The 72,089-nt window shown below is 42.5% G+C and overlaps 1 protein-coding gene across 28 annotated transcripts; it reads left to right on the top strand.

The window, feature by feature from the left end:
• The first annotated feature begins 17,491 nt into the window (after positions 1 to 17,491).
• On the top strand, positions 17,492 to 41,324 carry LOC127919967 (CD9 antigen-like). Of its 28 annotated transcripts, XM_052503819.1 has the most exons (13): positions 17,492 to 17,693; positions 17,729 to 17,930; positions 33,022 to 33,124; positions 35,678 to 35,775; positions 37,110 to 37,184; positions 38,375 to 38,476; positions 38,786 to 38,970; positions 39,021 to 39,170; positions 39,441 to 39,520; positions 39,721 to 39,840; positions 39,929 to 40,048; positions 40,109 to 40,573; positions 40,807 to 41,324. In XM_052503819.1, the coding sequence occupies exons 2-7, from the start codon at positions 17,865 to 17,867 to the stop codon at positions 38,909 to 38,911; spliced, it is 570 nt and encodes a 189-aa protein (XP_052359779.1). In that variant the 5' UTR covers positions 17,492 to 17,693; positions 17,729 to 17,864; the 3' UTR covers positions 38,912 to 38,970; positions 39,021 to 39,170; positions 39,441 to 39,520; positions 39,721 to 39,840; positions 39,929 to 40,048; positions 40,109 to 40,573; positions 40,807 to 41,324. The 28 variants fall into 28 exon arrangements, with proteins under 28 accessions (XP_052359779.1, XP_052359752.1, XP_052359767.1 ...); XM_052503792.1 differs by lacking the exons at positions 39,441 to 39,520; positions 39,721 to 39,840 and adding an exon at positions 39,841 to 39,860 and having other exon boundaries at positions 17,492 to 17,930; positions 39,021 to 39,150; positions 39,969 to 40,008; positions 40,069 to 40,573; XM_052503807.1 differs by lacking the exons at positions 39,441 to 39,520; positions 39,721 to 39,840 and adding an exon at positions 39,841 to 39,860 and having other exon boundaries at positions 17,492 to 17,930; positions 39,021 to 39,130; positions 39,989 to 40,008; positions 40,269 to 40,573.
• Positions 41,325 to 72,089: the final 30,765 nt, after the last annotated feature.

A 72,089-nucleotide genomic window follows, 5' to 3' on the forward strand; every position in this document is an offset into this window, starting at 1 on the left:
GAGAGGTCTTCAATAGAGACCTTCCTGCTAACCTGTTGTTATGGAGAGGTCTTCAATGGAGACCTTCCTGCTAACCTGTTGTTATGGAGAGGTCTTCAATGGAGACCTTCCTGCTAACCTGTTGTTATGGAGAGGTCTTCAATAGAGACCTTCCTGCTAACCTGTTGTTATGGAGAGGTCTTCAATGGAGACCTTCCTGCTAACCTGTTGTTATGGAGAGGTCTTCAATAGAGACCTTCCTGCTAACCTGTTGTTATGGAGAGGTCTTCAATAGAGACCTTCCTGCTAACCTGTTGTTATGGAGAGGTCTTCAATAGAGACCTTCCTGCTAACCTGTTGTTATGGAGAGGTCTTCAATGGAGACCTTCCTGCTAACCTGTTGTTATGGAGAGGTCTTCAATAGAGACCTTCCTGCTAACCTGTTGTTATGGAGAGGTCTTCAATAGAGACCTTCCTGCTAACCTGTTGTTATGGAGAGGTCTTCAATGGAGACCTTCCTGCTAACCTGTTGTTATGGAGAGGTCTTCAATGGAGACCTTCCTGCTAACCTGTTGTTATGGAGAGGTCTTCAATAGAGACCTTCCTGCTAACCTGTTGTTATGGAGAGGTCTTCAATAGAGACCTTCCTGCTAACCTGTTGTTATGGAGAGGTCTTCAATGGAGACCTTCCTGCTAACCTGTTGTTATGGAGAGGTCTTCAATAGAGACCTTCCTGCTAACCTGTTGTTATGGAGAGGTCTTCAATGGAGACCTTCCTGCTAACCTGTTGTTATGGAGAGGTCTTCAATGGAGACCTTCCTGCTAACCTGTTGTTATGGAGAGGTCATCAATAGAGACCTTCCTGCTAACCTGTTATTATGGAGAGGTCTTCAATGGAGACCTTCCTGCTAACCTGTTGTTATGGAGAGGTCTTCAATAGAGACCTTCCTGCTAACCTGTTGTTATGGAGAGGTCTTCCATGGAGACCTTCCTGCTAACCTGTTGTTATGGAGAGGTCTTCAATAGAGACCCTCCTGCTAACCTGTTGTTATGGAGAGGTCTTCAATAGAGACCTTCCTGCTAACCTGTTGTTGTGGAGAGTTCTTCCATGTCATGTTTACCTAACCTGTTGTTATGGAGAGGTCTTCAATGGAGACCTTCCTGCTAACCTGTTGTTATGGAGAGGTCTTCAATAGAGACCTTCCTGCTAACCTGTTGTTATGGAGAGGTCTTCAATAGAGACCTTCCTGCTAACCTGTTGTTATGGAGAGGTCTTCAATGGAGACCTTCCTGCTAACCTGTTGTTATGGAGAGGTCTTCTTCCATGGAGACCTTCCTGCTAACCTGTTGTTATGGAGAGGTCTTCCATGTCATGTTTACCTAACCTGTTGTTAAGGAGAGGTCTTCCATGGAGACCTTCCTGCTAACCTGTTGTTATGGAGAGGTCTTCCATGGAGACCTTCCTGCTAACCTGTTGTTATGGAGAGGTCTTCCATGGAGACCTTCCTGCTAACCTGTTGTTATGGAGAGGTCTTCAATAGAGACCTTCCTGCTAACCTGTTGTTGTGGAGAGGTCTTCAACGGAGACCTTCCTGCTAACCTGTTGTTATGGAGAGGTCTTCAATGGAGACCTTCCTGCTAACCTGTTGTTATGGAGAGGTCTTCAATAGAGACCTTCCTGCTAACCTGTTGTTATGGAGAGGTCTTCCATGGAGACCTTCCTGCTAACCTGTTGTTATGGAGAGGTCTTCAATAGAGACCCTCCTGCTAACCTGTTGTTATGGAGAGGTCTTCAATAGAGACCTTCCTGCTAACCTGTTGTTATGGAGAGGTCTTCAACGGAGACCTTCCTGCTAACCTGTTGTTATGGAGAGGTCTTCCATGGAGACCTTCCTGCTAACCTGTTGTTATGGAGAGGTCTTCAATGGAGACCTTCCTGCTAACCTGTTGTTATGGAGAGGTCTTCAATAGAGACCTTCCTGCTAACCTGTTGTTATGGAGAGGTCTTCCATGGAGACCTTCCTGCTAACCTGTTGTTATGGAGAGGTCTTCAATAGAGACCCTCCTGCTAACCTGTTGTTATGGGAGAGGTCTTCACAGAGACCTTCCTGCTAACCTGTTGTTATGGAGAGGTCTTCAATGGAGACCTTCCTGCTAACCTGTTGTTATGGAGAGGTCTTCCATGGAGACCTTCCTGCTAACCTGTTGTTATGGAGAGGTCTTCAATAGAGACCTTCCTGCTAACCTGTTGTTATGGAGAGGTCTTCAATAGAGACCTTCCTGCTAACCTGTTGTTATGGAGAGGTCTTCAATAGAGACCTTCCTGCTAACCTGTTGTTATGGAGAGGTCTTCCATGTCATGTTTATCTAACCTGTTGTTGTGGAGAGGTCTTCCATGTCATGTTTACCTAACCTGTTGTTATGGAGAGGTCTTCCATGTCATGTTTACCCAACCTGTTGTTATGGGAGAGGTCTTCCATGTCATGTTTACCTAACCTGTTGTTATGGAGAGGTCTTCCATGTCATGTTTATCTAACCTGTTGTTATGGAGAGGTCTTCCATGTCATGTTTACCTAACCTGTTGTTATGGAGAGGTCTTCAGGTCATGTTTACCTAACCTGTTGTTATGGAGAGGTCTTCAGGTCATGTTTACCTAACCTGTTGTTATGGAGAGGTCTTCAGGTCATGTTTACCTAACCTGTTGTTATGGAGAGGTCTTCAGGTCATGTTTACCTAACCTGTTGTTATGGAGAGGTCTTCAGGTCATGTTTACCTAACCTGTTGTTATGGAGAGGTCTTCAGGTCATGTTTACCTAACCTGTTGTTATGGAGAGGTCTTCCATGTCATGTTTACCTAACCTGTTGTTATGGAGAGGTCTTCAGGTCTTGTTTACCTAACCTGTTGTTATGGAGAGGTCTTCAGGTCTTGTTTACCTAACCTGTTGTTATGGAGAGGTCTTCCATGTCATGTTTACCTAACCTGTTGTTATGGAGAGGTCTTCAGGTCATGTTTACCTAACCTGTTGTTATGGAGAGGTCTTCAGGTCATGTTTACCTAACCTGTTGTTATGGAGAGGTCTTCAGGTCATGTTTACCTAACCTGTTGTTATGGAGAGGTCTTCCATGTCATGTTTACCTAACCTGTTGTTATGGAGAGGTCTTCCATGTCATGTTTATCTAACCTGTTGTTATGGAGAGGTCTTCAGGTCATGTTTACCTAACCTGTTGTTATGGAGAGGTCTTCAGGTCATGTTTACCTAACCTGTTGTTATGAAGAGGTCTTCAGGTCATGTTTATCTAACCTGTTGTTATGGAGAGGTCTTCAGGTCATGTTTACCTAACCTGTTGTTATGGAGAGGTCTACCATGTCATGTTTACCTAACCTGTTGTTATGGAGAGGTCTTCAGGTCATGTTTACCTAACCTGTTGTTATGGAGAGGTCTTCCATGTCATGTTTATCTAACCTGTTGTTATGGAGAGGTCTTCAGGTCATGTTTACCTAACCTGTTGTTATGGAGAGGTCTTCAGGTCATGTTTACCTAACCTGTTGTTATGGAGAGGTCTTCAGGTCATGTTTACCTAACCTGTTGTTATGGAGAGGTCTTCAGGTCTTGTTTACCTAACCTGTTGTTATGGGAGAGGTCTTCCATGTCATGTTTACCTAACCTGTTGTTATGGAGAGGTCTTCCATGTCATGTTTACCTAACCTGTTGTTATGGAGAGGTCTTCAGGTCATGTTTACCTAACCTGTTGTTATGGAGAGGTCTTCAGGTCATGTTTACCTAACCTGTTGTTATGGAGAGGTCTTCAATGTCATGTTTACCTAACCTGTTGTTATGGAGAGGTCTTCCATGTCATGTTTACCTAACCTGTTGTTATGGAGAGGTCTTCAGGTCATGTTTACCTAACCTGTTGTTATGGAGAGGTCTTCAGGTCATGTTTACCTAACCTGTTGTTATGGAGAGGTCTTCAGGTCATGTTTACCTAACCTGTTGTTATGGAGAGGTCTTCAGGTCATGTTTACCTAACCTGTTGTTATGGAGAGGTCTTCCATGTCATGTTTAACTAACCTGTTGTTATGGAGAGGTCTTCAGGTCATGTTTACCTAACCTGTTGTTATGAAGAGGTCTTCAGGTCATGTTTATCTAACCTGTTGTTATGAAGAGGTCTTCAGGTCATGTTTATCTAACCTGTTGTTATGGAGAGGTCTTCAGGTCATGTTTACCTAACCTGTTGTTATGGAGAGGTCTACCATGTCATGTTTACCTAACCTGTTGTTATGGAGAGGTCTACCATGTCATGTTTACCTAACCTGTTGTTATGGAGAGGTCTTCAGGTCATGTTTACCTAACCTGTTGTTATGGAGAGGTCTTCCATGTCATGTTTATCTAACCTGTTGTTATGGAGAGGTCTTCAGGTCATGTTTACCTAACCTGTTGTTATGGAGAGGTCTTCCATGTCATGTTTACCTAACCTGTTGTTATGGAGAGGTCTTCAGGTCATGTTTACCTAACCTGTTGTTATGGAGAGGTCTTCCATGTCATGTTTACCTAACCTGTTGTTATGGAGAGGTCTTCCATGTCATGTTTACCTAACCTGTTGTTATGGAGAGGTCTTCAGGTCATGTTTACCTAACCTGTTGTTATGGAGATGTAACACTTCAGGTGTCGTAGGTGTGTGGAGTCAAACGCAGGAGACAGTGAGTGCAAAGCTGTGCGTCTTTAATAGCGCCAACGCATCCCAGGGTGCTCACAATAGTAACGGCCCCAAACACAGGGAATGAGAATGTACAACAGAAAACGTAACGACCAGGCACTAACACGTACTTCTAACAACAGAGCCGAAGGTTACACTGCAATAATCCCGCACAACAACCAGGCGGGCCGGCTGCCTAATAAAGACAAACTAATTATCTGATTCAATCATGAACAGGTGCTACCACTAAACATACAAGGAGGGGAGGAAAACAATCAGTGGCAGCTAATAGGCCGGTGACGACGACCGCCGAGCGCCAACCGCCCGGGAAGGGGAAACACCTCGGTCGGACTCGTGACAGTACCCCTCCTGACGCGCGGCTCCCGCAGCGCGCCGACACCGGCCTCGAGGTCGCCCGGAGGACGAGGTGCAGGGCGATCCGGATGGAGGCGATGGAAATCCTCAACATGGATGGATCCAAGATGTCCCTCACCGGTACCCAGCACCTCTCCTCCGGACCGTACCCCTCCCAGTCCACGAGGTACTGCAGGCCCTCACCCGGCGTCTTGAGTCCAGAATGGCCCGGATCGTGTACGCCGGGGTCCCCTCGATGTCCAGAGGGGGAGGGACCTCCGGTACCTCACTGTCCTGCAGGGGACCAGCTACCACCGGCCTGAGGAGAGACACATGAAACGAGGGGTTAATTCGATAATAGGAAGGGAGTTGTAATCGATAACACACCTCGTTTATTCTCCTCAGGACTTTAAAGGGCCCTACACACTGCGGACCCAGCTTCCGGCAGGGCAAGCGGAGAGGTAGGTTTCGGGTCGAGAGCCAGACCCTGTCCCCCGGTACAAACACGGGGCCTCACTGCGGTGGCGGTCAGCACTCCTCTTCTGCCGTCCACTCGCTTGTCGTAGAGACTCCTGGACGGCCCTCCAGGTCTCCTTGGAGCGCTGTACCCATTCCTCCACCGCAGGAGCCTCGGTCTGGCTCGGATGCCATGGTGCCAGGACCGGCTGGTATCCCAACACACACTGAAAAGGGGACACGTTAGTAGAGGAGTGGCGTAGTGAGTTCTGAGCCATTTCAGCCCAGGGAATGTATCGTGCCCACTCCCCTGGCCGATCCTGGCAATACGACCGCAGAAACCTACCCACCTCCTGGTTCAATCTCTCCACCTGCCCATTACTCTCGGGGTGATAACCGGAGGTCAGGCTGACAGAGACCCCCAAACGTTCCATGAACGCTCTCCATACCCGAGACGTGAATTGGGGGCCCCGATCAGAAACGATGTCCTCCGGCACCCCGTAGTGCCGAAAGACATGGGTAAATAATGCCTCCGCAGTCTGCAGGGCTGTAGGGATACCGGGCAACGGGAGGAGACGGCAGGACTTAGAAAACCGATCCACAATCACTAGAACCGCGGTGTTCCCCTGAGACGGCGGAAGATCGGTCAGGAAATCTATGGACAGATGTGACCATGGCCGCTGTGGAACGGGGAGGGGTTGTAGCTTCCCTCTAGGAAGGTGCCTAGGAGCCTTACTCTGAGCGCACACTGAGCAAGAGGAGACATAACCCTTAACGTCCTTAACCAACGTAGGCCACCAATACCTCCCCTGAAGGCTCCCCACTGTCCTCGTCACCCCAGGGTGACCCGAGGAGGGTAGGACGTGAGCCCACCGAATCAGCTTGTCCCGAACATCAAGCGGCACGTACCTTCGCCCCGCTGGACACTGAGGAGGCGCGGGTTCAGCCCGTAACGCCCGCTCGATGTCCGAGTCCACCTCCCATACCACTGGGGCTACCAGCTTAGAGGCGGGAAGGATGGGAGTAGGTTCGGTGGACCCATCCTCGGTGTCGTAAAGGCGGGACAGTGCGTCAGCCCTCACGTTCTGGGAGCCCGGTCTATAAGACAAAGTAAACCGGAACCGGTGAAGAACATGGCCCACCTTGCCTGACGTGGGTTAAGTCTCCTTGCAGCCCGAATATACTCCAGATTCTGGTGGTCGGTCCAGATGAGAAAAGGGTGCTTAGCCCCCTCAAGCCAGTGTCTCCACACCTTCAGAGCTCTAACCACCGCTAGCAACTCCCGGTCCCCCACATCATAGTTACGCTCCGCTGGGCTGAGCTTCCTTGAGAAGAAAGCGCAGGGGCGGAGTTTGGTGGCGTACCCGAGCGCTGTGATAGCACGGCACCCACCCCAGCCTCGGACGCGTCCACCTCCACTATGAATGCTAGAGAGGGATCCGGATGCGCCAACACGGGCGCCTCAGTGAACAGCGCCTTCAACTTGTTGAATGCCCTGTCCGCCTGTGCTGACCACTGCAATCGCACCGGGCCCCCCCCCAGCAGTGAGGTAATGGGAGCCGCTATCTGGCCAAAACCCCGGATAAACCTCCGGTAGTAGTTGGCAAAACCCAAAAACCGCTGCACCTCCTTTACCGTGGTTGGAGTCGGCCAATTACGCACGGCCCTAATGCGTTCACCCTCCATCACCACCCCGAGGTGGAAATGCGATATCCCAGAAAAGAGACGGCTCGTTTAGAGAACACGCATTTCTCAGCCTTGACGTATAGGTCATGCTCCAGCAGTCTTCCAAGCACTTTGCGCACCAGAGACACATGCGCGGTGTGAGTGGCCGAGTAGATCAGAATGTCATCGATATAAACAACCACCCCTGACCGCACAGGTCCCTGAGAATCTCGTCTACAAAGGATTGGAAAACGGCTGGAGCATTCTTTAACCCATACGGCATGACGAGGTACTCATAGTGGCCGGATGTAGTACTAAATGCGGTTTTCCACTCGTCTCCCTTCCGAATACGCACCAGACTATACGCGCTCCTGAGATCCAGTTTTGTGAAGAACTGCGCTCCGTGGAACGATTCCACCGCCGTAGCGATGAGAGGTAGAGGGTAACTATACCCCACTGTGATGGCGTTTAGACCTCTATAATCGATACACGGACGCAAACCTCCCTCCTTTTTCCTCACAAAAAGAAACTCGAGGAGACGGGTGAAATGGAGGGCCGAATGTACCCCTGTCCCAGCGACTCCGTGACATATGTCTCCATTGCCAACGTCTCCTCCTGGGACAGTGGGTACACATGACTCTTGGGAAGCGCAGCGTCTACCTGGAGATCTATCGTACAATCCCTTCCCGGTCGATAAGGTGGTAATTTAGTCGCTTTCACTTTACTGAAAGCGATTGCCAAATCGGCATACTCGGGGGAATGCACACCGTGGAACCCTGGTCTGGACTCTCCACCGACGTGGCACCGATGGAAACTCCCAAACACCTTCCAGAACACTCCTCTGACCACCCCTGGAGAACCCCTTGTCTCCACGAAATTTTAGGATTGTGCCGGGCCAGCCAGGGAGTCCCCAGCACCACTGGAAACGCAGGCGAATCAATAATAAAAAAACTGATACGCTCCCTATGATTCCCCTGCGTCACCATGTCCAGTGGGACCGTGGTCTCCCGACCATCCCTGACCCTAATGGCCGGCTATCTAGGGAGTGCACGGGGAAAGGAGAATCTATCGGCACCAGCGGAACCCCTAACTTAAGGGCGAGTCCGCGATCCATAAAGTTCCCAGCTGCGCCTGAATCGACTAGCGCCCTATGCTGGGAAGAGGGAAAAAGTGAAGGAAAGAGATTAAGACAAACATATGGCCAACAAGGGATTCTGGGTGAGTCTGATGCTGACTCACCTGGGGTGACCGAGAAGCGTTCCGCCTGCCATCTCTACTCCCAGACGGACCCCCAGCACCGATCAGACGTGTGTCCTCTCCGACCACAGTTGGTGCAGGGAAGGCCCCTCCTCCGGCACCCTCGGCGCAGCCCCTCCCAACTCCATCGGAATGGGAGCGGAGGGGCCGGGTGGTGGAACGCACAGGACCCTCTCTGAACGCCCGCGGGCAGCCAGCAGATTGTCCAGTCGAATGGACATGTCAATCAGCTGATCCAGTGACAGAGTGGTGTCCCGACACGCTAACTCCCGGTGGACGTCCTCTCGGAGACCACACCTGTAGTGGTCCATAAGGGCCCTGTCGTTCCACCCAGATCCGGCTGCCAAGGTCCGGAACTCCAGCGCGTAATCCTGGGCGCTCCTCCTCTCCTGCCTGAGATGAAAAAGTCGTTCTCCCACCGCTCGGCCGTCTATAGGGTGATCAAATACGGCACGGAAGCGGCAGGAAAACTCTGGGTAGTGCTCCCGCGCTGAGTCTGGGCCATTCCAGACTGCGTTCGCCCACTCCAGAGCACGACCCGTGAGGCAGGAGATGAGGACACTCACCCTCTCCGCTCCTGAGGGAGGGGGTCTAACGGTGGCCAGGTATAGCTCCAGCTGAAGCAGAAACCCCTGGCAACCCCCGCCGCTCCATCATAAGCCCTCGGTAGCGTCAGACGAAGGGTGCTGGAGTCGAGTGATGGGGAGACCGGAGTCGGGGGGTGCCGAAGGTGGAGAGAGGAGACCACTCCTCTCCCATCGGTCCATTCTCTCCATCACTTGATCCATCGCGGATCCGATCCGATGGAGAATGGTGGTGTGGTGGAGAACCCGTTCCTCCATCGATGGGAGAGGGTTGGCTGCTGCTCCTGCTGACTCCATTCGATTTCAGGTGCGGGATTCTGTAACACTTCAGGTGTCGTAGGTGTGTGGAGTCAAACGCAGGAGACAGTGAGTGCAAAGCTGTGCGTCTTTAATAGCGCCAACGCATCCCAGGGTGCTCACAATAGTAACGGCCCCAAACACAGGGAATGAGAATGTACAACAGAAAACGTAACGACCAGGCACTAACACGTACTTCTAACAACAGAGCCGAAGGTTACACTGCAATAATCCCGCACAACAACCAGGCGGGCCGGCTGCCTAATAAAGACAAACTAATTATCTGATTCAATCATGAACAGGTGCTACCACTAAACATACAAGGAGGGGAGGAAAAACAATCAGTGGCAGCTAATAGGCCGGTGACGACGACCGCCGAGCGCCAACCGCCCGGGAAGGGGAAACACCCTCGGTCGGACTCGTGACAGGAGAGGTCTTCCATGTCATGTTTACCTAACCTGTTGTTATGGAGAGGTCTTCAGGTCATGTTTACCTAACCTGTTGTTATGGAGAGGTCTTCAGGTCATGTTTACCTAACCTGTTGTTATGGAGAGGTCTTCAGGTCATGTTTACCTAACCTGTTGTTATGGAGAGGTCTTCAGGTCATGTTTACCTAACCTGTTGTTATGGAGAGGTCTTCCATGTCATGTTTATCTAACCTGTTGTTATGGAGAGGTCTTCAGGTCATGTTTACCTAACCTGTTGTTATGGAGAGGTCTTCAGGTCTTGTTTATCTAACCTGTTGTTATGGAGAGGTCTTCCATGTCATGTTTACCTAACCTGTTGTTATGGAGAGGTCTTCAGGTCATGTTTACCTAACCTGTTGTTATGGAGAGGTCTTCAGGTCATGTTTACCTAACCTGTTGTTATGGAGAGGTCTTCAGGTCTTGTTTACCTAACCTGTTGTTATGGAGAGGTCTTCAGGTCATGTTTACCTAACCTGTTGTTATGGAGAGGTCTTCAGGTCATGTTTACCTAACCTGTTGTTATGGAGAGGTCTTCCATGTCATGTTTATCTAACCTGTTGTTATGGAGAGGTCTTCAGGTCTTGTGGGTGTTTATTTTCTGTTCTGTGTTTTGTTGCACCGTTCAGGACTGTTCGTTTGTGGTGTTTTGTTTCAGTGTTCATTAAACCCGTTTTAATATGAACACTTACCACGCTGCATCTTGGTCCTCCTCTCTTTCTCCCGACCACGATCCTTACAGCAATACGTAGCAGAGAGGCAGAAGTCTGGGTGTGAGACAGGACAAAAAACTGTGGAAAACAATGAAATAGAGTCATTCAATGCTTTAGAAAATAACATTTAAAAAACATATTGAATCCAAATGAACTTAAAATCAGGTTTTCTAGAGCAGGGCTGGAACAAAAACCTGCACATCCAGTAGTAATCTCCAGGAGGCTTAGCTACCTCTATTATCATGTGGCTGGCAGAACAGAGAACTATTGGAGTCAACAAGCTCCTCCTCCGCCTCATCATCGCCATAACTGGTACATCTGACCTGCACTGTTATATTTCCACCACTAGATGGAGACACTCTACACAGTCTGATGATCTGATCCTATAGAAATGGTCTGGTCCAATAGAAACAAGGCTTTCATCTCCATGTGATGGTCTGGTCCAATAGAAACAAGGCCTTCATCTCCATGTGATGGTCTGGTCCAATAGAAACAAGGCCTTCATGTCCATGTGATGGTCTGGTGCAATAGACTACAGCCGGTTCTACCATTTCACAATAGCTATTACTTCTAAACAAAATACCTTTTTGGGGTAGATTCTTGTTGTTTGGTTGACTGTTTGAACAGTCATTGACATTATATTTGGTCATCAATGCAACATAGACTACTTGGATGAATAGCCTACAGTGCATTCTAGGACCAAACGGCTTCTCCACAGTTTTTACCCCATAAGACTCCTGAACAGTTCATCAAATGGACACCCAGAATATCTGCATTCATCTTCTGATTTACTGCTGTTTCTATTTCTATACTTATCTATTGTTCACCTAATACCTTTTATTCTATTGTTCACCTAATACTTTTATTTCTATACTTATCTATTGTTCTAATATACTTATCTATTGTTCACCTAATACCTTTTATTTCTATACTTATCTATTGTTCACCTAATACCTTTTTATTTCTATACTTATCTATTGTTCACCTAATACTATTTCTATACTTATCTATTGTTCACCTAATACCTTTTTATTTCTATACTTATCTATTGTTCACCTAATACCTTTTTATTTCTATACTTATCTATTGTTCACCTAATACTATTTCTATACTTATCTATTGTTCACCTAATACTATTTCTATACTTATCTATTGTTCACCTAATACCTTTTTATTTCTATACTTATCTATTGTTCACCTAATACTATTTCTATACTTATCTATTGTTCACCTAATACTATTTCTATACTTATCTATTGTTCACCTAATACTATTTCTATACTTATCTATTGTTCACCTAATACCTTTTTATTTCTATACTTATCTATTGTTCACCTAATACCTTTTTATTTCTATACTTATCTATTGTTCACCTAATACCTTTTATTTCTATACTTATCTATTGTTCACCTAATACTTATCTATTGTTCACCTTTATTTCTATACTTATCTATTGTTCACCTAATACCTTTTATTTCTATACTTATCTATTGTTCACCTAATACCTTTATTTCTATACTTATCTATTGTTCACCTAATACCTTTTATTTCTATACTTATCTATTGTTCACCTAATACCTTTTATTTCTATACTTATCTATTGTTCACCTAATACCTTTTATTTCTATACTTATCTATTGTTCACCTAATACCTATTGTTTTTATTTCTATACTTATCTATTGTTCACCTAATACTTTTATTTCTATACTTATCTATTGTTCACCTAATACTATTTCTATACTTATCTATTGTTTCTAATACTTTATTTCTACTTATCTATTGTTCACCTAATACTATTTCTATACTTATCTATTGTTCACCTAATACTATTTCTATACTTATCTATTGTTCACCTAATACTATTTCTATACTTATCTATTGTTCACCTAATACTATTTCTATACTTATCTATTGTTCACCTAATACTTTTATTTCTATACTATTATCTATTGTTCACCTAATACTATTTCTATACTTATCTATTGTTCACCTAATACTATTTCTATACTTTATTTCTATACTTATCTATTGTTCACCTAATACTATTTCTATACTTATCTATTGTTCACCTAATACTATTTCTATACTTATCTATTGTTCACCTAATACCTTTTTATTTCTATACTTATCTATTGTTCACCTAATACTATTTCTATACTTATCTATTGTTCACCTAATACTATTTCTATACTTATCTATTGTTCACCTAATACTATTTCTATACTTATCTATTGTTCACCTAATACCTTTTATTTCTATACTTATCTATTGTTCACCTAATACTATTTCTATACTTATCTATTGTTCACCTAATACTATTTCTATACTTATCTATTGTTCACCTAATACTATTTCTATACTTATCTATTGTTCACCTAATACTATTTCTATACTTATCTATTGTTCACCTAATACTTTTATTTCTATACTTATCTATTGTTCACCTAATACTATTTCTATACTTATCTATTGTTCACCTAATACCTTTTTATTTCTATACTTATCTATTGTTCACCTAATACCTTTTTATTTCTATACTTATCTATTGTTCACCTAATACCTTTTTATTTCTATACTTATCTATTGTTCACCTAATACTATTTCTATACTTATCTATTGTTCACCTAATACTATTTCTATACTTATCTATTGTTCACCTAATACTATTTCTATACTTATCTATTGTTCACCTAATACTATTTCTATACTTATCTATTGTTCACCTAATACTATTTCTATACTTATCTATTGTTCACCTAATACTATTTCTATACTTATCTATTGTTCACCTAATACTATTTCTATACTTATCTATTGTTCACCTAATACTATTTCTATACTTATCTATTGTTCACCTAATACTATTTCTATATATCTATTGTTCACCTAATACTATTTCTTGTATCTATTGTTCACCTAATACTATTTCTATTTTATTTCTATACTTATCTATTGTTCACCTAATACTATTTCTATACTTATCTATTGTTCACCTAATACTATTTCTATACTTATCTATTGTTCACCTAATACTATTTCTATACTTATCTATTGTTCACCTAATACTTTTTATTTCTATACTTATCTATTGTTCACCTAATACTATTTCTATACTTATCTATTGTTCACCTAAATATTTCTATACTTATCTATTGTTCACCTAATACTATTTCTATACTTATCTATTGTTCACCTAATACTATTTCTATACTTATCTATTGTTCACCTAATACTATTTCTATACTTATCTATTGTTCACCTAATACTATTTCTATACTTATCTATTGTTCACCTAATACTATTTCTATACTTATCTATTGTTCACCTAATACTATTTCTATACTTATCTATTGTTCACCTAATACTATTTCTATACTTATCTATTGTTCACCTAATACTATTTCTATACTTATCTATTGTTCACCTAATACTATTTCTATACTTATCTATTGTTCACCTAATACTATTTCTATACTTATCTATTGTTCACCTAATACCTTTTATTTCTATACTTATCTATTGTTCACCTAATACTATTTCTATACTTATCTATTGTTCACCTAATACTATTTCTATACTTATCTATTGTTCACCTAATACTATTTCTATACTTATCTATTGTTCACCTAATACTATTTCTATACTTATCTATTGTTCACCTAATACTATTTCTATACTTATCTATTGTTCACCTAATGTTCACCTAATTATTTCTATACTTATCTATTGTTCACCTAATACTATTTCTATACTTATCTATTGTTCACCTAATACTATTTCTATACTTATCTATTGTTCACCTAATACCTATACTTTTATTTCTATACTTATCTATTGTTCACCTAATACTATTTCTATACTTATCTATTGTTCACCTAATACTATTTCTATACTTATCTATTGTTCACCTAATACCTTTTATTTCTATACTTATCTATTGTTCACCTAATACTATTTCTATACTTATCTATTGTTCACCTAATACTATTTCTATACTTATCTATTGTTCACTATACTTATCTATTGTTAATACTATTTCTATACTTATCTATTGTTCACCTAATACTATTTCTATACTTATCTATTGTTCACCTAATATTTCTATACTTATCTATTTTCTATACTTATCTATTGTTCACCTAATACTATTTCTATACTTATCTATTGTTCACCTAATACTATTTCTATACTTATCTATTGTTCACCTAATACCTTTTATTTCTATACTTATCTATTGTTCACCTAATACTATTTTATTTCTATACTTATCTATTGTTCACCTAATACTATTTCTATACTTATCTATTGTTCACCTAATACTAATACTTATCTATTGTTTAATTTCTATTGTTACTAATATCTATTGTTCACCTAATACTTATCTATTTCTATACTTATCTATTGTTCACCTAATACTATTTCTATACTTATCTATTGTTCACCTAATACTATTTCTATACTTATCTATTGTTCACCTAATACTATTTCTATACTTATCTATTGTTCACCTAATACTATTTCTATACTTATCTATTGTTCACCTAATACTTTTATTTCTATACTTATCTATTGTTCACCTAATACTATTTCTATACTTATCTATTGTTCACCTATTTCTATAATATTTCTATACTTATCTATTGTTCACCTAATACTATTTCTATACTTATCTATTGTTCACCTAATACCTTTTATTTCTATACTTATCTATTGTTCACCTAATACTATTTCTATACTTATCTATTGTTCACCTAATACTATTTCTATACTTATCTATTGTTCACCTAATACTATTTCTATACTTATCTATTGTTCACCTAATACTATTTCTATACTTATCTATTGTTCACCTAATACTATTTCTATACTTATCTATTGTTCACCTTTATTTCTATACTTATCTATTGTTCACCTAATACTATTTCTATACTTATCTATTGTTCACCTAATACTATTTCTATACTTATCTATTGTTCACCTAATACTATTTCTATACTTATCTATTGTTCACCTAATACTATTTCTATACTTATCTATTGTTCACCTAATACTATTTCTATACTTATCTATTGTTCACCTAATACTATTTCTATACTTATCTATTGTTCACCTAATACTATTTCTATACTTATCTATTGTTCACCTAATACTATTTCTATACTTATCTATTGTTCACCTAATACCTTTTATTTCTATACTTATCTATTGTTCACCTAATACTATTTCTATACTTATCTATTGTTCACCTAATACTATTTCTATACTTATCTATTGTTCACCTAATACTATTTCTATACTTATCTATTGTTCACCTAATACTATTTCTATACTTATCTATTGTTCACCTAATACTATTTCTATACTTATCTATTGTTCACCTAATACTATTTCTATACTTATCTATTGTTCACCTAATACTATTTCTATACTTATCTATTGTTCACCTAATACTATTTCTATACTTATCTATTGTTCACCTAATACTATTTCTATACTTATCTATTGTTCACCTAATACCTTTTTATTTCTATACTTATCTATTGTTCACCTAATACTATTTCTATACTTATCTATTGTTCACCTAATACTATTTCTATACTTATCTATTGTTCACCTAATACTATTTCTATACTTATCTATTGTTCACCTAATACTATTTCTATACTTATCTATTGTTCACCTAATACTATTTCTATACTTATCTATTGTTCACCTAATACCTTTTATTTCTATACTTATCTATTGTTCACCTAATACTATTTCTATACTTATCTATTGTTCACCTAATACTATTTCTATACTTATCTATTGTTCACCTAATACCTTTTATTTCTATACTTATCTATTGTTCACCTAATACTATTTCTATACTTATCTATTGTTCACCTAATACTATTTCTATACTTATCTATTGTTATCCTAATACCTTTTTATTTCTATACTTATCTATTGTTCACCTAATACTATTTCTATACTTATCTATTGTTCACCTAATACCTTTTTATTTCTATACTTATCTATTGTTCACCTAATACTATTTCTATACTTATCTATTGTTCACCTAATACCTTTTTATTTCTATACTTATCTATTGTTCACCTAATACTATTTCTATACTTATCTATTGTTCACCTAATACTATTTCTATACTTATCTATTGTTATCCTAATACCTTTTATTTATATACTTATCTATTGTTCACCTAATACCTTTTATTTATATACTTATCTATTGTTCACCTAATACTATTTCTATACTTATCTATTGTTATCCTAATACCTTTTATTTCTATACTTATCTATTGTTCACCTAATACTATTTCTATACTTATCTATTGTTATCCTAATACCTTTTTGTGAACTTAAAAATTGCACAGTTGGTTAGAGCCAGACTCAGACTCCTTGACTTTTTGACTCCTTAACTTTTTCCACATTTTGGTACGTTACAGCCTTATTCTAAAATGGATTAAGTCGAAGACCAAACAAACACGTAACAAAACACAGGGTAGAAAAAAGAGTGAGGAGCACCTGGAATAAATAACACAAGCACACAATGACTAACACACGGGACGACACCCATAATCATCTGCCCAATCCACAAGGGCACGAAGGCAAAACACAGCACAGGTCCTCACACGCACCAACAGACATAGTAACAATAATCAACAGCCCAGTGGAAACCAAAGGGCACCACTTATACAAGTACTAATCAGTGGGAATAGGAGACAGGTGTGTGTAATGAAAGTTCTGGAAGGATCCGTGACAATAAGGCCGTAACGTAACAAACTGTGGAAAAGGTCAAGGGGTCTGAATACTTTCCGAAGACACTGTGTCTATAGATCAGATCAAGGAACCAAGTAAAATCCTGCCCCACGGCTGAGGAAGGAGTGAAATGTCTCCATTTTCAGGAAGTAAAAAAGGTATGTTGAATGCAGGCACGAGGAAAACAACATTGCAACACTCAGAATCGTGCGTCTGCGTAGAGCTTGTTGTAAGTTTAGTCGAGCCCCTCCCTTCCTGCTTGACTGACTGACTAACAAAGAACAGTGAGGTTGGAGGGTGTGGCTCAGGAATTCTCCACAGACCTCTCTCCTTCGTGTTCTTTCACAGGTTTCTTTCCGCAGGGTTAACTCTGACTAGACTTCTCTGGGAACTGCAGGTTTAACTCTGACTAGACTTCTCTGGGAACCGTAGGTTTAACTCTGACTAGACTTCTCTGGGAACCGTAGGTTTAACTCTGACTAGACTTCTCTGGGAACCGCAGGTTTAACTCTGACTAGACTTCTCTGGGAACCGCAGGTTTAACTCTGACTAGACTTCTCTGGGAACCGTAGGTTTAACTCTGACTAGACTTCTCTGGGATATTTCTCTCCACCACCAAACCTGTGCTGTATTTTACCATGGGAGTCGTAGGAGGAATCAAATGCATCAAATACCTAATGTTCATGTTCAACTTCCTCTTCTGGGTAAGTGCTCTGAGATATCAAACTTCTGTCTCATATTCTCTCTACTGAGTCCACTCTTTACCTGCGCCTGGGTGGCAGGTAGCCTACTAGTTAGAGCATTGAGCCAGTAACTGAAAGGTTGCTGGCTCGAATCCCCATCTGTTGTTCTGCACCTGAACAAGGCAGTTAACCCACTGTTCCTCGGTAGGCTGTCATTGTAAAGAATTTCGTCACAACTTCCTTGCCTAGTTAAAAAAAAAATGACCCTCTCTCTTTTGTCACATTCTCTCTTCTCTTTTACAATGTTATCAGCATTTTGGTGGTCAGCTGTTTGTTGGCCATAGTGAGAAAATAGAATGATTAACACTGAGAAGCTAAATCAGACTGGGTGAGTGTCTGGTTGTTTCCCTTGGTTGGTAAGGTATCCCTGAGATACACTCTGTCTGACTGTGTGTGATATATCATCCAGGTCTTATGTTATTATCTGTCTGGTTGTTTCCCTTGGTTGGTAAGGTATCCCTGAGATACACTCTGTCTGACTGTGTGTGATATATCATCCAGGTCTTATGTTATTATCTGTCTGGTTGTTTCCCTTGGTTGGTAAGGTATCCCTGAGATACACTCTGTCTGACTGTGTGTGATATATCATCCAGGTCTTATGTTATTATCTGTCTGGTTGTTTCCCTTGGTTGGTAAGGTATCCCTGAGATACACTCTGTCTGACTGTGTGTGATATATCATCCAGGTCTTATGTTATTATATTATTATATATTTTTTAATAAAGACAGCAATACAAACATTGACATTCATTGTACTGTTGATGTTATGCAGATGAATGAGGACCCAAAAGCGACTTGGCGAAAACAGAGTCTTTATTCCAGTAAAGGATAAGAGCACTACTCCTGGACAATCAGAGCAGAAAACAAAACATAAAAAAACTTAAATCCACTCGTAGTGACGAGGACAGACTGGAGACTCGACCATTAACTGTAGGTTGCCTCGGGAAGGCACCGACCGTAGCGGACTCAGACACCTGCTCACACGCAGCATCTGAAGGAGACAAGACACGACAGGGCGAGACCAAGACACAGCACAGCGAACATCATACAAGGATCCGACAAGGACAGAAGCGGAAAACAAGGGGAGAAATAGGGACTCTAATCAGAGGACAGAATAGGGGACAGGTGTGAAAAGACTAAATGAGTGAGTTAGGAGAATGAGGAACAGCTGGGAGCAGGAACGGAACATAGAGAGAGGAGAGAGAGGGAGGGAGAGAGAAAAAGGAACGAACCTAATAAGACCAGCAGGGGAAAACGAACAGAAGGGAAAGCATAATGACAAGACAATATAAGACAAAACATGACAGTACCCCCACTCACCGAGCGCCTCCTGGCGCACTCGAGGAGGAATCCTGGCGGCAACGGAGGAAATCATCAATCAGCGAACGGTCCAGCACGTCCCGAGATGGAACCCAACTCCTCTCCTCAGGACCGTAACCCTCCCAATCCACTAAGTACTGGTGACCACGCCCCCGAGAACGCATGTCCATGATCCTACGTACCTTGTAAATAGGTGCGCCTCGACAAGGACGGGGGGAAGACGAACGGGGTGCGAAGAAAGGGCTTGACACAGGAGACATGGAAGACAGGATGGACGCGACGAAGATGTCGTGGAAGAAGCAGTCGCACAGCGACAGGATTGACGACCTGGGAGACACGGAACGGACCAATGAACCGCGGAGTCAACTTACGAGAAGCTGTCGTAAGGGGAAGGTTACGAGTGGAAAGCCACACTCTCTGGCCGCGACAATACCTAGGACTCTTAATCCTACGTTTATTGGCGGCTCTCACAGTCTGCGCCCTGTAACGGCAAAGTGCAGACCTCACCCTCCTCCAGGTGCGCTCACAACGTTGGACAAACGCCTGAGCGGAGGGAACGCTGGACTCGGCGAGCTGGGACGAGAACAGAGGAGGTTGGTAACCCAGGCTACTCTGAAACGGAGATAGCCCGGTAGCAGACGAAGGAAGCGAGTTGTGAGCGTATTCTGCCCAGGGGAGCTGTTCTGCCCAAGACGCAGGGTTTCTAAAAGAAAGGCTGCGTAGTATGCGACCAATCGTCTGATTGGCCCTTTCTGCTTGACCGTTAGACTGGGGATGAAAACCGGAAGAGAGACTGACGGAAGCACCAATCAAACGACAGAACTCCCTCCAAAACTGTGACGTGAATTGCGGACCTCTGTCTGAAACGGCGTCTAACGGGAGGCCATGAATTCTGAACACATTCTCGATGATGATTTGTGCCGTCTCCTTAGCGGAAGGAAGCTTAGCGAGGGGAATGAAATGTGCCGCCTTAGAGAACCTATCGACAACCGTAAGGATCACAGTCTTCCCCGCAGACGAAGGCAGACCGGTAATGAAGTCTAAGGCGATGTGAGACCATGGTCGAGAAGGAATGGGAAGCGGTCTGAGACGACCGGCAGGAGGAGAGTTACCTGACTTAGTCTGCGCGCAGTCCGAACAAGCAGCCACGAAACGGCGCGTGTCACGCTCCTGAGTAGGCCACCAAAAGCGCTGGCGAATAGAAGCAAGAGTACCTCGAACGCCGGGATGGCCAGCTAACTTGGCAGAGTGAGCCCACTGAAGAACAGCCAGACGAGTAGAAACAGGAACGAAAAGAAGGTTACTAGGACAAGCGCGCGGCGACGCAGTGTGAGTGAGTGCTTGCTTAACCTGTCTCTCAATTCCCCAGACTGTCAACCCGACAACACGCCCATAAGGAAGAATCCCCTCGGGATCAGTAGAAGCCACAGAAGAACTAAAGAGACGGGATAAGGCATCAGGCTTGGTGTTCTTACTACCCGGGCGATAAGAAATCACAAACTCGAAACGAGCGAAAAACAACGCCCAACGAGCTTGACGTGCATTAAGTCGTTTGGCAGAACGGATGTACTCAAGGTTCTTATGGTCAGTCCAAACGACAAAAGGAACGGTCGCCCCTCCAACCACTGTCGCCATTCGCCTAGGGCTAGCGGATGGCGAGCAGTTCGCGGTTACCCACATCATAGTTGCGTTCCGATGGCGACAGGCGATGAGAAAAATAAGCGCAAGGATGAACCTTATCGTCAGACTGGAAGCGCTGGGATAGAATGGCTCCCACGCCCACCTCTGAAGCGTCAACCTCGACAATGAATTGTTTAGTGACGTCAGGAGTAACGAGGATAGGAGCGGACGTAAAACGCTTCTTGAGGAGATCAAAAGCTCCCTGGGCGGAACCGACCACTTAAAGCACGTCTTGACAGAAGTAAGAGCTGTGAGAGGGGCAGCAACTTGACCGAAATTACGAATGAAACGCCGATAGAAATTAGCGAAACCTAGAAAGCGCTGCAACTCGACACGTGACCTTGGAACGGGCCAATCACTGACAGCCTGGACCTTAGCGGGATCCATCTGAATGCCTTCAGCGGAAATAACAGAACCGAGAAAAGTGACGGAGGAGACATGAAAGGCGCACTTCTCAGCCTTCACGTAGAGACAATTCTCTAAAAGGCGCTGGAGTACACGTCGAACGTGCTGAACATGAATCTCGAGTGACGGTGAAAAAATCAGGATGTCGTCAAGGTAGACAAAAACAAAGATGTTCAGCATGTCTCTCAGTACATCATTAACTAATGCCTGAAAAACAGCTGGAGCATTAGCGAGACCAAACGGCAGAACCCGGTACTCAAAATGACCTAACGGAGTGTTAAACGCCGTTTTCCACTCGTCTCCCTCTCTGATGCGCACGAGATGGTAAGCATTACGAAGGTCCAACTTAGTAAAGAACCTGGCTCCCTGCAGAATCTCGAAGGCTGATGACATAAGGGGAAGCGGATAACGATTCTTAACCGTTATGTCATTCAGCCTCGATATCCACGCAGGGGCGCAGAGTACCGTCCTTCTTCTTAACAAAAAAACCCCGCCCGGCAGGAGAGGAAGAAGGCACTACGGTGCCGGCGTCAAGAGACACAGACAAATAATCCTCGAGAGCCTTACGTTCGGGAGCCGACAGAGAGTATAGTCTACCCCGAGGAGGAGTGGTCCCCGGAAGGAGATCAATACTACAATCATACGACCGGTGAGGAGGAAGGGAGTTGGCTCTGGACCGACTGAAGACCGTGCGCAGATCATGATATTCCTCCGGCACTCCTGTCAAATCACCAGGTTCCTCCTGAGAAGAGGGGACAGAAGAAACAGGAGGGATAGCAGACATTAAACACTTCACATGACAAGAAACGTTCCAGGATAGGATAGAATTACTAGACCAATTTATAGAAGGATTATGACATACTAGCCAGGGATGCCCCAAAACAACAGGTGTAAAAGGTGAACGAAAAATCAAAAAGGAAATAGTCTCACTGTGGTTACCAGATACTGTGAGGGTTAAAGGTAGTGTCTCATATCTGATACTGGGGAGATGACTACCATCTAAGGCGAACATGGGCGTAGGCTTCCCTAACTGTCTGAGAGGAATGTCATGTTTCCGAGCCCATGCTTCGTCCATAAAACAACCCTCAGCCCCAGAGTCTATCAAGGCACTGCATGTAGCACCCGAACCGGTCCAGCGTAGATGGACCGACATAGTAGTACAGGATCTTGATGGAGAGACCTGAGTAGTAGCGCTCACCAGTAGCCCTCCGCTTACTGATGAGCTCTGGCTTTTACTGGACATGAATTGACAAAATGTCCAGCAAGTCCGCAATAGAGGCACAGGCGGTTGGTAATCCTCCGTTCCCTCTCTTTAGTCGAGATGCGAATACCTCCCAGCTGCATGGGCTCAGTCTCTGAGCCGGAGGGAGGAGATGGTTGCGATGCGGAGAGGGGAAACACCGTTAACGCGCGCTCTCTTCCACGAGCTCGGTGACGAAGATCTACCCGTCGTTCTATGCGGATGGCGAGTGCAATCAAAGAGTCCACACTGGAAGGAACCTCCCGGGAGAGAATCTCATCCTTAACCTCTGCGTGGAGTCCCTCCAGAAAACGAGCGAGCAGCGCCGGCTCGTTCCAGTCACTTGAGGCAGCAAGAGTGCGAAACTCTATAGAGTAATCCGTTATGGATCGATCACCTTGACATAGGGAAGCCAGGGCCCTAGAAGCCTCCCTACCAAAAACTGAACGATCAAAACCCGTATCATCTCCTCTTTAAAGCTCAGGTAATTGTTAGAACAATCAGCCCTTGCCTCCCAGATAGCTGTGCCCCACTCTCGAGCCCGGCCAGTAAGGAGTGATATGACGTAAGCAACCCGAGCTCTCTCTTGAGTATGTGTTGGGTTGAGAGAGAACACAATATCACACTGGGTGAGAAAAGAGCGGCACTCAGTGGGCTGCCCGGAGTAACAAGGTGGGTTATTAACCCTAGGTTCCGGAGACTCGGCTGACCAGGAAGTAGCAGGTGGCACGAGACGAAGACTCTGGAACTGTCCAGAGAGGTCGGAAACCTGAGCGGCCAGGGTCTCAATGGCATGACGAGCAGCAGACAATTCCTGCTCGTGTCTGCCGAGCATGGCTCCCTGGATCTCGACGGCAGTGTTACGAGAATCCGTAGTCGCTGGGTCCATTCGTGGTCGGATCCTTCTGTTATGCAGATGAATGAGGACCCAAAAGCGACTTGGCGAAAACAGAGTCTTTATTCCAGTAAAGGATAAGAGCACTACTCCTGGACAATCAGAGCAGAAAACAAAACATAAAAACTTAAATCCACTCGTAGTGACGAGGACAGACTGGAGACTCGACCATTAACTGTAGGTTGCCTCGGGAAGGCACCGACCGTAGCGGACTCAGACACCTGCTCACACGCAGCATCTGAAGGAGACAAGACACGACAGGGCGAGACCAAGACACAGCACAGCGAACATCATACAAGGATCCGACAAGGACAGAAGCGGAAAACAAGGGGAGAAATAGGGACTCTAATCAGAGGACAGAATAGGGGACAGGTGTGAAAAGACTAAATGAGTGAGTTAGGAGAATGAGGAACAGCTGGGAGCAGGAACGGAACATAGAGAGAGGAGAGAGAGGGAGGGGAGAGAGAAAAAAGGAACGAACCTAATAAGACCAGCAGGGGGAAAACGAACAGAAGGGAAAGCATAATGACAAGACAATATAAGACAAAACATGACAGTTGAATGGGATGGCCAATTTAGAGGACAGAACTAAACTGAACTCACACACACTAAAACTAAATCCTATTAGGTGGTACATGTATTAGAAGACAGCAGATAGTCATTACAAGCAGTGTAGTTAAATCCTAAATAAATATTGAGTGAAGTACAGCACAGAGTAGCAGCAGATCGTCAACCCAGTTATGAAGCGGGACTAGACCATTTATCCAGTATCGGCTGACATATTTTGTAAAACAGACTTCTATTGGAGGTATTGTATCTTTTCATATGTATTACATTCCCTAAATCCCGTAACCACATTTCAAAGGTACAGTCTCCACTTTCCAAAATTGCAATATGAGCCTCTTGGCTAATAGAGTACAAAGAGAGACAGCCTTCCCTTCCTGGTTATTCCCATCAACTGTAGCAAACAGAGCGATCAATGGGTCTGGGGCTAGAACTTTATCGAAGGCTTCAGATAAGTCATCAAAAATGAGAGCCCAGTAAGCCTGTAACTTAGGACATGTCCAAGTGGGTCAACGTCCCCTCATCCTGCTTGCACCTCTCACACAGTGGTGAGGTGTCCAGGAATATTTTATGCAGTTTTACTTTTGAGTAATGTAACCTGTGTATCACCTTAAACTGTACATGGCTGAGTCTGGCATTCACTGAACTGTGGTTTACATTCCTGAGAGCTTCTACCCAGTTCTCATCTCAGAGCTTCTACCCAGTCCTCATCTGAGAGCTTCTACCCAGTCCTCAACTGAGAGCTTCTACCCAGTCCTCATCTCAGAGCTTCTACCCAGTCCTCATCTGAGAGCTTCTACCCAGTCCTCATCTCAGAGCTTCTGCTCAGTCCTCATCTGAGAGCTTCTACTCAGTCCTCATCTCAGAGCTTCTACCCAGTCCTCATCTGAGAGCTTCTACTCAGTCCTCATCTCAGAGCTTCTACTCAGTCCTCATCTGAGAGCTTCTACCCAGTCCTCATCTGAGAGTTTCTACTCAGTCCTCATCTCAGAGCTTCTACCCAGTCCTCATCTGAGAGCTTCTACTCAGTCCTCATCTCAGAGCTTCTACTCAGTCCTCATCTGAGAGCTTCTACCCAGTCCTCAACTGAGAGCTTCTACCCAGTCCTCAACTGAGAGCTTCTACTCAGTCCTCATCTCAGAGCTTCTACCCAGTCCTCATCTGAGAGCTTCTACCCAGTCCTCATCTGAGAGCTTCTACTCAGTCCTCATCTCAGAGCTTCTGCTCAGTCCTCATCTGAGAGCTTCTACCCAGTTCTCATCTCAGAGCTTCTACTCGGTCCTCATCTCAGAGCTTCTATCCAGTCCTCATCTGAGAGCTTCTACCCAGTCCTCATCTCAGAGCTTCTACCCAGTCCTCATCTCAGAGCTTCTACCCAGTCCTCATCTGAGAGCTTCTACTCAGTCCTGATCTGAGAACTTCTACCCAGTCCTCATCTGAGAGCTTCTACTCAGTCCTCATCTGAGAGCTTCTACCCAGTCCTCATCTGAGAGCTTCTACCCAGTCCTCATCTGAGAGCTTCTACCCAGTCCTCATCTGAGAGCTTCTACCCAGTCCTCATCTGAGAGCTTCTACCCAGTCCTCATCTGAGAGCTTCTACCCAGTCCTCATCTGAGAGCTTCTACTCAGTCCTCATCTGAGAGCTTCTACTCAGTCCTGATCTGAGAGCTTCTACCCAGTCCTCATCTGAGATTTCTGAACCAAGTTCTTGTTCCCAAGCCCTTTTAATAGTTTCTGTGGATACCTCTATGTGGGCCTATAGCACATCATACAGTCTAGAGACCGACCTTTTTAATAGTGTCTATGGATACCTCTATGAGGGCCTATAGCACATCATACAGTCTAGAGACCGACCCTTTCTGGAGCACATCATACAGTCTAGAGACCGACCCTTTTAATAGTGTCTGTGGATACCTCTATGAGGGCCTATAGCACATCATACAGTCTAGAGACCGACCCTTTTGAATGGGGTTTGACAAGGATCAAGCTATCTAATGCAGGACTATTTGGCTCACTGCCATACTGTGGGATATGTGTCCTTAAGCAGTTCCTGATTTGGAGGTATCTGAATTAATGTGTTGTTGGCATGTTGAACCTTCCCTGTAATAGTTGAAATGAAGCTAACTGACCATCTATGTATAGATGACCGATTGTTGTGAGCCCCTTCTCCCTCCACTGTGAAAACACCACATCATCCAATGCGGGGTGGAAAGCATGATTCAGGCAAATCGGGCTGTCAATGTATACAGTGGGTATGTTAAGAAAATACCTCATCTGTTTCCAGATCCTAAGAGTATGACAAATGACCGGGTTAGAGTCATAAGTGTCTTTTTCCACATATTCTGGACTATTAACCAGTGCAGGGAGTGAGGAACGTTGACGGGAGGCCTGGTCAGTCAAAAGCCATATGAAGGCATGTCATTCTGACGGATCCCAGGTAAACTTTCCCTCCAGAAAGACAATGTTCAGATTAGCAGCCCAATAATACAGTTTGAAGTGAGGAAGGCCAAAGCCCCCCCCTCTATCTTGTACTTCCATAAATGCTTCTTTGAAATTCTGTCTGCCTTGTTATATACAGTATAAATTGACCAAGGTTATTGGTTTCGAATTCAGTATACAAGCCACAATAACATACCGACCATTAGGATCTGAAATGGAGGTTGAGTAAACAAAAGGAATGTTTTTCTTTATCAGGATTGCTACCCCTCTCGCTTTTGCGTCAAAGTTATACTGGTATATCTGACCGATCCAGCCGACTCGTAGCTTTGGCCTGAGCCGAGCGTTTGCATCAAAGTTATACTGGTATATCTGACCGATCCAGCCGACTCGTAGCTTGGCCTGAGCCGAGCGTTTGCATCAAAGTTATACTGGTATATCTGACCGATCCAGCCGACTCGTAGCCTGGCCTGAGCCGAGCGTTTGATGAGCTTCTTGAAGTGATTTATTTTATTTATTTATTTTTATTTCACCTTTATTTAACCAGGTAGGCTAGTTGAGAACACCTTTATTTAACCAGATAGGCTAGTTGAGAACACCTTTATTTAACCAGGTAGGCCAGTTGAGAACACCTTTATTTAACCAGGTAGGCTAGTTGAGAACACCTTTATTTAACCAGGTAGGCTAGTTGAGAACACCTTTATTTAACCAGGTAGGCCAGTTGAGAACACCTTTATTTAACCAGGTAGGCCAGTTGAGAAAACCTTTATTTAACCACGTAGGCTAGTTGAGAACAAGTCCTAATTTGCAACTGGGACCTGGCCAAGATAAAGCATAACAATTTGACACATACAACAACACAGAGTTACACATGGAATAAACAGACATACAATCAATAATACAGTAGAAAAGGTATATATAGTGTGTCAAATTACAATATAGCAATTAAACATTGGAATGGTAGATGTGCAGAAGATGAATGTGCAAGTAGAAATACCGGGGTGCAAAGGAGCAAGATAAATAAATACAGTATGGGGATGAGGTAGTTGGATGGGCTGTTTACAGATTGGCTATGTACAGGTGCAGTGATCTGTGAGCTGCTCTGACAGCTGGTGCTTAAAGCTAGTGAGGGAGATATGAGTCTCCAGCTTCAGTGATTTTTGCAGTTCGTTCGTGTCATTGGCAGCAGAGAACTGGAAGGAAAGGCGACCAAATGAGGAATTGTCTTTGGGGGTGACCAGTGAGATATACCTGCTGGAATGCGTACTATTGGTGGGTGCTGCTATGGTGACCAGTGAGCTGAGATAAGGTGGGGCTTTACCTAGCAGAGACTTGTAGATAACCTGTAGCCAGTGGGTTTGGTGACGAGTATGAAGTGAGGGCCAACCAACGAGAGCATACAGGTCGCAGTGGTGGGTAGTGTATGGGGCTTTGGTGACAAAACGGATGGCACTGTGTAACCTGCTTGGAATAGAGGAATTGGTTTTATACATTACCACAAGGGATATGTTTAGTTTACCTAAAATACAGCACCCTGTCCAATGTGTTGGTAGGTAGAGACGGGCTTGATCACCACAGATCCAATAATGATCAGTAAATGTTGCCGAGCCAAATTGATGAGGAGAATGATCGTCAGTTTTCGCATCAATAATGGTGTGTCCCACCCTCAGTCTAATGGGGTATCCAGAGCTGCATGTTCCCTTCTTCCAGCTACATCCTATTGGGAAAACACTATAATTGACACATGTTGACATTCCCAGATAGGATTCATTAAATTGTAGTATGGAAATATTGCTTGGGTTGTGACAATGACATGTTCTGAATGGGGTTGGATCAGGACAGGTTATGAATGGGGTTGGATCAGGACAGGTTCTGAATGGGGTTGGATCAGGACAGGTTCTGAATGGGGTTCGCCAGGGTTGGATCAGGACAGGTTATGAATGGGGTTGGATCAGGACAGGTTCTGAATGGGGTTCGCCGGGGTTGGACCAGGACAGGTTATGAATGGGGTTGGATCAGGACAGGTTCTGAATGGGGTTGGATCAGAACAGGTTCTGAATGGGGTTGGATCAGGACAGGTTCTGAATGGGGTTCGCCGGGGTTGGATCAGGACAGGTTCTGAATGGGGTTGGATCAGGACAGGTCCTAAATGGGGTTCGCCGGGGTTGGATCAGGACAGGTTATGAATGGGGTTGGATCAGGACAGGTTCTGAATGGGGTTCGTGAGGGTTGGAGCAGGACAGGTTCTGAATGGGGTTCGCCGGGGTTGGATCAGGACAGGTTCTGAATGGGGTTCGCCGGGGTTGGATCAGGACAGGTTCTGAATGGGGTTGGATCAGGACAGGTCCTAAATGGGGTTCGCCAGGGTTGGATCAGGACAGGTTATGAATGGGGTTGGATCAGGACAGGTTCTGAATGGGGTTCGTGAGGGTTGGAGCAGGATAGGTTCTGAATGGGGTTCTCTGGGGTTGGAGCAGGACAGGTTCTGAATGGGGTTGGATCAGGACAGGTTCTGAATGGGGTTCGCTGGGGTTGGATCAGGACAGGTTCTGAATGGGGTTGGATCAGGACAGGTTCTGAATGGGGTTCGCCGGAGTTGGATCAGAACAGGTTTGCTGGACTTGGCTCGAGCTGGAGTGGCTGTTAATTAAGTCTCGTCCTGAGTCTGCCGTTGGCTCGAGCTGGAGTGGCTGTTAATTAAGTCTCGTCCTGAGTCTGCCGTTGGCTCGAGCTGGAGTGGCTGTTAATTAAGTCTCGTCCTGAGTCTGCCGTTGGCTCGAGCTGGAGTGGCTGTTAATTAAGTCTCGTCCTGAGTCTGCCGTTGGCTCGAGCTTAAGTGGCTGTTAATTAAGTCTCGTCCTGAGTCTGCCGTTGGCTCGAGCTGGAGTGGCTGTTAATTAAGTCTCGTCCTGAGTCTGCCGTTGGCTCGAGCTGGAGTGGCTGTTAATTAAGTCTCGTCCTGAGTCTGCCGTTGGCTCGAGCTTAAGTGGCTGTTAATTAAGTCTCGTCCTGAGTCTGCAGTTGGCTCGAGCTGGAGTGGCTGTTAATTAAGTCTCGCCATGGGACTGAATGGTCATGGCGTGGATCCAAGTAGACCTCTCAGCTACGCGAACAGCAGTGGGAGTAATCAGCATCACCTGGTATGGTCCAGTCCACCTCTGCTGGTTCCAATGCTTTGGTCTCATGTCTTTCACCACCAGCCAGTCACCTGGTTGCAGTTTGTGCAGGATCCCCACCAGTGGCTGGGGTAGAGCCGCTTTCACTCTGGGGAAAATTGCCTTCAGAACATTGTTTAGAGCAGTACAATAACTTCATTGTCACAGCCCATAAGTGTCAACTTGTTCTGTGGGAAGGGGGAATTGATCATCCTCATTGGTCTACCTGTCAGAACCTCATGAGGAGCCAATCCAGTGGTTCTGTGGGGAACCTCATGAGGAGCCAATCCAGTGGTTCTGTCGTGGATATTTCCTTAATTACCAAATGATGAGAGAGCAAATCACACACCAGTCAGAGTTATGCTTCATCTTCACCTTTAATAATAATTAAGCTTTTGCAATAGCATTTTGACTTTCAACAGTTCAGTATCTCTAATGAAAAGTTGAGAGTGGACAACATAATGGCAAATGGGATCCTTTATAGCAAAGATCCCCCCCTAGACGACATGCCAAACCACACGTTTTGAATGAGAGAATGTCTGACCAGAGGAGGTCAGGAAGCAACGCTGTTTCCACAGAATCATGTACCACACCAAAGGCATATCTGCTATCTGTATAGATGGTAGCAGACTGGCCTTTAGCTAATATGCCAGCTCTAGTGAGTGCAAAGAGTTCTGCTGCTTGGGCAGAAAGGTGGGAGGGTAATTTAGCACTTTCCAGTGTGGTTGAGGCAGTAGTAACCACATACGCAACCAATGGTTCTCCTTTCTCAGCCATCTACAAACAGTTCCACATGTGTGTTTAGCAAAGAGACATCAGTTAAATCCAGCCTTGGTTTAGAGACAAGCTCCACCAGGGCAGCACGGTCGTGCGGCTCTCCATCGTCCACAGTGCACCTCTTCAGGGTCACATGAGACATTGTCAGAAGAACATTCTGATAATGCAGCAGTAGAGCTGGTGTTAGATGGGCCGTCATTCTGATAATGGAGCTGGTGTTAGATGGGCCGTCATTCTGATAATGGAGCTGGTGTTAGATGGGCCGTCATTCTGATAATGGAGCTGGTGTTAGATGGGCCGTCATTCTGATAATGGAGCTGGTGTTAGATGGGCCGTCATTCTGATAATGGAGGAGTGGAGCTGGTGTTAGATGGGCCGTCATTCTGATAATGGAGCTGGTGTTAGATGGGCCGTCATTCTGATAATGGAGCTGGTGTTAGATGGGCCGTCATTCTGATAATGGAGGAGTGGAGCTGGTGTTAGATGGGCCGTCATTCTGATAATGGAGCTGGTGTTAGATGGGCCGTCATTCTGATAATGGAGCTGGTGTTAGATGGGCCGTCATTCTGATAATGGAGCTGGTGTTAGATGGGCCGTCATTCTGATAATGGAGGAGTGGAGCTGGTGTTAGATGGGCCGTCATTCTGATAATGGAGGAGTGGAGCTGGTGTTAGATGGGCCGTCATTCTGATAATGGAGGAGTGGAGCTGGTGTTAGATGGGCCGTCATTCTGATAATGGAGCTGGTGTTAGATGGGCCGTCATTCTGATAATGGAGCTGGTGTTAGATGGGCCGTCATTCTGATAATGGAGCTGGTGTTAGATATATTATTATATTACTACTATATTATTATATTACTATTATATTATTATATTACTATATTACTGTTATATTATTATATTACTTTATATTACTTTATATTACTATATTATTATATTACTATTATATTATTATATTACTGTTATATTATTATATTACTTTATATTATTATATTACTTATATATTACTATATTATTATATTACTATATTATTATATTATATATATATATTACTTTATATTATTATATTACTATATTGTTATATTATATTATTATATTACTATTATATATTATATTACTATATTATTATATTACTTTATATTATTATATTACTATATTATTATATTACTATTATATTATTATATTACTATATTATTATATTACTATTATATTATTATATTACTATATTATATTATTATATTACTATATTATTATATTACTACTATATTATTATATTATATTATATTATTATATTATTATATTATATTTATATTATTATATTACTATTATATTATATTACTATATTATTATATTACTATATTATTATATCACTATCATATTATTATATTACTATTATATTATTATATTACTGTTATATTATTATATTACTACTATATTATTATATTATATTACTATATTATTATATTACTATCATATTATTATATTACTATATTACTGTTATATTATTATATTACTATTATATTATTATATTATATTACTGTATTATTATATTACTATTATATTATTATATTATATTACTGTTATATTATTATATTACTATCATATTATTATTATATTATTATATTACTACTATATTATTATATTACTACTATATTATTATATTACCATATTACTATATTACTGTTATATTATTATATTACTATTATATTATTATATTATATTACTGTATTATTATATTACTATTATATTATTATATTACTATATTACTGTTATATTATTATATTACTTTATATTACTATATTATTATATTACTATTATATTATTATATTACTATATTATTATATTACTACTATATTATTATATTACTATTATATTATTATATTATATTACTATATTATTATATTACTATTATATTATTATATTATATTACTATATTATTATATTACTATTATATTATTATATTACTATCATATATTATTATATTACTGTTATATTATTATATTACTACTATATTATTATATTACTACTATATTATTATATTATATTACTATATTATTATATTATATTATATTATATTATTATATTACTATTATATTATTATATTATTATTATATATTATTATATTACTATATTATTATATTACTGTTATATTATTATATTATATTACTATATTATTATATTACTTCTATATTATTATATTACTACTATATTATTATATTACTACTATATTATTATATTACTACTATATTATTATATTACTATCATATTATGATATTACTATATTACTGTTATATTATTATATTACTATTATATTATTATATTATATTACTGTATTATTATATTATATTATTATATTACTATATTACTGTTATATTATTATATTGCTATTATATTATTATATTATACTACTATATTATTATATTACTGTTATATTATAATGGATGTAGCAGCCTGAAACCAGTTTTCTAGAAAGTGGGCGGGGGGGTAGTCGAGGATAAGTGCCTGCTGGGTATCATTCCCAAAATCTGAACTGTTCTTTACACTGTTTCTAATGTATGTGTGTGTGGGTGTGCATGTGTCAGTTGGCAGGAACAGGAGTGTTGGCCGTAGGGCTGTGGCTGCGTTTTGACTCTCGGACTGAGGGACTGTTCAGTGGAGAGGACTCTCCTTCTGTCTTCTTCACCGGTAAGACTGAGCTCTCACCCCTAACCACTATACCTTAAATCCAACTTCTCACCCCTAACCCTAACCCCTACAGCATAAAATATCTCCTCTCAGCTAGTGGTATCATCATGTCTGTTAGAAACTCTAAGGTCCACAAATAGGTTTCTAACACACACACACACTTAATTCTCTGGGAGTCAGGGGTCAGGGACAGAGTCAGGGGTCAGGGTCGGAGTCAGGGACAGGGTAAGAGGTCAGGGACAGGGTCAGGGGTCAGGGACAAAGGGTCAGGGACAGAGTCAGGGGTCAGGAAAGGGGTCAGGGACAAAGGGTCAGGGACAGAGTCAGGGGGTCAGGGACAGAGTCAGGGACAGGGGTCAGGGGACAGAGTCAGGGGTCAGGGACAGAGTCAGGGACAGAGTCAGGGACAGAGTCAGGGGTCAGGGACAGAGTCAGGGGTCAGGGTCAGGGGTCAGGGACAAAGGGTCAGGGACAGAGTCAGGGGTCAGGGAGAGACAGGGGTCAGGGACAGAGTCAGGGGTCAGGGGAGAGGGACAGAGTCAGGGGTCAGGGACAGAGTCAGGGGTCAGGGACAGAGTCAGGGGTCAGGGACAGAGTCAGGGGTCAGGGACAGGGGTCAGGGACAAAGGGTCAGGGACAGGGTCAGGGGTCAGGGACAGAGTCAGGGGTCAGGGACAGAGTCAGGGGTCAGGGACAGAGTCAGGGGTCAGGGACAGAGTCAGGGGTCAGGGACAGGGGTCAGGGACAAAGGGTCAGGGACAGAGTCAGGGGTCAGGGACAGAGTCAGGGACAGAGTCAGGGGTCAGGGACAGAGTCAGGGACAGGGTCAGGGACAGAGTCAGGGGTCAGGGACAGAGTCAGGGGTCAGGGACAGAGTCAGGGGTCAGGGACAGAGTCAGGGGTCAGGGAAGAGTCAGGGGTCAGGGACAGAGTCAGGGGTCAGGGACAGGGGTCAGGGACAGAGGGTCAGGGGTCAGGGACAGAGTCAGGGGTCAGGGACAGAGTCAGGGGTCAGGGACAGAGTCAGGGGTCAGGGACAGAGTCAGGGGTCAGGGACAGACAGGGGTCAGGGACAGAGTCAGGGGTCAGGGACAGAGTCAGGGGTCAGGGAAAGAGTCAGGGGTCAGGAGCAGGGGTCAGGGACAAAGGGTCAGGGACAGGGACAGGGGTCAGGGACAAAGGGTCAGGGACAGAGTCAGGGGTCAGGGACAGAGTCAGGGACAGAGTCAGGGGTCAGGGACAGAGTCAGGGGTCAGGGACAGAGTCAGGGGTCAGGGACAGAGTCAGTGCATGGTGTGTGTGTGCATGGTGTGTGTGCATGGTGTGTGTGCATGGTGTGTGTGTATGGTGTGTGTGCATGGTGTGTGTGTGCATGGTGTGTGTGCATGGTGTGTGTGCATGGTGTGTGTGTGCATGGTGTGTGTGCATGGTGTGTGTGTGCATGGTGTGTGTGCATGGTGTGTGTGCATGGTGTGTGTGTGCATGGTGTGTGTGTGCATGGTGTGTGTGTGCATGGTGTGTGTGTGCATGGTGTGTGTGCATGGTGTGTGTGCATGGTGTGTGTGTGCATGGTGTGTGTGCATGGTGTGTGTGTGCATGGTGTGTGTGCATGGTGTGTGTGCATGGTGTGTGTGCATGGTGTGTGTGCATGGTGTGTGTGTGCATGGTGTGTGTGCATGGTGTGTGTGCATGGTGTGTGTGCATGGTGTGTGTGTGCATGGTGTGTGTGTGCATGGTGTGTGTGTGCATGGTGTGTGTGCATGGTGTGTGTGCATGGTGTGTGTGCATGGTGTGTGTGCATGGTGTGTGTGTGCATGGTGTGTGTGTATGGTGTGTGTGCGTGGTGTGTGTGCATGGTGTGTGTGTATGGTGTGTGTGCATGGTGTGTGTGTATGGTGTGTGTGCATGGTGTGTGTGTGCATGGTGTGTGTGTGCATGGTGTGTGTGTATGGTGTGTGTGCGTGGTGTGTGTGCGTGGTGTGTGTGCATGTGTGTGTGTATGGTGTGTGTGTATGGTGTGTGCGTGGTGTGTGTATGGTTTGTGTGCATGGTGTGTGTGTATGGTGTGTGTGTATGGTGTGTGTGTATGGTGTGTGTGCATGGTGTGTGTGTGCATGGTGTGTGTGTGTGTGTGGTGTGTGGTGTGTGCATGGTGTGTGTGTGTGGTGTGTGTGCATGGTGTGTATTCATGGTGTGTGTGGTGTGTGTGGTGTGTATTCATGGTGTGTGTGTGTGTGTGTGTGTGTGTGTGTGTGTGTGTGTGTGTGTGTGTGTGTGTGCATGGTGTGTATTCATGTGTGTGTGTGTGTGTGTGTGTGTGTGTGTGTGTGTGTGTGTGTGTGTGTGTGTGTGTGTGTGTGTGTGTGTGCGTGTGTGTATTCATGGTGTGTGTGTGTGTGTGTGTGTGTGTGTGTGTGTGTGTGTGTGTGTGTGTGTGCATGGTGTGTATTCATGATCTGTGTGTGTGTGTGTGTGTGTGTGTGTGTGTGTGTGTGTGTGTGTGTGTGTGTGTGTGTGTGTGTGTGTGTGTGTGTGTGTGTGCATGGTCCACAGGTGTGTATATTCTGATCGCTGCGGGGGCGTTGATGATGGTTGTCGGGTTCCTGGGCTGCTGTGGAGCCATTAAGGAATCCCCCTGTATGCTCGGACTGGTGAGGATCAATGATGGTGATCATAGAATACAATGATAACACACTTTTCATTGCAAGGCCTCACACCCTGTCTGTCTCTCGTTCTCCCCCTGTCTGTCTCTCTCTCTCTCTCCTGTCTGTCTCTCTCCCCACCCCCTGTCTGTCTCTCTCCCCAGCCCCTGTCTGTCTCTCCCCCGCCCCCTGTCTGTCTCTCTCCCCGCCCCCTGTCTGTCTCTCCCCCACCCCTGTCTGTCTCTCTCCCCGCCCCCTGTCTGTCTCTCTCCCCGCCCCCTGTCTGTCTCTCTCCCCGCCCCCTGTCTGTCTCTCCCCCACACCCTGTCTGTCTCTCGTTCTCCCCCTGTCTGTCTCTCTCTCCTGTCTGTCTCTCTCCCCGCCCCTGTCTGTCTCTCCCCCACCCCTGTCTGTCTCTCTCCCCGCCCCTGTCTGTCTCTCTCCCCCGCCCCCTGTCTGTCTCTCTCCCCGCCCCCTGTCTGTCTCTCCCCCACACCCTGTCTGTCTCTCGTTCTCCCCCTGTCTGTCTCTCTCTCCTGTCTGTCTCTCTCCCCGCCCCTGTCTGTCTCTCTCCCCACCCCTGTCTGTCTCTCCCCCACCCCATGTCTGTCTCTCTCCCCGCCCCTGGTTTCTCCCCCTGTCTGTCTCTCTCCCCGCCCCCTGTCTGTCTCTCTCCCCGCCCCCTGTCTGTCTCTCTCCCCACCCCCTGTCTGTCTCTCTCCCCGCCCCCTGTCTGTCTCTCTCCCCGCCCCTGTCTGTCTCTCCACGCCCCCATGTCTGTCTCTCTCCCCGCCCCCTGTCTGTCTCTCTCCCCGCCCCTGTCTGTCTCTCTCCCCGCCCCCTTTCTGTCTCTCTCCCCGCCCCTGTCTGTCTCTCTCCCCCCCCCCTGTCTGTCTCTCTCCCCACCCCCTGTCTGTCTCTCTCCCCGCCCCCTGGTTTCTCCCCCCTGTCTGTCTCTCCCCACCCCCTGTCTGTCTCTCTCCCCACCCCCTGTCTGTCTCTCTCCCCGCCCCCTGTCTGTCTCTCTCTCCGCCCCCTGTCTGTCTCTCTCCCCGCCCCCTGTCTGTCTCTCTCCCCGCCCCCTGTCTGTCTCTCTCCCCGCCCCCTGTCTGTCTCTCTCCCCGCCCCCTGTCTGTCTCTCTCCCCGCCCCCTGTCTGTCTCTCTCCCCGCCCCCTGTCTGTCTCTCTCCCCGCCCCCCTGTCTGTCTCTCTCCCCGCCCCCTGTCTGTCTCTCTCCCCGCCCCCTGTCTGTCTCTCTCCCCGCCCCCTGTCTGTCTCTCTCCCCGCCCCCTGTCTGTCTCTCCCCCCACCCCCTGTCTGTCTCTCGTTCTCCCTCTCTCCAGTTCTTCTTCTTCCTGTTGTTGATCTTTGGGGTGGAGGTAGCAGCAGGGATCTGGGGGCTCTCCAATAAAGACACGGTAACACACTCAGAGGCTGTTTCACTGTTTGTTGTTCTTACTGTGGACAGACCATCAGACCATCTATTACAGATCAATACAAAACCTTAGCATCTCTCCATTCTCATGTCTCTCCTCCTGTCTGTCTCTCCCTCCCCTCTCTTTCTCTCTTCTCTCCCCCTGTCTGTCTCCCCCTCCCCTCTCTGTCTCTCTTCTCTCCCCCTGTCTGTCTCTCTTGTCTCCTCCTGTCTGTCTCTCCCTCCCCTCTCTGTCTCTCCCTCCCCTCTCTTTCTCTCTTCTCTCCCCCTGTCTGTCTCCCCCTCCCCTCTCTGTCTCTCTTCTCTCCCCCTGTCTGTCTCTCTTGTCTCCTCCTGTCTGTCTCCCCCTCCCCTCTCTGTCTCTCTTCTCTCCCCCTGTCTCTCTTCTCTCCCCTGTCTGTCTCTCTTCTCTCCTCCTCTCTGTCTCTCCCCACCCCCCTGTCTGTCTCTCCTCCCCTCCCCTGTCTCTCTCTCTTCTCTCCCCTGTCTGTCTCTCTTGTCTCCTCCTGTCTGTCTCCCCCTCCCCTCTCTGTCTCTCTTCTCTCCCCTGTCTGTCTCTCTTCTCTCCCCCTCTCTGTCTCTCCCCATCTCCTGTCTGTCTCCCCCTCCCCTCTCTGTCTCTCTTCTCTCCCCCTGTCTGTCTCTCTTCTCTCCCCCTCTCTGTCTCTCCCCACCTCCTGTCTGTCTCCCCCTCCCCTCTCTGTCTCTCTTCTCTTCCCCTCTCTGTCTCTCTTCTCTCCCCCTGTCTGTCTCTCTTGTCTCCTCCTGTCTGTCTCCCCCTCCCCTCTCTGTCTCTCTTCTCTCCCCCTGTCTGTCTCTCTTCTCTCCCCCTCTCTGTCTCTCCCCACCTCCTGTCTGTCTCCCCCTCCCCTCTCTGTCTCTCTTCTCTCCCCCTGTCTGTCTCTCTTCTCTCCCCCTCTCTGTCTCTCCCCACCTCCTGTCTGTCTCCCCCTCCCCTCTCTGTCTCTCTTCTCTTCCCCTCTCTGTCTCTCTTCTCTCCTCCTGTCTGTCTCCCCTATCCCTCTCTGTCTCTCTTCTCTTCCCCTGTCTGTCTCTCTTCATGTCTGTCTCCCCCTTTCCTCTCTGTCTCTCCCCACCTCCTGTCTGTCCCCCCCTTCCCTGTCTGTCTCTCCCCTCCGGCGTCCCTTGTCTCCCCCGTCTGTCTCTGTCTAGGTGGTGGAAGACATCACAGAGTTCTACAAGCAGACTTACAATAACTACATGAACACCAAGCAGGAGGCCCTGAAGGAGACATTACGCCTCATACACTTTGGAGTGAGTACACACACACACACACACACACACACACACACACACACACACACACACACACACACACACACACACACACACACACACACACACACACACACACACACACACACACACACACACACACACACAACAGTCCAGTGTGTGTGTGTGTCTGTCTGTCTGTCTGTCTGTCTGTCTGTCTGTCTGTCTGTCTGTCTGTCTGTCTGTCTGTACACACACACATAACTCTAACATAACAGTCCAGGGTATGTCTGTCTGTCAAGTGTACAGTAGAACTAAAATTGTGTTTCCTGTGTTTCCCTGGGGCAGCTGAACTGCTGCGGCCTGACAGGCACGATAATTGACAGCGCCAGGGAGACCTGCCCAAAGAAGGAAGGACTGGAGGCTCTGATTACCACGGTAACAAACATAACCCCTGCCGCAACAACTATTTGAGTGACGAGCTATTATATTATAGGGTAGAAGTGTATATTATAGGGTATTATAGGGTAGAAGTGTATATTATAGGGCATTATAGGGTAGAAGTGTATATTATAGGGTAGAGGTGTATATTATAGGGTATTATAGGGTAGAAGTGTATATTATAGGGTAGAGGTGTATATTATAGGGTAGAAGTGTATATTATAGGGTAGAGGTGTATATTATAGGGTAGAAGTGTATATTATAGGGTAGAAGTGTATATTATAGGGTAGAAGTGTATTTTATAGGGTATTATAGGGTAAAAGTGTATATTATAGGGTAGAAGTGTATATTATAGGGTAGAAGTGTATATTATAGGGTAGAGGTGTATATTATAGGGTAGAAGTGTATATTATAGGGTAGAGGTGTATATTATAGGGTAGAGGTGTATATTATAGGGTAGACGTGTATATTATAGGGTAGAGGTGTATATTATAGGGTAGAAGTGTATTTTACAGGGTAGAGGTGTATATTATTGCTTAGAAGTGTATATTATAGGGTAGAGGTGTATATTACAGGGTAGAAGTGTATATTATAGGGTAGAAGTGTATATTATAGGGTAGAAGTGTATATTATAGGGTAGAGGTGTATATTACAGGGTAAAAGTGTATATTACAGGGTAGAAGTGTATATTATAGGGTAGAGGTGTATATTATAGGGTATTATAGGGTTGAAGTGTCTATTATAGGGTAGAAGTGTATATTATAGGGTAGAGGTGTATATTATAGGGTATTATAGGGTAAAAGTGTATATTACAGGGTAGAAGTGTATATTATAGGGTAGAGGTGTATATTATAGGGTAGAAGTGTATATTATAGGGTAGAGGTGTATATTATAGGGTAGAGGTGTATATTATAGGGTAGAGGTGTATATTATAGGGTAGAGGTGTATATTATAGGGTAGAGGTGTATATTACAGGGTAGAGGTGTATATTATAATATTATAGGGTAGAGGTGTATATTATAGGGTAGAAGTGTATATTATAGGGTAGAGGTGTATATTATAGGGTAGAGGTGTATATTATAGGGTAGAGGTGTATATTATAGGGTAGAGGTGTATATTATAGGGTAGAAGTGTATATTATAGGGTAGAGGTGTATATTATAGGGTAGAAGTGTATATTATAAGGTAGAGGTGTATATTATAGGGTAGAAGTGTATATTATAGGGTAGAGGTGTATATTATAGGGTAGAAGTGTATATTATAGGGTAGAGGTGTATATTATAGGGTAGAAGTGTATATTATAGGGTAGAGGTGTATATTATAGGGTAGAGGTGTATATTATAGGGTAGAGGTGTATATTATAGGGTAGAGGTGTATATTATAGGGTAGAGGTGTATATTATAGGGTAGAGGTGTATATTATAGGGTAGAAGTGTATATTATAGGGTAGAGGTGTATATTATAGGGTAGAGGTGTATATTATAGGGTAGAGGTGTATATTATAGGGTAGAGGTGTATATTATAGGGTAGAGGTGTATATTATAGGGTAGAGGTGTATATTATAGGGTAAAAGAGTTGTAGCCGTGTGTAATCTCAGTGTGTTGTTCTGTCAGAGTTGCCCAGCGGCCATTGACGAGGTGTTCAACTCTAAACTCCATATCATTGGAGGAGTGGGCATCGGAATTGGAGTCCTCATGGTGAGAACAGCCAATCAACTCTCTCCTCTCCTGTCTCGCTCTCTCATTCACTCCTTTCTTTTCTATCTGTCCTCCACTCCTCTCCTTCACACCTCTCACTCTTTCTATCTCTCCTTCACTCCTCTCTCCTCTCCTTCCTCTCTCTCCTCCACCCCTCTCCTCCCTCTCTCTCCCCTCCTCTGTCCTCTCCTTCCTCTTGTCCTCTAATGATATGTAGTTTCTCTTCTGTCCAGATCTTTGGGATGATCTTCAGCATGCTGCTGTGCTGTGCCATCAGGAGGTCCCGTGACATCATGTAGACTCAGACTCTGCCATTCCGTCCACTTAACTTATCTGTGTGTCTGTCCTCAATAGATGTTAAATGCTCACTAGGTTTGTACTGCCATTCGAGATAGTTGTCAGTTTGAGGCTGGCAGCCAACCAGCTAGCCAGTCAGTCAGGCTCTACCCTGGATGGAAACTCACTCTCCTGTGAATGTGTGGAGCCGTGCTGAGGTTTTGTAACAATGTAATCAGTGTATCGTTTCATCACTGTAGAAGCAAAACGCCTTCAAATCTGCCAGAATTTAATCTGATGTATGTGCTTTAAAAACCTGACTATGTTTCTCCTCATATTGCCTGTTTGTTCAGCTACATGGACTGTAACAACTTTATGGCAGAGTACAGATTTTATAAACATTTTTATTGCAACTATTTTGATGAACTAAGATGTATATTTCTTTGAATTGCCAAATAAAATGACTTAATATGGATGTCAGACTGTGAGTGACTGTGGAGATGGATGTGGGGATTAGATCTAGTGACTGTGGGGATTAGATCTAGTGACTGTGGAGATGGATGTGGGGATTAGATCTAGTGACTGTGGAGATGGATGTGGGGATTAGATCTAGTGACTGTGGGGATGGATGTGGGGATTAGATCTAGTGACTGTGGGGATGGATGTGGGGATTAGATCTAGTGACTGTGGGGATGGATGTGGGGATTAGATCTAGTGACTGTGGGGATGGATGTGGGGATTAGATCTAGTGACTGTGGAGATGGATGTGGAGATTAGATCTAGTGACTGTGGGGATGGATGTGGAGATCGAGGGAACAGAACAACTCTCTTCAATGCTTTATGTTCAACTCAACATACCAAACATCTGGTCAGGTCATTCACTTCATAAACACCCCAGAACAAAGGTGTTTATTGGGATTGTCCTGGAGAAAGAGAGGAGAGCTTTCCGCTAGATGGGCCAGCCGCAAAGTAAAAAACGGCAAAACTGTAAACAAAACGTATGAAAACTAAAATGAGCTTGTTTAAGATTACGCATAGTGTTAGCAGTGTGATTAAAATCAGGATGTGTGGCTGAGCTAGCTAGTAGAGCTGCCTCCAGGACAATATTCATCCCAATAAATGGCCAACCAGCAACAATGTCCCTGGTTAACTAGTCCTTAGTTAGTAATATACCCCTGGTGAACTAGTCCTTAGTAATATACCCCTGGTGAACTAGTCCTTAGTTAGTAATATACCCCTGGTGAACGAGTCCTTAGTTAGTAATATACCCCTGGTGAACTAGCCCTTGGTTAGTAATATACCACTGGTGAACTAGTCCTTAGTTAGTAATATACCCCTGGTGAACTAGTCATTAGTAATATACCCCTGGTGAACTAGTCCTTAATTAGTAAAATACCCCTGGTGAACTAGTCCTTAGTTAGTAATATACCCCTGGTGAACTAGTCCTTAGTTAGTAATATACCCCTGGTGAACTAGTCCTTAGTTAGTAATATACCCCTGGTGAACTAGTCCTTAGTAATATACCCCTGGTGAACTAGTCCTTAGTAATATACCCCTGGTGAACTAGTCCTTAGTAATATACCCCTGAACTAGTCCTTAGTTAGTAATATACCCCTGGTGAACTAGTCCTTAGTAATATACCCCTGGTGAACTAGTCCTTAGTTAGTAATATACCCCTGGTGAACTAGTCCTTAGTTAGTAATATACCCCTGGTGAACTAGTCCTTAGTTAGTAATATACCCCTGGTGAACTAGTCCTTAGTTAGTAATATACCCCTGGTGAACTAGTCCTTAGTTAGTAATATACCCCTGGTGAACTAGTCCTTAGTAATATACCCCTGGTGAACTAGTCCATAGTAATATACCCCTGGTGAACTAGTCCTTAGTAATATACCCCTGGTGAACCAGTCGTTAGTAATATACCCCTGGTGAACTAGTCCATAGTAATATACCCCTGGTGAACTAGTCCTTAGTAATATACCCCTGGTGAACTAGTCCTTAGTAATTAATATACCCCTGGTGAACTAGTCCTTAGTAATATACCCCTGGTGAACTAGTCCTTAGTAATATACCCCTGGTGAACTAGTCCTTAGTAATATACCCCTGGTGAACTAGTCCTTAGTAATATACCCCTGGTGAACTAGTCCTTAGTAATATACCCCTGGTGAACTAGTCCTTAGTAATATACCCCTGGTGAACTAGTCCTTTGTAATATACCCCTGGTGAACTAGTCCTTAGTAATATACCCCTGGTGAACTAGTCCTTAGTAATATACCCCTGGTGAACTAGTCCTAAGTAATATACCCCTGGTGAACTAGTCCTTAGTAATTAATATACCCCTGGTGAACTAGTCCTTAGTAATATACCCCTGGTGAACTAGTCCTTAGTAATATACCCCTGGTGAACTAGTCCATAGTAATATACCCCTGGTGAACTAGTCCTTAGTAATATACCCCTGGTGAACTAGTCATTAGTAATATACACCTGGTGAACTAGTCCTTAGTAATATACCCCTGGTGAACTAGTCCTTAGTAATATACCCCTGGTGAACTAGTCCTAAGTAATATACCCCTGGTGAACTAGTCCTTAGTCAGTAATATACCCTTGGTGAACTAGTCCTTAGTAATATACCCCTGGTGAACTAGTCCTTAGTAATATACCCCTGGTGAACTAGTCCTTAGTAATATACCCCTGGTGAACTAGTCCTTAGTAATATACCCCTGGTGAACTAGTCCATAGTAATATACCCCTGGTGAACTAGTCCTTAGTTAGTAATATACCCCTGGTGAACTAGTCCTTAGTTAGTAATATACCCCTGGTGAACTAGTCCTTAATTAGTAAAATACCCCTGGTGTACTAGTCCATAGTAATATACCCCTGGTGAACTAGTCCATAGTAATATACCCTGGTGAACTAGTCCTTAGTAATATACCCCTGGTGAACTAGTCCTTAGTAATATACCCCTGGTGAACTAGTCCTTAGTAATATACCCCTGGTGAACTAGTCCTTAGTAATATACCCCTGGTGAACTAGTCCATAGTAATATACCCCTGGTGAACTAGTCCTTAGTAATATACCCCTGGTGAACTAGTCCTTAGTAATATACCCCTGGTGAACTAGTCCTTAGTAATATACCCCTGGTGAACTAGTCCATAGTAATATACCCCTGGTGAACTAGTCCTTAGTAATATACCCCTGGTGAACTAGTCCTTAGTTAGTAATATACCCCTGGTGAACTAGTCCATAGTAATATACCCCTGGTGAACTAGTCCTTAGTAATATACCCCTGGTGAACTAGTCCTTAGTAATTAATATACCCCTGGTGAACTAGTCCTTAGTAATATACCCCTGGTGAACTAGTCCTTAGTAATATACCCCTGGTGAACTAGTCCTTAGTAATATACCCCTGGTGAACTAGTCCTTAGTAATATACCCCTGGTGAACTAGTCCTTAGTAATATACCCCTGGTGAACTAGTCCTTAGTAATATACCCCTGGTGAACTAGTCCTTTGTAATATACCCCTGGTGAACTAGTCCTTAGTAATATACCCCTGGTGAACTAGTCCTAAGTAATATACCCCTGGTGAACTAGTCCTTAGTAATTAATATACCCCTGGTGAACTAGTCCTTAGTAATATACCCCTGGTGAACCTTAGTAATATACCCCTGGTGAACTAGTCCATAGTAATATACCCCTGGTGAACTAGTCCATAGTAATATACCCCTGGTGAACTAGTCCTTAGTAATATACCCCTAGTGGTGAACTGAACTAGTCATTAGTAATATACCCTGGTGAACTAGTCCTTAGTAATATACCCCTGGTGAACTAGTCCTTAGTAATATACCCCTGGTGAACTAGTCCTTAGTCAGTAATATACCCCTGGTGAACTAAGTAGTAATATACCCCTGGTGAACTAGTCCTTAGTAATATACCCCTGGTGAACTAGTCCTTAGTAATATACCCCTGGTGAACTAGTCCTTAGTAATATACCCCTGGTGAACTAGTCCATAGTAATATACCCCTGGTGAACTAGTCCTTAGTTAGTAATACACCCCTGGTGAACTAGTCCTTAGTTAGTAATATACCCCTGGTGAACTAGTCCTTAATTAGTAAAATACCCCTGGTGTACTAGTCCATAGTAATATACCCCTGGTGAACTAGTCCATAGTAATATACCCCTGGTGAACTAGTCCTTAGTAATATACCCCTGGTGAACTAGTCCTTAGTAATATACCCCTGGTGAACTAGTCCTTAGTAATATACCCCTGGTGAACTAGTCCTTAGTAATATACCCCTGGTGAACTAGTCCATAGTAATATACCCCTGGTGAACTAGTCCTTAGTAATATACCCCTGGTGAACTAGTCCTTAGTAATATACCCCTGGTGAACTAGTCCATAGTAATATACCCCTGGTGAACTAGTCCTTAGTTAGTAATATACCCCTGGTGAACTAGTCCTTAGTAATATACCCCTGGTGAACTAGTCCATAGTAATATACCCCTGGTGAACTAGTCATTAGTTAGTAATATACCCCTGGTGAACTAGTCCATAGTAATATACCCCTGGTGAACTAGTCCATAGTAATATACCCCTGGTGAACTAGTCCTTAGTAATATACCCCTGGTGAACTAGTCCTTAGTAATATACCCCTGGTGAACTAGTCCTTAGTTAGTAATATACCCCTGGTGAACTAGTCCTTAGTTAGTAATATACCCCTGGTGAACTAGTCCATAGTAATATACCCCTGGTGAACTAGTCCTTAGTAATATACCCCTGGTGAACTAGTCCTTAGTTAGTAATATACCCCTGGTGAACTAGTCCTTAGTTAGTAATATACCCCTGGTGAACTAGTCATTAGTAATATACCCCTGGTGAACTAGTCCTTAGTTAGTAATATACCCCTGGTGAACTAGTCCTTAGTTAGTAATATACCCCTGGTGAACTAGTCCTTAGTTAGTAATATACCCCTGGTGAACTAGTCCTTAGTTAGTAATATACCCCTGGTGAACTAGTCCATAGTAATATACCCCTGGTGAACTAGTCCATAGTAATATACCCCTGGTGAACTAGTCCTTAGTTAGTAATATACCCCTGGTGAACTAGTCCATAGTAATATACCCCTGGTGAACTAGTCCTTAGTAATATACCCCTGGTGAACTAGTCCTTAGTAATATACCCCTGGTGAACTAGTCTTTAGTTAGTAATATACCCCTGGTGAACTAGTCCTTAGTTAGTAATATACCCCTGGTGAACTAGTCCATAGTAATATACCCCTGGTGAACTAGTCCTTAGTTAGTAATATACCCCTGGTGAACTAGTCCTTAGTTAGTAATATACCCCTGGTGAACTAGTCCTTAGTAATATACCCCTGGTGAACTAGTCCATAGTAATATACCCCTGGTGAACTAGTCCTTAGTTAGTAATATACCCCTGGTGAACTAGTCCTTAGTAATATACCCCTGGTGAACTAGTCCTTAGTAATATACCCCTGGTGAACTAGTCCTTAGTTAGTAATATACCCCTGGTGAACTAGTCCATAGTAATATACCCCTGGTGAACTAGTCCTTAGTTAGTAATATACCCCTGGTGAACTAGTCCTTAGTAATATACCCCTGGTGAACTAGTCCTTAGTTAGTAATATACCCCTGGTGAACTAGTCCTTAGTTAGTAATATACCCCTGGTGAACTAGTCCATAGTAATATACCCCTGGTGAACTAGTCCATAGTAATATACCCCTGGTGAACTAGTCCTTAGTAATATACCCCTGGTGAACTAGTCCTTAGTAATATACCCCTGGTGAACTAGTCCTTAGTAATATACCCCTGGTGAACTAGTCCTTAGTAATATACCCCTGGTGAACTAGTCCTTAGTAATATACCCCTGGTGAACCCCTGGTGAACTAGTCCTTAGTTAGTAATATACCCCTGGTGAACTAGTCCATAGTAATATACCCCTGGTGAACTAGTCCTTAGTTAGTAATATACCCCTGGTGAACTAGTCCTTAGTAATATACCCCTGGTGAAAGTCCTAGTAATATACCCCTGGTGAACTAGTCCATAGTAATATACCCCTGGTGAACTAGTCCTTAGTTAGTAATATACCCCTGGTGAACTAGTCCATAGTAATATACCCCTGGTGAACTAGTCCTTAGTAATATACCCCTGGTGAACTAGTCCTTAGTAATATACCCCTGGTGAACTAGTCCTTAGTAATATACCCCTGGTGAACTAGTCCATAGTAATATACCCCTGGTGAACTAGTCCTTAGTAATATACCCCTGGTGAACTAGTCATTAGTAATATACCCCTGGTGAACTAGTCCTTAGTAATATACCCCTGGTGAACTAGTCCTTAGTAATATACCCCTGGTGAACTAGTCCTTAGTAATATACCCCTGGTGAACTAGTCCTTAGTAATATACCCCTGGTGAACTAGTCCTTAGTAATATACCCCTGGTGAACTAGTCCTTAGTAATATACCCCTGGTGAACTAGTCCTTAGTAATATACCCCTGGTGAACTAGTCCTGAGTAATATACCCCTGGTGAACTAGTCCTCAGTTAGTAATATACCCCTGGTGAACTAGTCCTTAGTTAGTAATATACCCCTGGTGAACTAGTACCCCTGGTGAACTAGTTAGTAATATACCCCTGGTGAACTAGTCCATAGTAATATACCCCTGGTGAACTAGTCCTTAGTAATATACCCCTGGTGAACTAGTCCTTAGTAATATACCCCTGGTGAACTAGTCCTTAGTAATATACCCCTGGTGAACTAGTCCTTAGTAATATACCCCTGGTGAACTAGTCCATAGTAATATACCCCTGGTGAACTAGTCCTTAGTAATATACCCCTGGTGAACTAGTCCTTAGTTAGTAATATACCCCTGGTGAACTAGTCCTTAGTAATATACCCCTGGTGAACTAGTCCATAGTAATATACCCCTGGTGAACTAGTCATTAGTTAGTAATATACCCCTGGTGAACTAGTCCATAGTAATATACCCCTGGTGAACTAGTCCATAGTAATATACCCCTGGTGAACTAGTCCTTAGTAATATACCCCTGGTGAACTAGTCCTTAGTTAGTAATATACCCCTGGTGAACTAGTCCTTAGTTAGTAATATACCCCTGGTGAACTAGTCCATAGTAATATACCCCTGGTGAACTAGTCCTTAGTAATATACCCCTGGTGAACTAGTCCTTAGTAATATACCCCTGGTGAACTAGTCCTTAGTTAGTAATATACCCCTGGTGAACTAGTCCTTAGTTAGTAATATACCCCTGGTGAACTAGTCCATAGTAATATACCCCTGGTGAATTAGTCATTAGTAATATACCCCTGGTGAACTAGTCCTTAGTTAGTAATATACCCCTGGTGAACTAGTCCTTAGTTAGTAATATACCCCTGGTGAACTAGTCCTTAGTTAGTAATATACCCCTGGTGAACTAGTCCTTAGTAATATACCCCTGGTGAACTAGTCCATAGTAATATACCCCTGGTGAACTAGTCCATAGTAATATACCCCTGGTGAACTAGTCCTTAGTAATATACCCCTGGTGAACTAGTCCATAGTAATATACCCCTGGTGAACTAGTCCTTAGTAATATACCCCTGGTGAACTAGTCCTTAGTAATATACCCCTGGTGAACTAGTCTTTAGTTAGTAATATACCCCTGGTGAACGAGTCCTTAGTTAGTAATATACCCCTGGTGAACTAGTCCATAGTAATATACCCCTGGTGAACTAGTCATTAGTAATATACCCCTGGTGAACTAGTCCTTAGTAATATATCCCTGGTGAACTAGTCCATAGTAATATACCCCTGGTGAACTAGTCCTTAGTTAGTAATATACCCCTGGTGAACTAGTCCTCAGTAATATACCCCTGGTGAACTAGTCCTCAGTAATATACCCCTGGTGAACTAGTCCTTAGTAATATACCCCTGGTGAACTAGTCCTTAGTTAGTTAGTCCTTCTGTAGCTCAGTTGGTAGAGCATGGCGCTTGTAACGCCAGGGTAGTGGGTTCGATCCCCGGGACCACCCATACGTAGAATGTATGCACACATGACTGTAAGTCGCTTTGGATAAAAGCGTCTGCTAAATGGCATATATTATTATTATATTATTATTATATTATAGTAATATACCCCTGGTGAACTAGTCCATAGTAATATACCCCTGGTGAACTAGTCCTTAGTTAGTAATATACCCCTGGTGAACTAGTCCATAGTAATATACCCCTGGTGAACTAGTCCTTAGTTAGTAATATACCCCTGGTGAACTAGTCCTTAGTAATATACCCCTGGTGAACTAGTCCTTAGTAATATATACCCCTGGTGAACTAGTCCTGAAAGCATATATATTATGAACTAGTTATAATATACCCCTGGTGAACTAGTCCTTAGTAATATACCCCTGGTGAACTAGTCCTTAGTTAGTAATATACCCCTGGTGAACTAGTCCATAGTAATATACCCCTGGTGAACTAGTCCTTAGTTAGTAATATACCCCTGGTTAACTAGTCCTTAGTAATATACCCCTGGTGAACTAGTCCTTAGTTAGTAATATACCCCTGGTGAACTAGTCCTTAATTAGTAAAATACCCCTGGTGTACTAGTCCATAGTAATATACCCCTGGTGAACTAGTCCATAGTAATATACCCCTGGTGAACTAGTCCTTAGTAATATACCCCTGGTGAACTAGTCCTTAGTAATATACCCCTGGTGAACTAGTCCTTAGTAATATACCCCTGGTGAACTAGTCCATAGTAATATACCCCTGGTGAACTAGTCCTTAGTTAGTAATATACCCCTGGTGAACTAGTCCTTAGTAATATACCCCTGGTGAACTAGTCCATAGTAATATACCCCTGGTGAACTAGTTCATAGTAATATACCCCTGGTGAACTAGTCCTTAGTTAGTAATATACCCCTGGTGAACTAGTCCATAGTAATATACCCCTGGTGAACTAGTCCTTAGTAATATACCCCTGGTGAACTAGTCCTTAGTAATATACCCCTGGTGAACTAGTCTTTAGTTAGTAATATACCCCTGGTGAACTAGTCCTTAGTTAGTAATATACCCCTGGTGAACTAGTCATTAGTAATATACCCCTGGTGAACTAGTCCTTAGTAATATATCCCTGGTGAACTAGTCCATAGTAATATACCCCTGGTGAACTAGTCCTTAGTTAGTAATATACCCCTGGTGAACTAGTCCTTAGTAATATACCCCTGGTGAACTAGTCCTTAGTAATATACCCCTGGTGAACTAGTCCTTAGTTAGTAATATACCCCTGGTGAACTAGTCCTTAGTAATATACCCCTGGTGAACTAGTCCATAGTAATATACCCCTGGTGAACTAGTCCTTAGTTAGTAATATACCCCTGGTGAACTAGTCCATAGTAATATACCCCTGGTGAACTAGTCCTTAGTTAGTAATATACCCCTGGTGAACTAGTCCTTAGTAATATACCCCTGGTGAACTAGTCCTTACTAATATACCCCTGGTGAACTAGTCCTTAGTAATATACCCCTGGTGAACTAGTCCTTAGTTAGTAATATACCCCTGGTGAACTAGTCCATATTAATATACCCCTGGTTAACTAGTCCTTAGTTAGTAATATACCCCTGGTTAACTAGTCCTTAGTAATATACCCCTGGTGAACTAGTCCTTAGTTAGTAATATACCCCTGGTGAACTAGTCCTTAATTAGTAAAATACCCCTGGTGTACTAGTCCATAGTAATATACCCCTGGTGAACTAGTCCATAGTAATATACCCCTGGTGAACTAGTCCTTAGTAATATACCCCTGGTGAACTAGTCCTTAGTAATATACCCCTGGTGAACTAGTCCTTAGTAATATACCCCTGGTGAACTAGTCCTTAGTAATATACCCCTGGTGAACTAGTCCATAGTAATATACCCCTGGTGAACTAGTCCTTAGTAATATACCCCTGGTGAACTAGTCCTTAGTAATATACCCCTGGTGAACTAGTCCATAGTAATATACCCCTGGTGAACTAGTCCTTAGTTAATAATATACCCCTGCTGAACTAGTCCTTAGTAATATACCCCTGGTGAACTAGTCCATAGTAATATACCCCTGGTGAACTAGTCATTAGTTAGTAATATACCCCTGGTGAACTAGTCCATAGTAATATACCCCTGGTGAACTAGTCCATAGTAATATACCCCTGGTGAACTAGTCCTTAGTAATATACCCCTGGTGAACTAGTCCTTAGTTAGTAATATACCACTGGTGAACTAGTCCTTAGTTAGTAATATACCCCTGGTGAACTAGTCCATAGTAATATACCCCTGGTGAACTAGTCCTTAGTAATATACCCCTGGTGAACTAGTCCTTAGTAATATACCCCTGGTGAACTAGTCCTTAGTTAGTAATATACCCCTGGTGAACTAGTCCTTAGTTAGTAATATACCCCTGGTGAACTAGTCCATAGTAATATACCCCTGGTGAACTAGCCATTAGTAATATACCCCTGGTGAACTAGTCCTTAGTTAGTAATATACCCCTGGTGAACTAGTCCTTAGTTAGTAATATACCCCTGGTGAACTAGTCCTTAGTTAGTAATATACCCCTGGTGAACTAGTCCTTAGTAATATACCCCTGGTGAACTAGTCCTTAGTAATATACCCCTGGTGAACTAGTCTTTAGTTAGTAATATACCCCTGGTGAACTAGTCCTTAGTTAGTAATATACCCCTGGTGAACTAGTCCATAGTAATATACCCCTGGTGAACTAGTCCTTAGTAATATACCCCTGGTGAACTAGTCATTAGTAATATATCCCTGGTGAACTAGTCCATAGTAATATACCCCTGGTGAACTAGTCCTAAGTTAGTAATATACCCCTGGTGAACTAGTCCTTAGTAATATACCCCTGGTGAACTAGTCATTAGTAATATATCCCTGGTGAACTAGTCCATAGTAATATACCCCTGGTGAACTAGTCCTTAGTTAGTAATATACCCCTGGTGAACTAGTCCTTAGTAATATACCCCTGGTGAACTAGTCCTTAGTTAGTAATATACACCTGGTGAACTAGTCCTTAGTAATATACCCCTGGTGAACTAGTCCTTAGTTAGTAATATACCCCTGGTGAACTAGTCCTTAGTTAGTAATATACCCCTGGTGAACTAGTCCAGTTAGTAATATACCCCTGGTGAACTAGTCCTTAGTTAGTAATATACCCCTGGTGAACTAGTCCTTAGTAATATACCCCTGGTGAACTAGTCCTTAGTTAGTAATATACCCCTGGTGAACTAGTCCTTAGTTAGTAATATACCCCTGGTGAACTAGTCCATAGTAATATACCCCTGGTGAACTAGTTAGTAATATACCCCTGGTGAACTAGTCCTTAGTTAGTAATATACCCCTGGTGAACTAGTCCTTAGTTAGTAATATACCCCTGGTGAACTAGTCCTTAGTTAGTAATATACCCCTGGTGAACTAGTCCTTAGTAATATACCCCTGGTGAACTAGTCCTAGTAATATACCCCCTAGTTTAGTTAGTAATATACCCCTGGTGAACTAGTCCTTAGTTAGTAATATACCCCTGGTGAACTAGTCCATAGTAATATACCCCTGGTGAACTAGTCATTAGTAATATATCCCTGGTGAACTAGTCCATAGTAATATACCCCTGGTGAACTAGTCCTTAGTTAGTAATATACCCCTGGTGAACTAGTCCTTAGTAATATACCCCTGGTGAACTAGTCCATAGTAATATACCCCTGGTGAACTAGTCCATAGTAATATACCCCTGGTGAACTAGTCCTTAGTAATATACCCCTGGTGAACTAGTCCTTAGTTAGTAATATACCACTGGTGAACTAGTCCTTAGTTAGTAATATACCCCTGGTGAACTAGTCCATAGTAATATACCCCTGGTGAACTAATATACCCCTGGTGAACTAGTCCTTAGTAATATACCCCTGGTGAACTAGTCCTTAGTTAGTAATATACCCCTGGTGAACTAGTCCTTAGTTAGTAATATACCCCTGGTGAACTAGTCCTTAGTAATATACCCCTGGTGAACTAGTCCATTAGTAATATACCCCTGGTGAACTAGTCCTTAGTTAGTAATATACCCCTGGTGAACTAGTCCTTAGTTAGTAATATACCCCTGGTGAACTAGTCCTTAGTTAGTAATATACCCCTGGTGAACTAGTCCTTAGTAATATACCCCTGGTGAACTAGTCCTTAGTTAGTAATATACCCCTGGTGAACTAGTCCTTAGTTAGTAATATACCCCTGGTGAACTAGTCCTTAGTTAGTAATATACCCCTGGTGAACTAGTCCATAGTAATATACCCCTGGTGAACTAGTCCTTAGTAATATACCCCTGGTGAACTAGTCCATAGTAATATACCCCTGGTGAACTAGTCCATAGTAATATACCCCTGGTGAACTAGTCCTTAGTTAGTAATATACCCCTGGTGAACTAGTCCTTAGTAATATACCCCTGGTGAACTAGTCCTTAGTTAGTAATATACCCCTGGTGAACTAGTCCTTAGTAATATACCCCTGGTGAACTAGTCCTTAGTTAGTAATATACCCCTGGTGAACTAGTCCTTAGTAATATACCCCTGGTGAACTAGTCCATTAGTAATATACCCCTGGTGAACTAGTCCTTAGTAATATACCCCTGGTGAACTAGTCCTTAGTTAGTAATATACCCCTGGTGAACTAGTCCTTAGTAATATACCCCTGGTGAACTAGTCCTTAGTTAGTAATATACCCCTGGTGAACTAGTCCATAGTAATATACCCCTGGTGAACTAGTCATTAGTAATATATCCCTGGTGAACTAGTCCATAGTAATATACCCCTGGTGAACTAGTCCTTAGTTAGTAATATACCCCTGGTGAACTAGTCCTTAGTAATATACCCCTGGTGAACTAGTCCTAGTAATATACCCCTGGTGAACTAGTTAGTAATATACCCCTGGTGAACTAGTCCTTAGTTAGTAATATACCCCTGGTGAACTAGTCCATAGTTAGTAATATACCCCTGGTGAACTAGTCCATAGTAATATACCCCTGGTGAACTAGTCCTTAGTTAGTAATATACCCCTGGTGAACTAGTCCATAGTAATATACCCCTGGTGAACTAGTCCTTAGTTAGTAATATACCCCTGGTGAACTAGTCCTTAGTTAGTAATATACCCCTGGTGAACTAGTCCTTAGTAATATACCCCTGGTGAACTAGTCCTTAGTAATATACCCCTGGTGAACTAGTCCTTAGTAATATACCCCTGGTGAACTAGTCCTTAGTTAGTAATATACCCCTGGTGAACTAGCCCTTAGTTAGTAATATACCCCTGGTGAACTAGTCCATAGTAATATACCCCTGGTGAACTAGTCCATAGTAATATACCCCTGGTGAACTAGTACCCCTGGTGAACTAGTTCCTTAGTAATATACCCCTGGTGAACTAGTCCTTAGTAATATACCCCTGGTGAACTAGTCCATAGTTAGTAATATACCCCTGGTGAACTAGTCCTTAGTTAGTAATATACCCCTGGTGAACTAGTCCTTAGTAATATACCCCTGGTGAACTAGTCCATAGTAATATACCCCTGGTGAACTAGTCCTTAGTTAGTAATATACCCCTGGTGAACTAGTCCTTAGTTAGTAATATACCCCTGGTGAACTAGTCCTTAGTAATATACCCCTGGTGAACTAGTCCTTAGTAATATACCCCTGGTGAACTAGTCCATAGTAATATACCCCTGGTGAACTAGTCCATAGTAATATACCCCTGGTGAACTAGTCCTTAGTTAGTAATATACCCCTGGTGAACTAGTCCTTAGTTAGTAATATACCCCTGGTGAACTAGTCCTAGTACCCCTGGTGAACTAGTCCTTAGTAATATACCCCTGGTGAACTAGTCCTTTAGTAATATACCCCTGGTGAACTAGTCCTTAGTAATATACCCCTGGTGAACTAGTCCTTAGTTAGTAATATACCCCTGGTGAACTAGTCCTTAGTTAGTAATATACCCCTGGTGAACTAGTCCTTAGTTAGTAATATACCCCTGGTGAACTAGTCCATAGTAATATACCCCTGGTGAACTAGTCCTTAGTAATATACCCCTGGTGAACTAGTCCTTAGTAATATACCCCTGGTGAACTAGTCCTTAGTTAGTAATATACCCCTGGTGAACTAGTCCTTAGTAATATACCCCTGGTGAACTAGTCCTTAGTAATATACCCCTGGTGAACTAGCCCTTAGTTAGTAATATACCCCTGGTGAACTAGTCCTTAGTAATATACCCCTGGTGAACTAGTCCTTAGTAATATACCCCTGGTGAACTAGTCCATAGTAATATACCCCTGGTGAAACTAGTAATATACCCCTGGTGAACTAGTTAGTAATATACCCCTGGTGAACTAGTCCTTAGTTGTAATAACCCCTGGTGAACTAGTCCTTAGTAATATACCCCTGGTGAACTAGTCCAGTTAGTAATATACCCCTGGTGAACTAGTCCTTAGTTAGTAATATACCCCTGGTGAACTAGTCCTTAGTAATAATATACCCCTGGTGAACTAGTCCATAGTAATATACCCCTGGTGAACTAGTCCTTAGTTAGTAATATACCCTGGTGAACTAGTCCTTAGTTAGTAATATACCCCTGGTGAACTAGTCCTTAGTTAGTAATATACCCCTGGTGAACTAGTCCATAGTAATATACCCCTGGTGAACTAGTCCTTAGTAATATACCCTGGTGAACTAGTCCTTAGTTAGTAATATACCCCTGGTGAACTAGTCCTTAGTTAGTAATATACCCTGGTGAACTAGTCCTTAGTTAGTAATATACCCCTGGTGAACTAGTCCTTAGTAATATACCCTGGTGAACTAGTCCATTAGTAATATACCCCTGGTGAACTAGTCCTTAGTTAGTAATATACCCCTGGTGAACTAGTCCTTAGTTAGTAATATACCCCTGGTGAACTAGTCCTTAGTTAGTAATATACCCCTGGTGAACTAGTCCTTAGTAATATACCCCTGGTGAACTAGTCCTTAGTTAGTAATATACCCTGGTGAACTAGTCCTTTAGTTAGTAATATACCCCTGGTGAACTAGTCCTTAGTTAGTAATATACCCCTGGTGAACTAGTCCATAGTAATATACCCCTGGTGAACTAGTCCTTAGTTAGTAATATACCCCTGGTGAACTAGTCATTAGTAATATACCCCTGGTGAACTAGTCCAGTTAGTAATATACCCCTGGTGAACTAGTCCTTAGTTAGTAATATACCCCTGGTGAACTAGTCCTTAGTAATATACCCCTGGTGAACTAGTCCTTAGTAATATACCCCTGGTGAACTAGTCCTTAGTAATATACCCCTGGTGAACTAGTCCTTAGTTAGTAATATACCCCTGGTGAACTAGTCCTAGTGGTGAACTAGTCCATAGTAATATACCCCTGGTGAACTAGTCCTTAGTTAGTAATATACCCCTGGTGAACTAGTCCTTAGTTAGTAATATACCCCTGGTGAACTAGTCCTTAGTAATATACCCTGGTGAACTAGTCCTTAGTAATATACCCCTGGTGAACTAGTCCTTAGTTAGTAATATACCCCTGGTGAACTAGTCCTTAGTAATATACCCCTGGTGAACTAGTCCTTAGTTAGTAATATACCCCTGGTGAACTAGTCCTTAGTTAGTAATATACCCTGGTGAACTAGTCCTTAGTAATATACCCCTGGTGAACTAGTCCTTAGTAATATACCCCTGATGAACTAGTCCTTAGTAATATACCCCTGAACTAGTCCTTGAACTAGTCCTTAGTAATATACCCCTGGTGAACTAGTCCTTAGTTAGTAATATACCCCTGGTGAACTAGTCCTTAGTTAGTAATATACCCTGGTGAACTAGTCCTTAGTAATATACCCCTGATTAACTAGTCCTTAGTAATATATGAACCCTTAGTAATATACCCCTGGTGAACTAGTCCTTAGTTAGTAATATACCCCTGGTGAACTAGTCCTTAATTAGTAATATACCCCTGGTGAAACTAGTAATATCCCCATGGTGAACTAGTCCTTAGTAATATACCCCTGGTGAACTAGTCCTTAGTTAGTAATATACCCCTGGTGAACTAGTCCTTAGTAATATACCCCTGGTGAACTAGTCCTTAGTAATATACCCCTGGTGAACTAGCCCTTAGTTAGTAATATACCCCTGGTGAACTAGTCCTTAGTAATATACCCCTGATGAACTAGTCCTTAGTAATATACCCCTGGTGAACTAGTCCTTAGTAATATACCCCTGGTGAACTAGTCCTTAGTAATATACCCCTGGTGAACTAGTCCTTAGTTAGTAATATACCCCTGGTGAACTAGTCCTTATTAAGTAAAATATCCCTGGTGAACTAGTCCTTAGTAATATACCCCTGGTGAACTAGTCCTTAGTAATATACCCCTGATGAACTAGTCCTTAGTAATATACCCCTGGTGAACTAGTCCTAATATACCCCTGGTGAACTAGTCCTTAGTAATATACCCCTGGTGAACTAGTCCTTAGTTAGTAATATACCCCTGGTGAACTAGTCCTTAGTTAGTAATATACCCCTGGTGAACTAGTCCTTAGTAATATACCCCTGATGAACTAGTCCTTAGTAATATACCCCTGATGAACTAGTCCTTAGTAATATACCCCTGGTGAACTAGTCCTTAGTTAGTAATATACCCTTGGTGAACTAGTCCTTAATTAGTAAAATACCCCTGGTGAACTAGTCCTTAGTAATATACCCCTGGTGAACTAGTCCTTAGTAATATACCCCTGGTGAACTAGTCCTTAGTTAGTAATATACCCCTGGTGAACTAGTCCTTATTAAGTAAAATATCCCTGGTGAACTAGTCCTTAGTAATATACCCCTGGTGAACTAGTCCTTAGTAATATACCCCTGATGAACTAGTCCTTAGTAATATACCCCTGGTGAACTAGTCCTTAGTTAGTAATATACCCCTGGTGAACTAGTCCTTAGTAATATACCCCTGGTGAACTAGTCCTTAGTTAGTAATATACCCCTGGTGAACTAGTCCTTAGTTAGTAATATACCCCTGGTGAACTAGTCCTTAGTAATATACCCCTGATGAACTAGTCCTTAGTAATATACCCCTGATGAACTAGTCCTTAGTAATATACCCCTGGTGAACTAGTCCTTAGTTAGTAATATACCCTTGGTGAACTAGTCCTTAATTAGTAAAATACCCCTGGTGAACTAGTCCATAGTAATATACCCATGGTGAACTAGTCCTTAGTAATATACCCCTGGTGAACTAGTCCATAGTTAGTAATATACCCTTGGTGAACTAGTCCTTAATTAGTAAAATACCCCTGGTGAACTAGTCCATAGTAATATACCCCTGGTGAACAAGTCCATAGTTAGTAATATACACCTGGTGAACTAGTCCTTAGTAATATACCCCTGGTGAACTAGTCCATAGTTAGTAATATACACCTGGTGAACTAGCCCTTAGTTAGTAATATACCCCTGGTGAACTAGTCCATAGTTAGTAATATACACCTGGTGAACTAGTCCTTAGTAATATACCCCTGGTGAACTAGTCCTTAGTTAGTAATATACCCCTGGTGAACTAGTCCTTAGTAATATACCCCTGGTGAACTAGTCCTTAGTTAGTAATATACCCCTGATGAACTAGTCCTTAGTAATATACCCCTGGTGAACTAGTCCTTAGTTAGTAATATACCCCTGGTGAACTAGTCCTTAGTAATATACCCCTGGTGAACTAGTCCTTAGTTAGTAATATACCCCTGGTGAACTAGTCCTTAGTTAGTAATATACCCCTGGTGAACTAGTCCTTAGTAATATACCCCTGATGAACTAGTCCTTAGTAATATACCCCTGATGAACTAGTCCTTAGTAATATACCCCTGGTGAACTAGTCCTTAGTTAGTAATATACCCTTGGTGAACTAGTCCTTAATTAGTAAAATACCCCTGGTGAACTAGTCCATAGTAATATACCCATGGTGAACTAGTCCTTAGTAATATACCCCTGGTGAACTAGTCCATAGTTAGTAATATACCCCTGGTGAACTAGTCCTTAGTTAGTAATATACCCCTGGTGAACTAGTCCTTAGTAATATACCCCTGGTGAACTAGTCCATAGTTAGTAATATACACCTGGTGAACTAGTCCTTAGTAATATACCCCTGGTGAACTAGTCCATAGTTAGTAATATACACCTGGTGAACTAGCCCTTAGTTAGTAATATACCCCTGGTGAACTAGTCCATAGTTAGTAATATACACCTGGTGAACTAGTCCTTAGTAATATACCCCTGGTGAACTAGTCCTTAGTTAGTAATATACCCCTGGTGAACTAGTCCATAGTAATATATCCCTGGTGAACTAGTCCATAGTTAGTAATATACCCCTGGTGAACTAGTCCTTAGTTAGTAATATACCCCTGGTGAACTAGTCCATAGTTAGTAATATACACCTGGTGAACTAGTCCTTAGTAATATACCCCTGGTGAACTAGTCCTTAGTAATATACCCCTGGTGAACTAGTCCATAGTTAGTAATATACCCCTGGTGAACTAGTCCTTAGTTAGTAATATACCCCTGGTGAACTAGCCCTTAGTTAGTAATATACCCCTGGTGAACTAGTCCTTAGTTAGTAATATACCCCTGGTGAACTAGTCCTTAGTTAGTAATATACCCCTGGTGAACTAGCCCTTAGTTAGTAATATACCCCTGGTGAACTAGTCCATAGTTAGTAATATACCCCTGGTGAACTAGTCCATAGTTAGTAATATACCCCTGGTGAACTAGTCCTTAGTTAGTAATATACCCCTGGTGAACTAGTCCATAGTTAGTAATATACACCTGGTGAACTAGTCCTTAGTAATATACCCCTGGTGAACTAGTCCTTAGTTAGTAACATACCCCTGGTGAACTAGTCCTTAGTTAGTAACATACCCCTGGTGAACTAGTCCTTAGTTAGTAACATACCCCTGGTGAACTAGTCCATAGTTAGTAATATACCCCTGGTGAACTAGTCCTTAGTAATATACCCCTGGTGAACTAGTCCTTAGTTAGTAATATACCCCTGGTGAACTAGTCCTTAGTTAGTAATATACCCCTGGTGAACTAGTCCTTAGTTAGTAATATACCCCTGGTGAACTAGCCCTTAGTTAGTAATATACCCCTGGTGAACTAGTCCTTAGTTAGTAATATACCCCTGGTTAACTAGTCCTTAGTTAGTAATATACCCCTGGTGAACTAGTCCTTAGTAATATACCCCTGGTGAACTAGTCCTAGTTAGTAATATACCCTGGTGAACTAGTCCTTAGTAATATACCCCTGGTGAACTAGTCCTTAGTTAGTAATATACCCCTGGTGAACTAGTCCTTAGTTAGTAATATACCCTGGTGAACTAGTCCTTAGTAATATACCCCTGGTGAACTAGTCCTTAGTTAGTAATATACCCCTGGTGAACTAGTCCTTAGTAATATACCCCTGGTGAACTAGTCCTTAGTTAGTAATATACCCCTGGTGAACTAGTCCTTAGTTAGTAATATACCCCTGGTGAACTAGTCCTTAGTTAGTAATATACCCCTGGTGAACTAGTCCTTAGTTAGTAATATACCCCTGGTGAACTAGTCCTTAGTAAAATACCCCTGGTGAACTAGTCCTTAGTCCTGATGAACTAGTCCTTAGTAATATACCCCTGGTGAACTAGTCCTTAGTTAGTAATATACCCCTGGTGAACTAGTCTTAATTAGTAATATACCCCTGGTGAACTAGTCCAGTTAGTAATATACCCCTGGTGAACTAGTCCTTAGTAATATACCCCTGGTGAACTAGTCCATAGTTAGTAATATACCCCTGGTGAACTAGTCCTTATATACCCCTGGTGAACTAGTCCTTAGTTAGTAATATACCCCTGGTGAACTAGTCCTTAGTTAGTAATATACCCCTGGTGAACTAGTCCATAGTAATATAGTAATATACACCTGGTGAACTAGTCCTTAGTAATATACCCCTGGTGAACTAGTCCATAGTTAGTAATATACCCCTGGTGAACTAGCCCTTAGTTAGTAATATACCCCTGGTGAACTAGTCCATAGTTAGTAATATACACCTGGTGAACTAGTCCTTAGTAATATACCCCTGGTGAACTAGTCCTTAGTTAGTAATATACCCCTGGTGAACTAGTCCATAGTAATATACCCCTGGTGAACTAGTCCATAGTTAGTAATATACCCCTGGTGAACTAGTCCTTAGTTAGTAATATACCCCTGGTGAACTAGTCCATAGTTAGTAATATACACCTGGTGAACTAGTCCTTAGTAATATACCCCTGGTGAACTAGTCCTTAGTAATATACCCCTGGTGAACTAGTCCATAGTTAGTAATATACCCCTGGTGAACTAGTCCTTAGTTAGTAATATACCCCTGGTGAACTAGTCCATAGTAATATACCCCTGGTGAACTAGTCCTTAGTTAGTAATATACCCCTGGTGAACTAGTCCTTAGTTAGTAATATACCCCTGGTGAACTAGCCCTTAGTTAGTAATATACCCCTGGTGAACTAGTCCATAGTTAGTAATATACCCCTGGTGAACTAGTCCATAGTTAGTAATATACCCCTGGTGAACTAGTCCTTAGTTAGTAATATACCCCTGGTGAACTAGTCCATAGTTAGTAATATACACCTGGTGAACTAGTCCTTAGTAATATACCCCTGGTGAACTAGTCCTTAGTTAGTAACATACCCCTGGTGAACTAGCCCTTAGTTAGTAACATACCCCTGGTGAACTAGCCCTTAGTTAGTAATATACCCCTGGTGAACTAGTCCATAGTTAGTAAAATACCCCTGGTGAACTAGTCCTTAGTAATATACCCCTGGTGAACTAGTCCTTAGTAATATACCCCTGGTGAACTAGTCCTTAGTAATATACCCCTGGTGAACTCGTCCTTAGTTAGTAACATACCCCTGGTGAACTAGCCCTTAGTTAGTAATATACCCCTGGTGAACTCATCCTTAGTTAGTAACATACCCCTGGTGAACTAGCCCTTAGTTAGTAATATACCCCTGGTGAACTAGTCCTTAGTAATATACCCCTGGTGAACTAGCCCTTAGTTAGTAATATACCCCTGGTGAACTAGTCCTTAGTAATATACCCCTGATGAACTAGTCCTTAGTAATATACCCCTGGTGAACTAGTCCTTAGTAATATACCCCTGGTGAACTAGTCCTTAGTAATATACCCCTGGTGAACTAGTCCTTAGTTAGTAATATACCCCTGGTGAACTAGTCCTTAGTTAGTAATATACCCCTGGTGAACTAGTCCTTAGTAATATACCCTGGTGAACTAGTCCTTAGTAATATACCCCTGGTGAACTAGTCCTTAGTTAGTAATATACCCCTGGTGAACTAGTCCTTAGTTAGTAATATACCCCTGGTGAACTAGTCCTTAGTTAGTAATATACCCCTGGTGAACTAGTCCTTAGTTAGTAATATACCCCTGGTGAACTAGTCCTTAGTAATATACCCCTGGTGAACTAGTCCTTAGTAATATACCCCTGGTGAACTAGTCCTTAGTTAGTAATATACCCCTGGTGAACTAGTCCTTAGTTAGTAATATACCCCTGGTGAACTAGTCCTTAGTTAGTAATATACCCCTGGTGAACTAGTCCATAGTAATATACCCCTGGTGAACTAGTCCTTAGTAATATACCCCTGGTGAACTAGTCCTTAGTTAGTAATATACCCCTGGTGAACTAGTCCATAGTTAGTAATATACCCCTGGTGAACTAGTCCTTAGTAATATACCCCTGGTGAACTAGTCCTTAGTTAGTAATATACCCCTGGTGAACTAGTCCTTAGTTAGTAATATACCCCTGGTGAACTAGTCCATAGTAATATACCCCTGGTGAACTAGTCCTTAGTTAGTAATATACCCCTGGTGAACTAGTCCTTAGTTAGTAATATACCCCTGGTGAACTAGTCCATAGTTAGTAATATACACCTGGTGAACTAGTCCTTAGTAATATACCCCTGGTGAACTAGTCCTTAGTTAGTAACATACCCCTGGTGAACTAGCCCTTAGTTAGTAATATACCCCTGGTGAACTAGCCCTTAGTTAGTAATATACACCTGGTGAACTAGTCCTTAGTAATATACCCCTGGTGAACTAGTCCTTAGTTAGTAATATACCCCTGGTGAACTAGTCCATAGTAATATATCCCTGGTGAACTAGTCCATAGTTAGTAATATACCCCTGGTGAACTAGTCCTTAGTTAGTAATATACCCCTGGTGAACTAGTCCATAGTTAGTAATATACACCTGGTGAACTAGTCCTTAGTAATATACCCCTGGTGAACTAGTCCTTAGTAATATACCCCTGGTGAACTAGTCCATAGTTAGTAATATACCCCTGGTGAACTAGTCCTTAGTTAGTAATATACCCCTGGTGAACTAGTCCTAGTAATATACCCCTGGTGAACTAGTCCTTAGTTAGTAATATACCCCTGGTGAACTAGCCCTTAGTTAGTAATATACCCCTGGTGAACTAGTCCATAGTTAGTAATATACCCCTGGTGAACTAGTCCATAGTTAGTAATATACCCCTGGTGAACTAGAACTTAGTAATATACCCCTGGTGAACTAGTCCTTAGTTAGTAATATACCCCTGGTGAACTAGTCCATAGTTAGTAATATACACCTGGTGAACTAGTCCTTAGTAATATACCCCTGGTGAACTAGTCCTTAGTTAGTAACATACCCCTGGTGAACTAGTCCTTAGTTAGTAATATACCCCTGGTGAACTAGTCCATAGTTAGTAATATACCCCTGGTGAACTAGTCCTTAGTTAGTAATATACACCTGGTGAACTAGTCCTTAGTAATATACCCCTGGTGAACTAGTCCTTAGTTAGTAACATACCCCTGGTGAACTAGCCCTTAGTTAGTAATATACCCCTGGTGAACTAGTCCATAGTTAGTAAAATACCCCTGGTGAACTAGTCCTTAGTAATATACCCCTGGTGAACTAGTCCTTAGTAATATACCCCTGGTGAACTAGTCCTTAGTTAGTAATATACCCCTGGTGAACTAGTCCTTAGTTAGTAATATACACCTGGTGAACTAGTCCTTAGTAATATACCCCTGGTGAACTAGTCCATAGTTAGTAATATACACCTGGTGAACTAGTCCATAGTAATATACCCCTGGTGAACAAGTCCATAGTTAGTAATATACCCCTGGTGAACTAGTCCTTAGTTAGTAATATACCCTGGTGAACTAGTCCTTAGTAATATACCCCTGGTGAACTAGTCCATAGTTAGTAATATACACCTGGTGAACTAGTCCTTAGTAATATACCCCTGGTGAACTAGTCCTTAGTTAGTAACATACCCCTGGTGAACTAGCCCTTAGTTAGTAATATACCCCTGGTGAACTAGTCCATAGTTAGTAATATACACCTGGTGAACTAGTCCTTAGTAATATACCCCTGGTGAACTAGTCCTTAGTTAGTAATATACCCCTGGTGAACTAGTCCATAGTTAGTAATATACACCTGGTGAACTAGTCCTTAGTAATATACACCTGGTGAACTAGTCCTTAGTAATATACCCCTGGTGAACTAGTCCTTAGTAATATACCCCTGGTGAACTAGTCCATAGTTAGTAATATACCCCTGGTGAACTAGTCCTTAGTTAGTAATATACCCCTGGTGAACTAGTCCATAGTAATATACCCCTGGTGAACTAGTCCTTAGTTAATAATATACCCCTTGTGAACTAGTCCTTAGTTAGTAATATACCCCTGGTGAACTAGCCCTTAGTTAGTAATATACCCCTGGTGAACTAGTCCATAGTTAGTAATATACCCCTGGTGAACTAGTCCATAGTTAGTAATATACCCCTGGTGAACTAGTCCATAGTTAGTAATATACCCCTGGTGAACTAGTCCTTAGTTAGTAATATACCCCTGGTGAACTAGTCCTTAGTTAGTAATATACCCCTGGTGAACTAGTCCATAGTTAGTAATATACACCTGGTGAACTAGTCCTTAGTAATATACCCCTGGTGAACTAGTCCTTAGTTAGTAACATACCCCTGGTGAACTAGCCCTTAGTTAGTAATATACCCCTGGTGAACTAGTCCATAGTTAGTAATATACACCTGGTGAACTAGTCCTTAGTAATATACCCCTGGTGAACTAGTCCTTAGTTAGTAATATACCCCTGGTGAACTAGTCCATAGTAATATACCCCTGGTGAACTAGTCCTTAGTTAGTAATATACCCCTGGTGAACTAGTCCATAGTTAGTAATATACCCCTGGTGAACTAGTCCTTAGTAATATAATGAACTAGTCCTTAGTAATATACCCCTGGTGAACTAGTCCTTAGTAATATACCCCTGGTGAACTAGTCCTTAGTTAGTAATATACCCCTGGTGAACTAGTCCTTAGTTAGTAATATACCCCTGGTGAACTCATCCTTAGTTAGTAACATACCCCTGGTGAACTAGCCCTTAGTTAGTAATATACCCCTGGTGAACTAGTCCTTAGTAATATACCCCTGGTGAACTAGTCCTTAGTAATATACCCCTGGTGAACTCGTCCTTAGTTAGTAACATACCCCTGGTGAACTAGCCCTTAGTTAGTAATATACCCCTGGTGAACTCATCCTTAGTTAGTAACATACCCCTGGTGAACTAGCCCTTAGTTAGTAATATACCCCTGGTGAACTAGTTCTTAGTAATATACCCCTGGTGAACTAGTCCTTAGTTAGTAATATACCCCTGGTGAACTAGTCCTTAGTTAGTAATATACCCTTGGTGAACTAGTCCTTAATTAGTAAAATACCCCTGGTGAACTAGTCCATAGTAATATACCCATGGTGAACTAGTCCTTAGTAATATACCCCTGGTGAACTAGTCCATAGTTAGTAATATACCCCTGGTGAACTAGTCCATAGTTAGTAATATACCCCTGGTGAACTAGTCCTTAGTAACATACCCCTGGTGAACTAGTCCTTAGTTAGTAATATACCCTTGGTGAACTAGTCCTTAATTAGTAAAATACCCCTGGTGAACTAGTCCATAGTAATATACCCCTGGTGAACAAGTCCATAGTTAGTAATATACACCTGGTGAACTAGTCCTTAGTAATATACCCCTGGTGAACTAGTCCATAGTTAGTAATATACACCTGGTGAACTAGTCCTTAGTAATATACCCCTGGTGAACTAGTCCTTAGTTAGTAACATACCCCTGGTGAACTAGCCCTTAGTTAGTAATATACCCCTGGTGAACTAGCCCTTAGTTAGTAATATACACCTGGTGAACTAGTCCTTAGTAATATACCCCTGGTGAACTAGTCCTTAGTTAGTAATATACCCCTGGTGAAACTAGTAATATACCCCTGGTGAACTAGTCCATAGTTAGTAATATACCCCTGGTGAACTAGTCCTTAGTTAGTAATATACCCCTGGTGAACTAGTCCATAGTTAGTAATATACCCCTGGTGAACTAGTCCTTAGTAATATACCCCTGGTGAACTAGTCCTTAGTAATATACCCTGGTGAACTAGTCCATAGTTAGTAATATACCCTGGTGAACTAGTCCTTAGTTAGTAATATACCCCTGGTGAACTAGTCCATAGTAATATACCCCTGGTGAACTAGTCCTTAGTTAGTAATATACCCCTGGTGAACTAGTCCTTAGTTAGTAATATACCCCTGGTGAACTAGCCCTTAGTTAGTAATATACCCCTGGTGAACTAGTCCATAGTTAGTAATATACCCCTGGTGAACTAGTCCATAGTTAGTAATATACCCCTGGTGAACTAGTCCTTAGTTAGTAATATACCCCTGGTGAACTAGTCCATAGTTAGTAATATACACCTGGTGAACTAGTCCTTAGTAATATACCCCTGGTGAACTAGTCCTTAGTTAGTAATATACCCCTGGTGAACTAGCCCTTAGTTAGTAATATACCCCTGGTGAACTAGTCCTAGTTAGTAATATACCCCTGGTGAACTAGTCCTTAGTTAGTAATATACCCCTGGTGAACTAGTCCTTAGTAATATACCCCTGGTGAACTAGTCCTTAGTTAGTAATATACCCCTGGTGAACTAGCCCTTAGTTAGTAATATACCCCTGGTGAACTAGTCCATAGTTAGTAATATACCCCTGGTGAACTAGTCCTTAGTAATATAGTGAACTAGTCCTTAGTAATATACCCCTGGTGAACTAGTCCTTAGTTAGTAATATACCCCTGGTGAACTAGTCCTTAGTTAGTAATATACACCTGGTGAACTAGTCTTAGTTAGTAATATACCCCTGGTGAACTAGTCCTTAGTTAGTAATATACCCCTGGTGAACTAGTCCTTAGTTAGTAATATACCCCTGGTGAACTAGTCCATAGTTAGTAATATACCCTGGTGAAAGTCCTAGTAATATCCTGGTGAACTAGTTAGTAATATACCCCTGGTGAACTAGTCCATAGTTAGTAATATACCCCTGGTGAACTAGTCCTTAGTAATATACCCCTGGTGAACTAGTCCTTAGTTAGTAACATACCCCTGGTGAACTAGCCCTTAGTTAGTAATATACCCCTGGTGAACTAGTCCATAGTTAGTAATATACACCTGGTGAACTAGTCCTTAGTAATATACCCCTGGTGAACTAGTCCTTAGTTAGTAATATACCCCTGGTGAACTAGTCCATAGTTAGTAATATACACCTGGTGAACTAGTCCTTAGTAATATACACCTGGTGAACTAGTCCTTAGTAATATACCCCTGGTGAACTAGTCATTAGTAATATACCCCTGGTGAACTAGTCCATAGTTAGTAATATACCCCTGGTGAACTAGTCCTTAGTTAGTAATATACCCCTGGTGAACTAGTCCATAGTAATATACCCCTGGTGAACTAGTCCTTAGTTAGTAATATACCCCTGGTGAACTAGTCCTTAGTTAGTAATATACCCCTGGTGAACTAGCCCTTAGTTAGTAATATACCCCTGGTGAACTAGTCCATAGTTAGTAATATACCCCTGGTGAACTAGTCCATAGTTAGTAATATACCCCTGGTGAACTAGTCCATAGTTAGTAATATACCCCTGGTGAACTAGTCCTTAGTTAGTAATATACCCCTGGTGAACTAGTCCTTAGTTAGTAATATACCCCTGGTGAACTAGTCCATAGTTAGTAATATACACCTGGTGAACTAGTCCTTAGTAATATACCCCTGGTGAACTAGTCCTTAGTTAGTAACATACCCCTGGTGAACTAGCCCTTAGTTAGTAATATACCCCTGGTGAACTAGTCCATAGTTAGTAATATACACCTGGTGAACTAGTCTTAGTTAGTAATATACCCCTGGTGAACTAGTCCTTAGTTAGTAATATACCCCTGGTGAACTAGTCCTTAGTAATATACCCCTGGTGAACTAGTCCTTAGTTAGTAACATACCCCTGGTGAACTAGTCCTTAGTTAGTAATATACCCCTGGTGAACTAGTCCTTAGTAATATACCCCTGGTGAACTAGTCCTTAGTAATATACCCCTGGTGAACTCGTCCTTAGTTAGTAACATACCCCTGGTGAACTAGCCCTTAGTTAGTAATATACCCCTGGTGAACTCATCCTTAGTTAGTAACATACCCCTGGTGAACTAGCCCTTAGTTAGTAATATACCCCTGGTGAACTAGTCCTTAGTAATATACCCCTGGTGAACTAGTCCTTAGTAATATACCCCTGGTGAACTAGTCCTTAGTTAGTAATATACCCCTGGTGAACTAGCCCTTAGTTAGTAATATACCCCTGGTGAACTAGTCCTTAGTTAGTAACATACCCCTGGTGAACTAGCCCTTAGTTAGTAATATACCCCTGGTGAACTAGTTCTTAGTAATATACCCCTGGTGAACTAGTCCTTAGTTAGTAATATACCCCTGGTGAACTAGTCCTTAGTTAGTAATATACCCTTGGTGAACTAGTCCTTAATTAGTAAAATACCCCTGGTGAACTAGTCCATAGTAATATACCCATGGTGAACTAGTCCTTAGTAATATACCCCTGGTGAACTAGTCCATAGTTAGTAATATACCCCTGGTGAACTAGTCCATAGTTAGTAATATACCCCTGGTGAACTAGTCCTTAGTAACATACCCCTGGTGAACTAGTCCTTAGTTAGTAATATACCCTTGGTGAACTAGTCCTTAATTAGTAAAATACCCCTGGTGAACTAGTCCATAGTAATATACCCCTGGTGAACAAGTCCATAGTTAGTAATATACACCTGGTGAACTAGTCCTTAGTAATATACCCCTGATGAACTAGTCATTAGTAATATACCCCTGGTGAACTAGTCCATAGTTAGTAATATACACCTGGTGAACTAGTCCTTAGTAATATACCCCTGGTGAACTAGTCCATAGTTAGTAATATACACCTGGTGAACTAGTCCTTAGTAATATACCCCTGGTGAACTAGTCCTTAGTTAGTAACATACCCCTGGTGAACTAGCCCTTAGTTAGTAATATACCCCTGGTGAACTAGCCCTTAGTTAGTAATATACACCTGGTGAACTAGTCCTTAGTTGAACTAGTCCTTAGTTAGTAATATACCCCTGGTGAACTAGTCCATAGTAATATATCCCTGGTGAACTAGTCCATAGTTAGTAATATACCCCTGGTGAACTAGTCCTTAGTTAGTAATATACCCCTGGTGAACTAGTCCATAGTTAGTAATATACACCTGGTGAACTAGTCCTTAGTAATATACCCCTGGTGAACTAGTCCTTAGTAATATACCCCTGGTGAACTAGTCCATAGTTAGTAATATACCCCTGGTGAACTAGTCCTTAGTTAGTAATATACCCCTGGTGAACTAGTCCATAGTAATATACCCCTGGTGAACTAGTCCTTAGTTAGTAATATACCCCTGGTGAACTAGTCCTTAGTTAGTAATATACCCCTGGTGAACTAGCCCTTAGTTAGTAATATACCCCTGGTGAACTAGTCCATAGTTAGTAATATACCCCTGGTGAACTAGTCCATAGTTAGTAATATACCCCTGGTGAACTAGTCCTTAGTTAGTAATATACCCCTGGTGAACTAGTCCATAGTTAGTAATATACACCTGGTGAACTAGTCCTTAGTAATATACCCCTGGTGAACTAGTCCTTAGTTAGTAACATACCCCTGGTGAACTAGCCCTTAGTTAGTAATATACCCCTGGTGAACTAGTCCATAGTTAGTAATATACACCTGGTGAACTAGTCCTTAGTTAGTAATATACACCTGGTGAACTAGTCCTTAGTAATATACCCCTGGTGAACTAGTCCTTAGTTAGTAACATACCCCTGGTGAACTAGCCCTTAGTTAGTAATATACCCCTGGTGAACTAGTCCATAGTTAGTAAAATACCCCTGGTGAACTAGTCCTTAGTAATATACCCCTGGTGAACTAGTCCTTAGTAATATACCCCTGGTGAACTAGTCCTTAGTTAGTAATATACCCCTGGTGAACTAGTCCTTAGTTAGTAATATACACCTGGTGAACTAGTCCTTAGTAATATACCCCTGGTGAACTAGTCCATAGTTAGTAATATACACCTGGTGAACTAGTCCATAGTAATATACCCCTGGTGAACAAGTCCATAGTTAGTAATATACCCCTGGTGAACTAGTCCTTAGTTAGTAATATACACCTGGTGAACTAGTCCTTAGTAATATACCCCTGGTGAACTAGCCCTTAGTTAGTAATATACACCTGGTGAACTAGTCCTTAGTAATATACCCCTGGTGAACTAGTCCTTAGTTAGTAACATACCCCTGGTGAACTAGTCCTTAGTTAGTAATATACACCTGGTGAACTAGTCATTAGTAATATACCCCTGGTGAACTAGTCCTTAGTTAGTAACATACCCCTGGTGAACTAGCCCTTAGTTAGTAATATACCCCTGGTGAACTAGTCCATAGTTAGTAAAATACCCCTGGTGAACTAGTCCTTAGTAATATACCCCTGGTGAACTAGTCCTTAGTAATATACCCCTGGTGAACTAGTCCTTAGTAATATACCCCTGGTGAACTAGTCCTTAGTTAGTAATATACCCCTGGTGAACTAGTCCTTAGTTAGTAATATACACCTGGTGAACTAGTCCTTAGTAATATACCCCTGGTGAACTAGTCCATAGTTAGTAATATACACCTGGTGAACTAGTCCATAGTAATATACCCCTGGTGAACAAGTCCATAGTTAGTAATATACCCCTGGTGAACTAGTCCTTAGTTAGTAATATACACCTGGTGAACTAGTCCTTAGTAATATACCCCTGGTGAACTAGTCCATAGTTAGTAATATACACCTGGTGAACTAGTCCTTAGTAATATACCCCTGGTGAACTAGTCCTTAGTTAGTAACATACCCCTGGTGAACTAGCCCTTAGTTAGTAATATACCCCTGGTGAACTAGTCCATAGTTAGTAATATACACCTGGTGAACTAGTCCTTAGTAATATACCCCTGGTGAACTAGTCCATAGTTAGTAATATACACCTGGTGAACTAGTCCTTAGTAATATACCCCTGGTGAACTAGTCCTTAGTTAGTAATATACCCCTGGTGAACTAGCCCTTAGTTAGTAATATACCCCTGGTGAACTAGTCCATAGTTAGTAATATACCCCTGGTGAACTAGTCCATAGTTAGTAATATACCCCTGGTGAACTAGTCCATAGTTAGTAATATACCCCTGGTGAACTAGTCCTTAGTTAGTAATATACCCCTGGTGAACTAGTCCTTAGTTAGTAATATACCCCTGGTGAACTAGTCCATAGTTAGTAATATACACCTGGTGAACTAGTCCTTAGTAATATACCCCTGGTGAACTAGTCCTTACTTAGTAACATACCCCTGGTGAACTAGCCCTTAGTTAGTAATATACCCCTGGTGAACTAGTCCATAGTTAGTAATATACACCTGGTGAACTAGTCCTTAGTAATATACCCCTGGTGAACTAGTCCTTAGTTAGTAACATACCCCTGGTGAACTAGCCCTTAGTTAGTAACATACCCCTTGGTGAACTAGCCCTTAGTTAGTAATATACCCCTGGTGAACTAGTCCATAGTTAGTAAAATACCCCTGGTGAACTAGTCCTTAGTAATATACCCCTGGTGAACTAGTCCATAGTTAGTAATATACCCCTGGTGAACTCGTCCTTAGT

The sequence above is a fragment of the Oncorhynchus keta genome, unplaced genomic scaffold (assembly GCF_023373465.1).
Source record: "Oncorhynchus keta strain PuntledgeMale-10-30-2019 unplaced genomic scaffold, Oket_V2 Un_contig_17988_pilon_pilon, whole genome shotgun sequence".
Lineage (NCBI taxonomy): Eukaryota > Metazoa > Chordata > Actinopteri > Salmoniformes > Salmonidae > Oncorhynchus > Oncorhynchus keta.

What these genes read in the sequence shown, in the direction of transcription:
- LOC127919967 (XM_052503792.1), top strand. Translation starts at nt 17,865, where the DNA reads ATGGGAGTCGTAGGAGGAATCAAATGCATCAAATACCTAATGTTCATG. An exon ending in TGTTCAACTTCCTCTTCTGG is followed by an intron (nt 17,931 to 33,021) that starts GTAAGTGCTCTG and finishes TGCATGTGTCAG; the next exon opens with TTGGCAGGAACAGGAGTGTT. An exon ending in TACGCCTCATACACTTTGGA is followed by an intron (nt 38,477 to 38,785) that starts GTGAGTACACAC and finishes TCCCTGGGGCAG; the next exon opens with CTGAACTGCTGCGGCCTGAC.